The 72,089-nt window shown below is 46.3% G+C and overlaps 3 pseudogenes; 1 reads left to right on the forward strand and 2 right to left on the reverse strand.

Annotated features, from left to right (window-relative positions):
* The first annotated feature begins 21,408 nt into the window (after positions 1-21,408).
* Positions 21,409-21,586, forward strand: LOC139279073 (U2 spliceosomal RNA; annotated as a pseudogene).
* A 1,512-nt stretch (positions 21,587-23,098) lies between these two features.
* LOC139278070 (small ribosomal subunit protein uS8-like) lies at positions 23,099-23,491 on the reverse strand (annotated as a pseudogene).
* An 8,275-nt stretch (positions 23,492-31,766) lies between these two features.
* LOC139279145 (U2 spliceosomal RNA) lies at positions 31,767-32,005 on the reverse strand (annotated as a pseudogene).
* Between the last annotated feature and the right edge of the window lie 40,084 nt (positions 32,006-72,089).

The raw sequence follows: 72,089 nt of genomic DNA on the forward strand, positions 1-72,089 counted from the left end.
ATCCACTTTGGTAGGAAAAATAGAAAAGCAGAATATTTTTTAAACAGTGAGAGATTGGGAAATGTTGGTGCTCAGAGGGCCTGAGTGTCCTTGTACACGCATCAGTGAAAGTTAACATGCAGGTACAGCGAGCAAGTAAGAAAGCAAATGGCATGTTGACCTTTATTATAAGAAGATTTGAGTATAAGAGTAAAGACATCTTATTGCAATTATATAGGGCCCTGGTGAGACAGCAGCTGGAGTATTGTATACAGTTTTGGTCTCCTTACCTAAGGAAGGATATACTTGTTATAAAGAGATTGCAACAAAAGTTCACCAGACTAATTGCTGGGATGGGGGATTGTCCTATGAACAGAGATTGAACAGACTAGGCCTATATTCTCTAGTGTTTAGAAGAATGACAGGTGATCTCATTGAAACATACAAAATTCTTACAGGGCTAGACAGGGTAGATGCAGGGAGGATGTTTCCTCTGGCTGGGGAGTTTAGAACCAGGGGTCACAGTCTCAGAATAAGGGGTTGGCCATTTAGGACTGAGATGAGGAGAAACTTCTTCACTCAACGGGTGGTGAATCTTTCGAATTCTCTACCCCAGAGGGCTGTGGAGGCTCAGTCTATGAATATATTCTAGACAGAAATTGACAAGATTTTTGAATATTAAGAGAATCAAGGGATATGGGGACAGTGCAGGAAAGTGGAGTTGAGGTAGAAGATCAGCCATGATCTTATTCCATTGTGCGGCAGTCTCGATGGGCCGAATGGGCGACTCCTGCTCCTAATTCGTATGTTCTGATCAATGTACACTGGGTGGAACACTGCAGATAGAGGAACGGACACTGGGTGTAACACTGTAGTTAGAGGAATGTACACTGGGTGTAACACTGCAGTTAGAGGAATGTACACTGGGTGTAACACTACAGTTAGAGGAATGTACACTGCGTGTAACACGACAGTTAGAGGAATGTACACTGGGTGTAACACTGCAGTTAGAGGAATATACACTGGGTGCAACACTACAGTTAGAGAGGAATGTACACTGCGTGTAACACTGCAGATAGAGGAATGTACACTGGGTGTAACACTGCAGTTAGAGGAATGTACACTGGATGTAACACTACAGTTAGAGAGGAATGTACACTGCGTGTAACACTGCAGATAGAGGAATGTACACTGGGTGTAACACTGCAGTTAGAGGAATTCTCTACCACAGAAAGTAGTTGAGGCCAATTCACTAAATATATTCAAAAGGGAGTTAGATGAAGTCCTTACTACTCGGGGGATCAAGGGTTATGGCGAGAAAGCAGGAAGGGGGTACTGAAGTTTCATGTTCAGCCATGAACTCATTGAATGGCGGTGCAGGCTAGAAGGGCTGAATGGCCTGCTCCTGCACCTATTTTCTATGTTTCTATGTTTCTATGTTTCTATGTAACACTACAGTTAGAGGAATGTACACTGGGTGTAACGCTACAGTTAGAGGAACGGACACTGGGTGTAACATTGCAGTTAGAGGAATGTACACTGGGTATAACACTGCAGTTAGAGGAACGTACACTGGGTGTAACACTGCAGTTAGAGGAATGTACACTGGATGTAACACTACAGTTAGAGGAATGTACACTGAATGTAACACTGCAGTTAGAGGAACATACACTGGGCGTAACACTGCAGTTAGAGGAATGTACACTGGATGTAACACTGCAGTTAGAGGAACGGACACTGGGTGTAACATTGCAGTTAGAGGAATGTACACTGGATGTAACACTGAAGTTAGAGGAACGTACACTGGGTGTAACACTGCAGTTAGAGGAATGTACACTGGATGTAACACTACAGTTAGAGGAATGTACACTGGATGTAACACTGCAGTTAGAGGAACGTACACTGGCGTAACACTGCAGTTAGAGGAATGTACACTGGGTGTAACACTGCAGTTAGAGGAATGTACGCTGGATGTAACACTGCAGTTAGAGGAACGTACACTGGATGTAACACTGCAGTTAGAGGAACGTACACTGGGTGTAACACTGCAGTTAGAGGAATGTACACTGGATGTAACACTACAGTTAGAGGAATGTACACTGGGTGTAACACTGCAGTTAGAGGAATGGACACTGGGTGTAACACTGCAGTTAGAGGAATGTACACTGTGTGTAACACTGCAGATAGGGGAATGTACACTGGGTGTAACACTGCAGTTAGAGGAATGTACACTGGATGTAACACTACAGTTAGAGGAATGAACACTGGGTGTAACACTGCAGTTAGAGGTATGTACACTGGGTGTAACACTGCAGATAGAGGAATGTACACTGGGTGTAACACTGCAGTTAGAGGAATGTACACTGGGTGTAACACTGTAGTTAGAGGAACGGACACTGGGTGTAACATTGCAGTTAGAGGAATGTACACTGGATGTAACACTACAGTTAGAGGAGTGTACACTGGGTGTAATACTGTAGTTAGAGGAATGTACACTGGGTGTAACACTGCAGATAGAGGAATGTACACTGGGTGTAACACTGCAGTTAGAGGAATGTACACTGGATGTAACATTGCAGTTAGAGGAACGTATACTGGGTGTAACACTGCAGTTAGAGGAATGTACACTGGATGTAACACTACAGTCAGAGGAATGTACACTGGGTGTAACAGTACAGTTAGAGGAATGGACACTGGGTGTAACACTGCAGTTAGAGGAATGTACACTGCGTGTAACACTGCAGATAGGGGAATGTACACTGGGTGTAACGCTACAGTTAGAGGAACGGACACTGGGTGTAACATTGCAGTTAGAGGAATGTACACTGGATGTAACACTGCAGTTAGAGGAACGTACACTGGGTGTAACACTACAGTTAGAGGAATGTACACTGGGTGTAACACTGCAGTTAGAAGAATGTACACTGGGTGTAACACTGCAGTTAGAGGTATGTACACTGGGTGTAACACTGCAGATAGAGGAATGTACACTGGGTGTAACACTGCAGTTAGAGGAATGTACACTGGGTGTAACACTGCAGATAGAGGAATGTACACTGGGTGTAACACTGCAGTTAGAGGAATGTACACTGGGTGTAACACTGCAGTTAGAGGAATGTACACTGGGTGTAACACTACAGTTCGAGGAATGTGCACTGGGTGTAACACTGCAGATAGAGGAATGTACACTGGGTGTAACACTGCAGTTAGAGGAATGTACACTGGGTGTAACACTGCAGTTAGAGGAATGTACACTGGGTGTAACATTGCAGTTAGAGGAATGTACACTGGGTGTAACACTACAGTTAGAGGAATGTACACTGGGTGTAACGCTGCAGTGAGAGGAATGGACACTGGGTGTAACACTGCAGTTAGAGGAATGTACACTGGGTGTAACACTGCAGTTAGAGGAATGTACACTGGATGTAACACTGCAGTTAGAGGAATGTACACTGGGTGTAACACTGCAGTTAGAGGAATGTACACTGGATGTAACACTGCAGTTAGAGGAATGTACACTGGGTGTAACACTACAGTTAGAGGAATGTACACTGGGTGTAACACTGCAGTTAGAGGAATGTACACTGGGTGTAACACTGCAGTTAGAGGAATGTACACTGGGTGTAACACTACAGTTAGAGGAATGTACACTGGGTGTGACACTGCAGTTAGAGGCCTGGAGCAGTGTTTCCAGTGGACTTCGCTCTGTTTGTACAACATTCATCAGAACTTTATTTAACCTTCTTGCATCTAGCCTCACTTTATTGATGGACTAAATGTCCCACGCAGTTTCCCAGAGTTAAAATGATATAATGTAGACGTGACTAATGGAGGAAGAGAAAATTCAAATGAACGGATCACAGACACTGTGTCAGACAGATTGATCCATTGCAAATAATTCTATCGAAAGAGAAAGGATGAAATAGTTACAAAAACAGCACTGATGGTAACTGTTGGCTTCAATTCTTCTTCTTCAAGGTATACCCAACCAATGGAATGATGAAAAATGTTTTCACTTATTTCCCTTCATTTGCTCCTACAAAGTGGACTGAAGTTAGAAGAATCTGGCGATGCTCCGCGGATCCTTTCCAGGAGTGGATTCAGTGCCTTGATTTGTTTGTAGCCGCAGTCACTGCCTGTGCTGACTGTACTGACTTAGTCTCTCAGCCAATAATAAATGTAATTGCATCTTGAGCTGTGTGTTTGATGCTGTGTGAGTCTAAATTTATAGCTGCCTTCCTGTCCCACTGAAGCTTCCAATCCACCTCTTCACTCAATACTGCATCGGGGAGAAGGCCGCACAGACTTTGTAAAATTAACTTTCAATATAGGTGCCTTCTGGTTTTAAAAAGACAAAATTTAAAGGGATGAGATAAACTGAAAGAAATGAACTGGGACAAATTACTGAAAGGAATCTCTGTCAATGGAAAATAGAACTGATTTTAGCCTGACCGACTGTAGAATTGCAATTCAGTCACTCTCAATATGTTATCTCTGTTTTCACTACAAAAAGCAGATTCCAGGTACTTAACCTTGTACATTGAGAGTAAGAACAATGTCGGCTAATGGTCCACCAATCCTCCACTTACCGCAGGATTATACTCACGTCCTGTCAGACACATGCTAAAAATGTGTTTGCCCTGACAACGGCCGTAGGGATTGGAATGGACTCGTAACCAATGCCCTTTGTTCCAATGAGGGCAACACGCAAACTTCGTGCTGCCTGGTAATTTATATATTGCAGACACTGCAGGGAGGGGGAGAGTTACCTGGACACTGGGAACCTATGCAGGGAGACGGAGGGAAGTAGAATGGGGGCAGAAGCAAAAGATAGAAAGAAGAAAAGTAAAAGTGGTGGGCAGAGAAACCCAAGGCAAAAATCAAAAAGGGCCACATTGCAGCAAAATTCTAAAGGGGCAAAGTGTGCTAAAAAGACAAGCCTGAAGGCTCCGTGCCTCAATGCGAGGAGTATTCTTAATAAGGTGGGCGAATTAACTGCACAGGCAGTTAATGAATATGGTATAATTGGCATCACGGAGACATGGCTCCAGGATGACCAAGGCTGGGAACTCAACATCCATGGGTATTCAACATTCAGGAAGGATAGACAGAAAGGAAAAGGAGGTGGGATAGCATCACTGATTAAAGAGGAAATTAACGCAATCGGAAGGAAGGACATTAGCCTGGATGATGTGGAATCTGTATGGGTGGAGCTGCGGAATACCAAAGGACAGAAAACGCTAGTGGAAGTTGTGTACAGCCCACCAAACAGTAGTAGTAAGGTTGGGGACAGCATCAAGCAACAAGGGGGATCAAGGTGTATGGCGAGAAAGCAGGAATGGGATACTGAAGTTGCATGTTCAGCCATGAACTCATTGAATGGCAGTGCAGGCTCGAAGGGCCGAATGGCCTACTCCTACACCTATTTTCTATGTTTCTATGTCTATGTTTCTAACAAATTAGGGATGCGTGCAATAAGGGTACAGCAGTTATCATGGACAACTTTAATCTACATACAGATTGGGCTAACCAAACTGGTTACAATACGCGGGAGGAGAATTTCCTGGAGTGTACTAGGGATGGTTTTCTAGACCAAAATGTCGAGGAACTAACTAGAGGGCTGGCCATCCTAGACTGGGTGATGTGTAATGAGAAAGGACTAATTAGCAATCTTGTTGTGCCAGGCCCCTTGGAGAAGAGTGACCATAATAAGGTAGAATTCTTTATTAAGATGAAGAGTGACACAGTTAATTCAGAGACTAGGGTCCTGAACATAAGGAAAGGTAACTTCGATGGTATGAGATGTGAATTGGCTAGAATAGATTGGCAAATGATACTTAAACGGTTGACCTCGGATAGGCAATGTCAAACATTTAAAGATCACATGGATGAACTTCAACAATTGTACATCCCTGTCTGGAGTAAAAATAAACCGGGGAAGGTGGCTCAACCTTGGCTAACAAGGGAAATTAAGGATAGTGTTAAATCAAAGGACGAGGCATACAAATTGGCCAGAAAAAGCAGCAAACCTGAGGACTGGGAGAAATTTAGAATTCAGCAGAGGAGGACAAAGGGTTTAATTAGGAGGGGGAAAATAGAGTATGAGAGGAAGCTTGCTGGGAACATAAAAACTGACTGCAAAAACTTCTATACATATGTGAAGAGAAAAAGATTAGTGAAGACAAACGTCGGTCCCTTGCTGTCAGAATCAGATGAATTTATAATGGCGAACAAAGAAATGGCAGTTGAACAAATACTTTGATTCTGTCTTCACGAAGGAAGACACAAATAATCTTCGGGAAATTCGAGGGGACCAAGAGTCTAGTGAGAAGGAGGAATTGAAGGAAATCCTTATTAATCAGGAAATTGTGTTAGGGAAATTGATGGGATTGAAGGCCGATAAATCACCAGGGCCTGATAGTCTGCATCCCAGAGTATTTAAGGAAGTGGCCCTAGAAATAGTGGATGCATTGGTGATCATTTTCCAACAGTCTATCGAATCTGCATCAGTTCCTATGGACTGGAGGGTAGCTAATGTAACACCACTTTTTAAAAAAGGAGGCAGAGACAAAACGAGTAATTATAGATCGGTTAGCCTGACATCAGTAGTGGGGAAAATGTTGGAATCAATTATTCAAGATGAATTAGCAGCGCATTTGGAAAGCAGTGACAGGATCGGTCCAAGTCAGCATGGATTTATGAAAGAGAAATCATGCTTGACAAATCTTCTGGAATTTTTTGAGGATGTAACTAGTAGAGTGGACAAGGGAGAATCAGTGGATGTGGTGTATTTGGACTTTCAAAAGGCTTTTGACAAGGTCCCACATAAGAGATTGGTGTGTAAAATTAAAGCACATGATATTGGGAGTAATGTACTGACGTGGATAGGGAACTGGTTGGCAGACAGGAAGCAGAGAGTCGGGATAAACGGGTCCTTTTCAGAATGGCAAGCAGTGACTAGTGGGGTGCTGCAGGGCTCAGTGCTGGGACCACAGCTATTTACAATATACATTAATGATTTAGATGAAGGAATTGAGTGTAATATTTCCAAGTTTGCGGATGACACTAAGCTGGGTGGCAGTGTGAGCTGTGAGGAGGACGCTAAGAGGCTACAGGGTGACTTGGAAAGGTTAGGTGAGTGGGCAAATGCATGGCAGATGCAGTCTAATGTGGATAAATGTGAGGTTACCCCCTTTGGTGGCAAAAACACAAAGGCAGAATATTATCTGAATGGCGGTAGATTAGGAAAAGGGGAGGTGCAACGAAATCTGGGTGTCATGGTACATCAGTCATTGAAAGTTGGCATGCAGGTACAGCAGGTGGTGAAGAAGGCAAAGGGTATGTTGGCCTTCATAGCTAAGGGATTCGAGTACAGGAGCAGGGAAGTCTTACTGCAATCGTACAGGGCCTTGGTGAGGCCTCATCCGGAATATTGTGTTCAGATTTGGTCTCCTAATCTGAGGAAGGACGTTCTTGCTATTGAGGGACTGCAGTGAAGGTTCACCAGACTGATTCCTGGGATGGCAGGACTGACATATGAGGAGAGACTGGATCGACTAGGCCTATATTCACTGGAGTTTAGAAGGATGAGAGAGGATCTCATAGAAACATATAAGATTCTGACGGGATTGGACAGGTTAGATGCTGGAAGAATGTTCCCGTTGTTGGGGAAGTCCAGAACCAGGGGACACAATCTAAGGATAAGGGATAAGCCATTTAGGACTGAGATGAGGAGAAACTTCTTCACTCAGAGAGTTGTTAGCCTGTGGAATTCCCTACCGCAGAGAATTGTTGATGCCAGTTCATTGGACATATTCAAAAGGGCGTTAGGTAGGGCCCTTACAGCTAAAGGAATCAAGGGGTATGGATAGAATGCAGGAAAGGGGTACTGAGGTGAATGATCAGCCATGATCTTATTGAATGGTGGTGCAGGCTCGAAGGGCCAAATGGCCTAATCCTGCACCTATTTTCTATGTTTCTATGTTTCTATGTTCCAGGGGATAGTCACACCCCTTAGGATAACTAACTCAGATTTGGCTAGTGGTCAAGGACAGGAGGGTGTAACTACGAGTCAGGAAGTTATGGGGATCCAGGAGGTAGTGATGGAGGAGCCTCGGCCCTTGCTCTTGTCCAACAAGTTTGAGGGTCTTACTCCCTGTGTGGACGAGAACAGGGACTGCAGGGAGGATGAGCAAAGTGACCACAGCACCGTGGTACGGGAGGCCATTCAAATGGGGGGGGCGGGGGGGGAATAAAAAGAAACATTGTAGTAGTAAGGGACAGTATCATTAGGGGGATAGATACAGTTCTCTGCAGCCGTGAGCGTGAGTCCCAAAGGTTGTGTTGCCTGCCCGGTGCCAGGGTTAAGGACATCTCCTCAGGGCTGGAGAGGAACTTAGGGCCCAACATTGCCCAAGCCATTTTTTCGGCGTACTAACTTGAAGCACGCCGACTTTGCACACTGGAAAGAGCGCCAGAAAAAAGGGGCCCCATCCTGGCCGCTCTTCGGAGTCCCCGGAGTCGTGGCGTGGCGTGGTGACTGAAGGGGGGGGGCGGAGCAACAGGCCAGCGTAGAAAGCATTGCCAGCACCTGCGAGCATGCTCAGTGAGGGCTGAGCGCATGCCCCTGCCCTCCCAGCGCATCCTGTGGGCTGTGAGCAGGACCCGATGCTCGCAGCCCGTATCCCAGGCCGAAGGGACACCCGATCGCGCCACACTCCATCCCCGGCCGAGTGGCCTCCCGCACCGGCCAGACGGCCCGCTGAGTTCCCGGGCTGAGGTAGCACTTCGCTTTTATTTTTTATTTAGTGGCTGTGCTTGAGACTTTTGATTGTGGTGGGGGCGGGGGGGGAGGTGATGGGAGGAGGAGAGTTTTGGGTGGGTGGGGGGGAGGAGGAGGGTTTTGGGTGGGTGGGGGGAAGGAGGAGAGTTTTGGGTGGGTGAGGGGGAGGAGGAGAGTTTTGGGTGGGTGGGGGGGAGGAGGAGAGTTTTGGGTGGGTGGGGGGGAGGAGGAGAGTTTTGGGGGTGTGAGGGGGAGGAGGAGAGTTTTTGGGGGGGAAGGAGGAGAGTTTTTTGGGGGGTGAGGGGGAGGAGGAGAGTTTTGGGTGGGTGGGGGGGAGGAGGAGAGTTTTTTGGGGGGAAGGAGGAGAGTTTTGGGGGGGTGAGGGGGAGGAGGAGAGTTTTTGGGGGGTGAGGGGGAGGAGGAGAGTTTTGGGTGGGTGGGGGGGAGGAGGAGAGTTTTTTAGGGGGAAGGAGGAGAGTTTTGGGGGGGTGAGGGGGAGGAGGAGAGTTTTGGGGGGGTGAGGGGGAGGAGGAGAGTTTTGGGTGGGTGGGGGGGAGGAGGAGAGATTTGGGTGGGTGGGGGGGAGGAGGAGAGTTTTGGGGGGTGGGGGGAGGAGGAGAGTTTTGGGTGGGTGGGGGGGAGGAGGAAAGTTTTGGGGGGTGAGGGGGAGGAGGAGAGTTTTGGAGGGGGAAGGAGGAGAGTTTTGGCGGGGGGGGAGGGAGAAAGAGCGTCTCTCCGGCTACCACCCACCAACGCCCCGTGAAATTGCGGCCAGCAGCTTACATTTCCCCGGTAGGATTTGCTTCATTTTTATTAGTATTTTAATTGTTTGAGCTTTTCCTTGCAATGTTTGGTGCTTGGTTGTTGAGGTCCTCTCCAGTTCCCTTCCCTCCCCTATCCCTGCCCTAATGTCTGCCGAATGTGTGCTGCTTTTTCTTCACTGCCCGCAAGGTTTTTCAGAGCTGGCCACATACGCTGACCTAAGTCGATTTGGAGTAGTTTTTGCTGGCCAAAGTGGCATAAATGGCCAAAACTGGCGTAAGTGTCTGGGAACGCCCGCTTTTGAAAAAAAAACTGACCTAAAAAAAAATCATATCTAACTGACTTACTCTGGAGCAAATTTTGCGGGGGGGAAATGGCATTTTTTACCTTAGGCCAGAAAAAACAACTTACTCCCAAAAAATTGATGCAAGTCATGGCCAAGATTGGGTCCTCGGAGTGGGAGGGGTAGATCCAGTTGTCGTGGTCCACATGGGTACCAACGACATAGATAGGACAGACAAGAAAGTTCCGCTAAGGGATTATGAACAGCTAGGGGCAAATTAAAAAACAGAACCACAAAGGTAATAATTTGTGGATTACAAACAGAGCCACAAGCAAATTTACATAAGATCAGAGAGCTAAGCTCGTGGCTCAAAGACTGGTGTGGGAGAAATGGGTTTTGGGTCCTGGGGCACTGGCACCAGTACTGGACTAAGAGGGAGCTGTTCCGTCGGGATGGACTCCACTTGGAACGTGCCAGGACTAGGGTCCTGGCGAACCGAATAACTAGGGCTGCAGAGAGAGCTTTAAACTAACTAGTGGGGGGTTGGGGGGGTTCAGGTGAGCAGAAACCTAAAAGCTCAAAGAACAAGGTGAAGGCACTAGAACAGGGTAGCATTGGGGAAACGAAAACCAGAGCGTGACAGGAAGGGACAGAATCTATAAACATAAGAGTGTATCAGAAACTGGGGCCATAGCAGGAAAAAATGGAAAGAAAACATATTTAAAAGCTCTTTATCTGAATGCACGCAGCATTTATAACAAATTAGATGAGCTGTCGGCACAAATAATTACAAATGGGTATGATCTGGTAGCCATAACAGAGATGTGGTTGCAAGGTGACCAAGACTGGAAACTAAACATTCAGGGGTACTTGACAATGCGGAAGGACAGACAGAAAGGAAAAGGAGTATGTGGATAAAGGATGGAATCATTGCAATCGTGAGGAATGATATTGGCTCAAATGATCGGGATGTTGAAACAGTTTGGGTGGAGATAAGGAATAATAAGGGGAAAAAGTCACTGATGGGTGTAGTCTATAGGCCCCTTAACAGTAGCAACTCTGTTGGTCAGAGTATAAACCAAAAAATATTGGAGGCATGTAAAAAGGGAACAGCAATAATCATGGGTGCTTTTAACCTCCATATTGATTGGACAAATCAAATTGGTCAGGGTAGCATTGAGGAAGAGTTCATAAAGTGCATAAGGGATGGGTTCCTTGAGCAGTATGTAATGGAACCAGCCAGGGGGCAGGCTATCTTAGATCTGGTCCTGTGTAATGAGACAGGATTAATTAACAATCTCCTAATAAAGGATCCCCTTGAAATGAGTGATCATAGCATGGTTGAATTTCAAATTCAGATGGAGGGTGAGAAAGTTGGATCTCAAACCAGTGCACTAAGCTTAAATAAAGTAGACTACAAAGGTATGAGGACAGAGTTGGCTAAAGTGGACTGGGAAAATAGATTAAAGTGTAGAACGGTTGATGAATAGTGGCGTACATTTAAGGAGATATTTCCTAACTCTCAAGAAAAATATATTCCAATGAGGAGGAAAGAGTGTAAAAGAAAGGATAGTAATCTGTGGCTAACTAAAGAAATAAAGGATGGTATCTGTCACGCTCATAATAAAGGATGAAACTGAGTACTGTAAGCAATGAGTAAGTGTGACCTTAGCTCCTTTAGTTAGACTCCAGAGTGCAGGTACCGCGTGGGTGGCCTGTTATATATAGTGCTCCCAAGGATCCCTTGGGACTCCAACAGGTAGGCCCTCTGGTGGTGGTGTGATATAGATTGCCAAGGATTAAATACGTAACATCACTCCCTCGTAAAGTCAATAGTACATTGTCGGGCTGCTCGGGATGGTGAGTTCAGCTTCGTGGTCAATCATGATGTTGGTTGCCACTTGTGTGTGTGTTGGAGAATCGAAGTTGGTGGTGTCCTCTTCGGGTTGCTCATAGCTGTTAGTGAACCGCAATTTGATTTGATCCAAATGCTTTCTGCACATTAGTCCATTAGCCAATTTTACTTGAAACACCCTACTCCCTTCTTTGGCGATGACGGTTCCAGTGAACCATTTGGGACCATGTCCATAATTGAGTACAAACACAGGATCATTGACCTCAATATCACGTGACAAATTTGCGTGATCATGGTACATACTTTGTTGATGCTGCCTGCCCTCTACGTGATCATGGAGATCAGAGTGGACAAGAGAGAGCCTTGTTTTGAGCGCCCTTTTCATTAGCAGCTCGGCTGGTGGAATCCCGGTGAGCGAATGGGGTCTGGTGCGGTAGCTGAGCAGAACTCGGGACAGTTGGGTCTGCAGGGAGCCTTCCGACACGCGTTTCAAGCTTTGCTTGATGGTCCGAACTGCCCATTCTGCCTGGCCGTTGGATGTGGGCTTGAACGGGGCAAATGTGACGTGCTTGATCCCATTGCAGGTCATGAATTCCTTGAATTTAGCACTGGTGAAACACGGCCCATTGTCGCTGACTAGGACATCAGGCAGGCCTTGTGTGGCAAATATGGCTCGTAGGCTTTCGATGGTCGTGGTGGACGTGCTTATCGACATTATTACACATTCAATCCATTTTGAACAAGCATCCACGACAACCAAGAACATTTTACCTAGCAATGGGCCCGCATAGTCAACGTGGATCCTAGACCACAGTTTGGATGGCCACGACCACAAACTTAGCGGTTCTTCTCTGGGTGCATTGCTCAGTTGAGAGCAAGTGTTGCACTGGCGCAACCATGACTCTAAATCTGAGTCGATGCCAGGCCATCACACAGGGGATCTGGCTATGGCTTTCATCATTACAATGCCTGGGTGGGTGCTATGTAGGTCACGAATGAATGTTTCTCTGCCTTTCTTGGACAAGACCCCGCAATTACCCCACAAAAGACAGTCCACCTGCGCCTTTTCGTCTTTGCGCCTGTGGAATGGCTTAATCGCCTCCTGCATCTCCACTGGGACACTGGACCAGCTCCCATGGAGGACACAGTTTTTTTTACCAAGGACAGTAAAGGATCCTGGCTGGTCCAAGTCCTGATCTGGCGGGCTGTAACGGGTGACTTTTCATGGTGTGATACAGGTTGCCAAGGGTTAAGTACATAACAGTATCCAATTAAAAACAAGGGCATACAAAGTGGCCAAAACTAGTGGGAGGACAGAAGATTGGGAAGCTTTTAAAAGGCAGCATAGAATGACTAAAAAAATGATTAAGAATGTGAAGATAGACTATGAAAGTAAACTAGAACAAAATATAAAAACAGATAGCAAGAGTTTCTACAGGTACAAAAAAAGGAAAAGAGTGGCTAAAGTAAATGTTAGTCCCTTAGAGGACAAAATCGGGGAATTAGTGATGACATGGAGATGGCAGAAACTCTGAACAAATATTAAGTCTTTACGATAGATGACACTAAAAATATCCCAACAGTGGATAGTCAAGAGGCTACAATGGGGAAGGAACTTAACACAATCGCAATCACTAAGGAGGGGGTAATCAGTAAAATAATGGGTAGTTGTGCATGAAACACAAAAGGTTAGTATGCAGGTAAATCAAGTGATCAGGAAGGCCAATGGAATCTTGGCCTTTATTGCAAAGGGGATGGAGTATAAAAGCAGGGAAGTCTTGCTACAGTTATACTGGGTATTGGTGAGGCCACACCTGGAATACTGCGTGCAGTTTTGGTTCACAAGGTTGATTCCGGAGAGGAGGGGGTTTGACTTATGAGGGAAGTTGAGTAAGTTGGGTCTCTACACATTGGAATTCAGAAGAATGAGAGGTGATCTTATCGAAACGTATAAGATTATGAGGAGGCTTGACAAGGTGGATGCAGAGAGGATGTTTCCACTGATGGGGGAGACTAGAACTAGGGGGCATAATCTTAGAATAAGGGGCCACCCATTTAAAACTGAGATGAGGAGAAATTTCTTCTCTCAGAGGGTTGTGGATCTGTGGAATTCACTGCCTCAGAGAGGTGTGGAAGCTGGGACATTGAATAAATTTATGACAGAAATAGACATTTTCTTTAACGATAAGGGAATAAGGGGTTATGGAGAGCGGGCAGGGAAGTGGACCTGAGTCCATGATCAGATCAGCCATGATCATATTAAATGGTGCAGCAGGCTCAAGGGGCCGTATGGCCTACTCCTGCTCCTATTTTTTATGTTTTTATGTTCTTATAAATTCCCTGTACCTGATAGCTTGCATCCTAGGGTCTTAAGAGTAGTAGCGGCAGGGATTGTGGATGCATTGGCTGTAATTTACCAAAATTCCCTGCATTTTGGGGAGGTCCCAGCAGATTGTAAAACTGCAAATGTAATGCCCCTATTTAAAAAGGAGACAGACAAAAAGCAGGAAACTATAGACCAGTTAGCCTAACACCTGTGGTTGGGAAAATGCTGGAGTCCATTATTAAAGAAGCAGTAGCATCATCATCATCATAGGCAGTCCCTCGGAATCGAGGAAGACTTGCTTCCACTCTCAAAATGAGTCCTTAGGTGGCTGAACAGTCCAATACTAGAACCACAGTCCCTGTCACAGGTGGGACAGACAGTCGCTGAGGGTAAGGGTGGGTGGGACAGATTTGCCGCACGCTCTTTCCGCTGCCTGCGCTTGATTTCTGCATGCTCTCAGCGATGAGACTCGAGGTGCTCAGCGCCCTCCCGGATGCACTTCCTCCACTTACTGCGGTCTTTGGCCAGGGACATCCAGGTGTCGGTGGGGATGTTGCACTTTATCAGGGAGGCTTTGAGGGTGTCCTTGTAACGTTTCCTCTGCCCACCTTTGGCTCGTTTGCCGTGAAGGAGTTCCGAGTAGAGGGCTTGCTTTGGGAGTCTCGTGTCTGGCATGCGGACCATGTGGCCTGCCCAGCGGAGCTAATCAAGTGTGGTCAGTGCTTCAATGCTGGGGATGTTGGGGCCTGGTCGAGGATGCTGATGTTGTTGCGTCTGTCCTCCCAGGGGATCTGCAGGATCTTGCCGAGACATCAGAGAAGCAGTAGCAGGACATTTGGAAAAACATAATTCAGTCAGACAGAGTTAGCATGGATTTATGAAGCGGAAGTCATGTTTGACAAATTTGCTGGAATTCTTTGAGGATGTAACAAACAGGATGGATAAAGGGGAACCAGTGGATGTGGTGCAATTGAACTTCCAGAAGGCATTTGACTTATGGTGCCACACAAAAGGTTACTGCACAAGATAAAAATTCACAGGGTTGAGGTAATATATTAGCATGGATAGAGGATTGGCTAACTAACAGAAAACAGAGAGTCGGGATAAATGGTTCATTCTCAGGTTGGCAATTAGTAACTAGTGGGGTGCCACAGGGATCAGTGCTGGGACCCCAACTATTTACAATCTATATTAACGACTTGGAGGAAGGGACCGAGTGTAATGTAGCCAAATTTGCTGACGACACAAAGATGGGAGGAAAAGCAATGTGTGAGGAGGACACAAAAAACCTGCAAAAGGAATAGACAGGCTAAGTGAGTCGGCAAAAGTTTGTTAGATAGAGCATAATATTGGAAAGTGTGCGGTTATGCACATTGGCAGAAAAAATCAACGAGCAAGTTATTATTTAAGTGGAGAAAAATTGCAAAGTGCTGCAGTACAGTGGGACTTGGGGTTCCTGGTGCATGAAACACAAAAGTATGCAGGAACAGCAAGTGATCAGGAAGGCCAATTGCAAAGGGGATGGAGTATAAAAACAAAGAAGACTTGCTACAGTTATACAGGGTATTGGTGAGGCCACACTTGGAATACGGAGTATAGTTTTGGTTTCTATATTTAAGAAAGGATATACTTCTTTTGGAGAAAGTTCAGAAAAGGTTCACTAGGTTGATTCCAGAGATGAGGGGGTTGAATTATGAGGAAAGATTGAGTAGGTTGGCCTCTACTCATTGGAATTCAGAAGAATGAGAGGTGATCTTATCGAAATATATAAGATTATGAGGGGGCTTGACAAGGTGGAAGCAAAGAGGATGTTTCCACTGATAGGGGAGACTAGAACTGGGGGCATAATCTTAGAATAAGGGCCGCCCATTTAAAATTGAGATGAGGAGGAATTTCTTCTCTAGAGTGTTGTAAATATGTGGAATTCGCTGCCTCAGAGAGCTGTGGAAGCCGGGACATTGAATAAATTGAAGACAGAGATGGACAGTTTCCTAACCAATAGGGGGATAAGGGGTTATGGGGAGCAGGCAGGGAAGTGGACCTCAGTCCATGATCGGATCAGCAATAATCGTATTAAATGGTGGAGCAGGCTCGACGGGCTATATGGCCTACTCTTGCTCCTATTTTTTATGTTCTTATATGATTGCAGCATACAGCCCATTGCTGAACACGCTACTCAGTGGCTGCACGCTCAGCAGGGGGCCCAAGTTCGTGTGATGCGAGCACCAATTAAAGCTAGGCTGCACTTCTTAAAGCCAGCCTGCACCTCTTAAATGGGAAGTGCAGTTTGACGAGAGCAGGTGCTGGAAGTCATTCCAGAAGTGAGTTTGACCTGGAAAAGGAACAGGAATGGCACAACATGTCCAAAAGGGATCCAAGATTCTACAACACAGCTCTGGTGGCCAAAGTGCAGGATGTGGACAGGAGGAGAGAGATCCTGTAGCCGCAGGGGCCATGAGGCCTGCCAGTCAGACACTGCAGAGGCAGTGGGAGCAGATAGCCACAGAGGTCAATGCCAGCAGCGATGCCCCAGGAACTGGATCCAGAGTCGGACTATGTTCAATCATGTCACATGACTGGTCAAGGTCAGTGAATGTATTTTCAAATGCCATATCCCACTGACTCCATCACTAGCCTCAAACACTGCTCAATGCACCACACCTTCATCACTCACCTACCAACAAACTCTATCCATCACGGCTCATACCTCATCCATATGCTCGACCTCACCCTCACACAATTACCACTGCTGCAAGCCTCACATCCACATCTCACAACTTGCACACATTGCCAGCCATTCAACAATGACAGCCACATCAACCAAACACATTGCACCACACTCAGTGACACACGTCCCTTTCTCTTGCAGGAGAAGTTGGGGCACAATTGCAGCTCACAGCAGCTTACCGGAGGGGGATAAGCGTGCCTGCATTTCCTAACCCCGATGGAGGAGACGGTGTTTGGCCTTGTTGACGAGGACATGATGGAGCCTGTGGCCAATGGTGGAGCTGAAACCATCGACAATGGCAGTATGTTCATACCTAATCCTCCTTCTCACATCCCACTTCTCCCTCATCCCACAATTTCTCCTGATTAACAAGCTGCACGTGGTGTAAGCGTGCATCTCCTGATTTCCCCCTTCCTTCATCACAACCCTACCCTTGTGCCTTTCTCCTTTCAGACACTCAAGAACTCCAACCTGGACAGGCAGTGGTAAAGAGTAAGAAGGAACTGAGGAAGAAGGAACACTGTCATTTGATCTCACACTCACAGCCACCAGCTCAGAGACTGGCAATGCGTAAACCTTAGAGGGTCACATAGCGGCGGCATCTGCACGTGGTGAGTCATCGGGCATGGGTGGGCTGCAGGCAGGTGGGGGGAATAGTAGGGCAGGGGGAAAGGGTAGGGCAGGGGGATAGGGTAGGGCAGGGGGATAGGGTAGGGCAGGGGGATAGGTTAGGGCAGGGGGAAAGGGTAGGGCAGGGGGATAGGGTAGGGCAGGGGGAAAGGGTAGGGCAGGGGGATAGAGTAGGGCAGGGGGAAAGGGTAGGGCAGGGGGATAGGGTAGGGCAGGGGGAAAGGGTAGGGCAGGGGGATAGAGTAGGGCAGGGGGAAAGGGTAGGGCAGGGGGATAGGGTAGGGCAGGGGGAAAGGGTAGGGCAGTGGAATAGAGTAGGGCAGGGGGAAAGGGTAGGGCAGGGGGATAGGGTAGGGCAGGGGGAAAGGGTAGGGCAGGGGGATAGGGTAGGGCAGGGGGATAGGGTAGGGCAGGGGGAAAGGGTAGGGCAGGGGGAAAGGGTAGGGCAGGGGGAAAGGGTAGGGCAGGGGGATAGGGTAGGGCAGGGGGATAGGGTAGGGCAGGGGGAAAGGGTAGGGCAGGGGGATAGGGTAGGGCAGGGGGAAAGGGTAGGGCAGGGGGAAAGGGTAGGGCAGGGGCCAGCTCCCTGGAGGGTGAAGTCACACACGAGTTCTACTACATAAGACTCAGGTGAGGACCACAATGGGACAGCCTACAGAAGAAGGCTGATGGATGTGCACAATGAAATGCTTGGTGCATTGGCAGGCCTGCCAGAAAGTCTGAATGCAAAGTTAAGGAGCATAGAGGAGTCAGCACCAACCCTGCACAGGGCCTTGCGGAGAGCTTGGAGCCCATCCTGTGGATGTGCTGGGCAGATCCGGTAACGCACTTGTGGACCCAGCCATGATGCCGCGTCTGATGGCCAAAGTCTCAGTTTCCATTGCAGCACAAGCTGAAGCCACCCAACATCTGAGTCCTGCAGTGGAAGCTCAGACTGAAGTCATGCAAGCTCAGCTTGTTGCCACACAAGCCCAGAGTGCTGCCATCATGCCTGTAGTTGCTCGGGTTGAAAGGGACTTGCAGGGTGTCACAGTGGTCCAGCAATCTGTCCTCCAACAGATTACTGGGATTGCTCAGGCACTGTCCTGGGGGAGGGGTAATAGCTCCATGCACAGACCTGCTGTCCTCTCTCAGGATGACCGTATTCGAGCTCCCACCCCTTCCACTCCTCCAGTGCCCTTGCTGTTGCCTGTCAGCCAGCCAACCCAGACTGCTGCCGCCCCTGCTGAGATGGTGCAGTCCAAGCTGGGCTTTCTAGGCCCAGAGCTGCTCGAGATCATTCTGCAAGGCCATGTGCAGACTCCCCCACTGAAAGTCAGCAGCCTTCCACCAGCCATGCTGCAGCCACTGGGGTAGCACTGCATCGGAGCACTCGCAGGGCAGGCAGTAAGGGAACACACAAGGGGGATTCATTGACTTTGTTATGTAATATTAGATGGATTGATGTATAAAGTTGATTAGTTTTGTGATGGCTATTATTGTAGGGTGGCTTTTATTGTAGCATTGTGGCTAAGAAGATGCTGTGATGGTCAGTAACAGAGGGAAGGTAAGGTGTGGGACTGTGGGTGAATGGGGAATTGGGTTGCGTTCACCAGTACTGCAGTCAGTGAGTCGATCACGGGCAGCCCGGCCACAAAGGGGTTGTGTTGGTTACCTACTCCCATCCTCTTCCTCCTCTGATTGCTCCTCCTCCCCCTCAGCTCTTCTCCTCCCTGCTGGCAAGGGCTGTGCTCTCAGGATGGCGAGGTTGTGCTACATGCAGCAGGCCACAACGAATCTTGAAAGGCACTCTGGTGAGTACTGCAGGGCTCCTCCAGAGCGGACCAAACAGCGGAAGCATGGCTTAAGGACACCGATGGTCTGCTCGAACACATTGCGTCTGGCAGCATGGCTTTTGTTATATGCATGCTGTCCATATCTATTTGGGTTCGGCACTAAAATCATGTCACGTGGTCAGCGGACACTGTCTGCTTTTTAAAAAAATTTCAAAATATACTTTATTCATATAAAAATTTGCACAATACATTGGAAAGCAGTTCAGTACATTTGGATGTTGACAACAATTCCATTCAATACATTTGGATGCTGACGGCAGTTCCATTCAATACATTTGCTTGATTTACATTTCAAGGTAGAATTCAGTACAATCCAGGATACGTTGTAATACAGTCATCAAAGTACGTTACATGTGGCACTATACGGTACACGGAATGGGTGAGGGTACAGTTACATTTCTTTGCAACAAACATTACTAAACAGAACTTGCATTATACATGGCACTACATAGGTGTTTTCAGATCATGGTGCTCTATGTATACAAAACGTTGACAAGTACAGCCCGAGGGGGGTTTGTACTGATTCCAGCCCCTGGGTTTACCGTGGCAGAAGGGCTTTAAACTGTGGCTCTTCCACACCGTGCCTTTGCGGCGACTGCACCAATTTTTAGTGCGTCCCTCAGCACGTACTCCTGGATCTTGGATTGCGCCAGTCTGCAACACGCAGGCGTGGACATCTCCTTGCTCTGGAAGACCAGCAAATTTCGGCAAGACCAAAGTGCGTCTTTGACCGAGTTGATGGCCCTCCAGCAGCAGGTGATGTTTGTCTCGGTGTGTGTCCCTGGGAACAGCCCGTAGAGCACAGAGTCCTGTGTTACGGAGCTGCTTGGGATGAACCTCAACAGCAACCACTGCATCTCCTTCCAGACCTGCCTTGCAAAGGGGCAATCCCAAAGGAGATGGATGACAGTCTCGTCCGCACCACAGCCAACTCGGGGGCAGAGTGCCGTGTCTCTGAAACCCCGGCTGTGCATGAACGCTCTGATAGGTCGGGCCCTCCTCATCGCCAACCAAGCTATGTCTTGGTGCTTGTGTGAAAGCTCTGGTGATGAGACGTTCTGCCAAACGAGTTCGACAGTCTGCTCAGGGAACCACCCGACAGGATCCACCCTCTCCTTCTTTCGTGGGGTGTCCAGGACCTTACGTGCCGACCACTGCTTTATGGCCTTGTGGTCAAAGGGGTTTTTTGTGAAAAACTTTTCCACGAAGGACAGGTGGACAGGCTTGGTCCAACTGGTGGGGGCGTTTTGCGGTAGCGTGGGTCAGACCCATCCTTCGCAACACCGGGGACAGGTAGAACCTCAGCACATAGTGACACTTGGTGTTTGTGTACCGAGAGTCGATGCACAGCTTGATACAGCCGCACACAAAGGTGACCTTCAGGATGAGGGCCACGTTCGGAACATCCTTTCCTCCACTGTCCAGAGATTTGTACATCGTGTCTCTGTGGACACGGTCCATTTTGGACCTCCAGACAAAGGCCCGGGTAACTACCGCGGCACAGGAGCGAGAGATGGGCCAGACCTGTGCCACGTGCAGCAATCCCGAGAGCACCTCACTCCTGATGACCAGGTTCTTTCCTGCCATGGAGAGGGAGTACAGCTTCCACCATCCCAGTTTTTGTTTCACTTTGGCGGTACGCTCTTCCCAGTTTTTGCCGCACGCCCCGTCCGCTCCGAACCATATTCCCAACACCTTCAGGTAATCTGGCTTAACGGTGAAGGGAATAAAGGATCGGTCGGCCCAGTTGCCAAAGAATATTGCCTCGCTTTTGTTGCCATTGACCTTTGCTCCCGAGGCCAGTTCAAACTGGTCGCAGATTGTGAGCAATCTGCGGAATGACTGCGGATCCGAGCAAAAGACGGTGACGTCGTCCACAAACTCACCAAGAGGCAGTAGGAATCAATCAGCAACAAATCGCAATGCAGTTGATGATCCCTTTAAATAGCGCTGGTGGGAGGTCCTTCCTGCTGCTGAATGACTGCTCAGCTGTGGGAGGTTAAGAGAGGGCGTTAGCTCCTGCGTTGAGGTTGAGAATGGAGGCGCTGGTGTTAAATCACCGATGGACGCGGATTGACGTCACGATCTGCATATTCTGCATACTCCCAATGCACTGTCCCTGCACCGACACAAACAACCTCAGCAAAATGGTGTCCGCGAACCCGCACCAGAAGTGAGCACAGAAGCCATTTTCAACACAAAGCAGCTCCCCTAGTGCCAAAAGAATCGGCACTACTCGGCCTTTTGGCTAAGATCAAGTGTAGTATCTGTTCTTATCAGTTTAATATCCCCTATGGGGACATGATATTGAATTGATTTTTGGACAGGGAGCTGGATCAGGGGCATGCCCCGTCCACTCCATGCACCGACCTGGTATTGCATATTTCCAGGAACGGTGCAACTTCGCCTCTCGGCCTTTTGGCCTAAGATCAAACACATTGGCGCAAAGTGATCTTTGGCGTTAGAGTTGATCTGGAATGAAATTGGATTAAAAAAAAACTACTGAGCCGAATTTCTTGGTCATACTTTCCATCGCTGCACCCTTATAATCCTAAATTATCAAGGGCACAGATTGAGGATTATCAGGGACACAGATTGAGGATTATCAGGTATACATTTGATGGGAAGTGAATTAATGGAATGTGAATAGGATAAAATAAATGTCATTATAACACCTTCACAATCTCAATACATCCCAAAGCACTTTACAGCCAATCAATTACTTTTGAAGTCTAGTCAGTGTTGTAATGTAAGGAACGCAGCCACCAAGCTGACAGCTCCTTCACGGCCAGATTTGCTCAACCGGGAGAAGGGCAGGGAATGTGACCGTGTGTTGGCTCTTTCTGTGAGATGCTGCGGCTGATTCTGACTCCAAGCAGCTGCAGTACCGCTAGAGGCCGACAGGTGGTGGTGGTGAGCTACAGGAACACTGGTCTCAGCAGTGCCACCAGCAGGACTTTACCGGAACTGCAGCGCCCTCACACATCACCGCACAGCATCAGGGGAACGGACACAGGATATCTCGTATCACCCCCTCCCCCCCGTGGGTTAACCTTTACTTAAAATGCAACAAAAAAGTACATGTAACAATCCAATATAATCAATACACAACAGTTCTTGTATAGACCTACCCCTTGAGACTTAGTTTACTTGCAGTTCATTTACTTTATAATTCAGCAATTTTAAGCAAAACTAACATGTAACTAATACTACCAGTGGTCAAGTGCCTAGTAATTAGTCCGTGGTTCTTTGGTTGGCAACTACCAAGTTGCCCTCTCTTCGACTGCAGCCCCGACGAGAGACTTTGCACTGTAAGTATTCTTAGAAAATTGGTTATCAGCCTACTGCATGGGTGTTCCAAACTATCCAGACTACCAAAAGGTTTATGTTCCAGTCCAATGCAACTTCTGTGAGCTTGGTTGGTTCTCCCCTATCAATCCGCGGGACAGTTAATTAGGCAGGGTTTGTTCTCTTAAAGTCTTATCAATCTGTGGGACAGTTACTTCACATGTCTGCATTTCTTAAAGTTCAACAAAAAGGTCTCCTGACCTCCAAGGTATACTGGGTTATAAGAATTTGTCAACTTGTGGGTTCGGCCATCCAATTGTGAACAACAGTGGTCCCAACATTGATCCTTGTGGAACACCACTACCCACATCCTATCCATCTCTCTCAACATAACTGAAGTCTCTCTTCCCTGGTACCATTCTAGTAAATCTCTTGACATCCTCTCTAAATTGTGGTGCCCAGAATTGAACACAAGACTCCAGCTGGGCTTTAGACAGCGATTTATAAAGGTTTAGCAGAACTTCCTGGCTTTTGTACTCTATGCCTTTATTAATGACACCAAGCATCCCATATGCTTTCTTTTTATTTATTTTGTAGTTTGAATGTTTTATTATAGGCTGGTTTCACATTTTATAAAAAGAATCCTAGGATTTTTCCTCCTGTGTGTTTTCACTTGGCCTCTTCAGGGTCCATGATGTCAGCTGAGGTCGTTAGAACGAGGTACCCAAACTGATGGGAAGGCAGGAGATCATTTTGGCGAGTTCCTTTGCTTGAACATCAAATCTGGGGCTAATGACACCGCACTTGTTCAGTTTGCCTGTGAGATTAACATCAATTTTCCCATCCCTGTGGTCATTGATAATCTCAAACTCTCCAATGTAGCTATGCTTCATCATTACAGTCAGGAATCTCACAATCACTTTGGAGCATGGCCGGATGAACTTGGCGTTTTCCGCGTTTCTCGGCATTGTTGATGCTTGTAAGGGCATCGGCAAGAACGCTCGTGCGCACCACAATGCCAGTTCAATATGGGGGCCAATTAGCAGCCTTCGCAAATTGTCCTGCCACCGTCAAAGATTTGTGCCCCTAGTAATTTTCAGCATCCGATCTCTTGGTGGATAAGATGAGGGGAGGGAGCTGGAGGAGAGCCGCCGGTCGGTGCCGGGGTGGAGGGTCTGTGATGCTGAGAGCGGAGCTGCAGCGCTTTGATCCAGAGCGCTCTCCGCCTCCTGCCCCCGGGGCTGAGATGCTGCCCTCTGCGGGTGGACACATGTAAGTGCTTTGCTTAACCAGTAGGGGGTGGGGAGGGAAACTGGTTAACCAACAGGAGGAAATCATTAGGCAGCAAGCGATACCCATTAACTAATAGGAAATCAGTAATCAACAAGGGGAACTCATTAACCAACAGGGGGAAATAATGAACCAACAATTGGAAAGTGACAGCAGTGAGTAAGTCCCAGAGGGGAACGGGTTAACTGTCCGTTCCCCTGATGCTGTGCGGTGATGTGTGAGGGAGCTGCAGTTCCAGTAAAGTCCTGCTGGTGGCACTGCTGAGATCAGTGTTCCTGTAGCTCACCACCACCACCTGTCGGCCTCTAGCGGTACTGCAGCTGCTTGGAGTCAGAATCAGCCGCAGCATCTCACAGAAAGAGCCAACACACGATCACATTCCCTGCCCTTCTCCCAGTTGAGCAAATCTGGCCGTGAAGGAGCTGTCAGCTTGGTGGCTGCGTTCCTTACATTACAACACTGACTAGACTTCAAAAGTAATTGATTGGCTGTAAAGTGCTTTGGGATGTATTGAGGTTGTGAAGGTATTATAATGAAATTTATTTTATCCTATTCACATTCCATTAATTCACTTACCATTAAATGTATGCCTGATAATCCTCAATCTGTGTCCCTGATAATTCTCAATCTAAACAAATTTCCTTCGCTGTTCGAACCAGGCATCGGGAAATTCCAAGGAGCAAAAGTGCAGATCCACCCAATTCCGGGGGCGCGACCCATCCATCACAAGTCGAGAGCAGTACCGTACATGATGAGAGAAAGGGTAGAGATCGAGCTAGACCAGATGCAAAGAGAGGGCATCATTTCACCGATCGAGTTCAGCGAGTGGGCAAGTCCTATTGTCCCAGCCTGCATAGCCTAACCCCGATGGAGGAGACGGTGTTTGGCCTTGTTGACGAGGACATGATGGAGCCCGTGGCCAATGGTGGAGCTGAAACCATCGACAATGACAGTATGTTCATACCTAATCCTCCTTCTCACATCCCACTTCTCCCTCATCCCACAATCTCTCCTGATTAACAAGCTGCACATGGTGTAAGCATGCATCTCCTGATTTCCTCCTTCCTTCATCACAACCTTACCCTTGTGCCTTTCTCCTTTCAGACACTCAAGAACTCCAACCTGGACAGGCAATGGTAAAGAGGAAGAAGGAACTGAGGAAGAAGAAACACTGTCATTTGATCTCACACTCACAGCCACCAGCTCAGAGACTGGCAATGCGTGAACTTTAGAGGATAGCGGAGAGGCGGCATCTGCACGTGGTGAGTCATCGGGCATGGGTGGGCTGCAGGTGGGCGGAGGCTTATCCCCCTCCGGTAAGCTGCTGTGAGCTGCAATTGTGCCCCAACTTCTCCTGCAAGAAAAGGGACGTGTGTCACTGAGTGTGGTGCAATGTGTTTGGTTGATGTGGCTGTCATTGTTGAATGGCTGGCAATGTGTGCAAGTTGTGAGATGTGGATGTGAGGCTTGCAGCAGTGGTAAGTGTGTGAGGGTGAGGATATGGATGAGGTATGAGCTGTGATGGATAGAGTTTGTTGGTAGGTGAGTGATGAGGGTGTGGTGCATTGAGCAGTGTTTGAGGCTAGTGATGGAGTCAGTGGGACATGGCATTTGAAAATACATTCACTGACCTTGACCAGTCATGTGACATGATTGAACATAGTCCGACTCTGGATCCAGTTCCTGGGGCATCGCTGCTGGCATTGACCTCTGTGGCTATCTGCTCCCATTGCCTCTGCAGTGACTGTCTGGCAGGCCTCATGGCCCCTGTGGCTACAGGATCTCTCTCTCCTCCTGTCCACATCCTGCACTTTGGCCACCAGAGCTGCGTTGTAGAATCTTGGAGCCCTTTTTCGGGCATGTTGTGCCATTCCTGTGCCTTTTCCAGGTCAAACTCACTTCTGGAATGACTTCCAGCACCTGCTCTCGTCAAACTGCACTTCCCATTTAAGAGGTGCAGGCTAGCTTTAAGAAGTGCAGCCTAGCTTTAATTGGTGCTCGCATCACACGAACTTGGGCCCCCTGCTGAGCGTGCAGCCACTGAGTAGCGCGTTCAGCAATGGGCTGTATGCTGCAATCATATAAGAACATAAGAACATAAGAAATAGGAGCAAGAGTAGACCATATAGTCCATTGAGCCTGCTCTGCCATTTAATACGATCATTGCTGATCCGATCATGGACTCAGATCCACTTCCCTGCCCGCTCCCCATAACCCTTTATTCCGTTATTGGAAAGCGTCTATCTCTGTCTTAAATTTATTCAATGACCCAGCTTCCACAGCTCTCTGAGGCAGCGAATTCCACAGATTTACAACTCAATGAGAGAAGGAATTCCTCCTCATCTCAGTTTTAAATGGGCAGTGCCTTATTCTAAGATTAAGCCCCCTAGTTCTAGTCTCCTCAACAGTGGAAACATTCTCTCTGCTTCCACCTTGTCAAGCCACCTCCTAATCTTATACATTTCGATAAGATCACCTCTCATTCTTCTGAATTCCAATGAGGCCCAACCTACTCAACCTTTCATTATAAATTAACCCCTCATCTCTGGAATCAACCTAGTGAACCTTCTCTGAACTGTCTCCAAAGCAAGTATATCCTTTCGGAAATATGGAAACCAAAGCTGTACGCCATATTCCAGGTGTGGCCTCACCAATACCCTGTATAAATGTAGCAAGACTCCCCTGCTTTTCCACTCCATCCCATTTGCAATAAAGACCAAGATTCCATTGGCCTGCATACTAACCTTTTGTGTTTCATGCATCAGGACCCCCAGGTCCCGCTGTACTGCGGCACTTTGCAATTTTTCTCCATTTAAATAATAACTTGCTCTTCGATTTTTTTTCTGCCAAAGTGCATGACCTCACACTTCCCAACATTATACTCCATCTGACAAAATTTTGCCCACTCACTTAGCCTGTCTATGTCCTTTTGCAAATTTTTTGTGTCCTCCTCACACATTGCGTTTCCTCCCAACTTTGTATCGTTGGCAAACTTGGCTATGTTACACTCGGTCCCTTCATCCAAATCATTAATATAGATTGTAAATAGTTGGGGTCCCAGCACTGATCCCTGCAGCACCCCACTAGTTACTGATTGCAAACCCAAGAATGAACCATTTATCCTGACTCTCTGTTTTCTGTTAGTTAGCCAATCATTTATCCATGCTAATATATTACCCCCAACCCCGTGAACTTTTATCTTGTGCAGTAACCTTTTATGTGGCACCTTGTCAAATGCCTTCTGGAAGTCCAAATACACCACATCCACTGGTTCCCCTTTATCCACCCTGCTCATTACATCCTCAAAGAATTCAAGCAAATTTGTCAAACATGACTTCCCCTTCATAAATCCTTGCTGACTCTGCCTGACCGAATTATGCTTTTCCAAATGTCCTGCTACTGCTTCTTTAATAACGGACTCCAACATTTTCCCAACCACAGATGTTAGGCTAACTGATCTATCGTTTCCTGCTTTTTGTCTGCCTACTTTTTTAAACAGGGGCATTACATTTGCAGTTTTCCAATCTGCTGGGACCTCACCAGAATCCGGGGAATTTTGGTAAATTACAACCAATGCATCCACTATCCCTGCCACAACTTCTCTTAAGACCCTAGGATTCAAGCCTTCAGGTCCAGGGAATTTATCTGCCTTTAGTCCCATTATCTTACTGAGTACCACCTCCTTAGTCATTGTGATTGTGTTAAGTTCCTCCCCTCCTATAGCTCCTTGACTATCCACTGTTGGGATATTTTTTCTGTCATCTACCATAAAGACGGATACAAAATATTTGTTCAGAGTTTCTGCCATCTCCATGTTCACCATCACTAATTCCCCGATCTTGTCCTCTAAGGGACCAACATTTACTTTAGCCACTCTTTTCCTTTTTGTATACCTGTCGACACTCTTGCTATCTGTTTTTATATTTCGTGCTAGTTTACGTTCATAGTCTAGCTTCGCTTTCTTAATCATTTTTTTAGTCATTCTTTGCAGTTTTTTAAAAGCTTCCCAATCTTCTGTCTTCCCACTAGTTTTGGCCACTTTGTATGCCCTTGTTTTTAATTGGATACCATCCTTTATTTCTTTAGTTAGCCACGGATGGCTATCCTTTCTCTTACACCCTTTCCTCCTCACTGGAATATATTTTTCTTGAGAGTTATGAAATATCTCCTTAAATATACACCACTGTTCATCAACCGTCCTACACTTTAATCTATTTTCCCAATCCACTTTAGCCAACTCTGCCCTCATACCTTTGTAGTCTCCTTTATTTAAGCTTGGTACGCTGGTTTCAGATCCAACTTTCTCGCCCTCCATCTGAATTTGAAATTCAACCATGCTATGGTCACTCACTTAAGGGGATCCTTTACCAAGAGATTGTTTTTTAATCCTGTCTCATTACACAGGACCAGATCTAAGATAGCCTGCCCCTGGTTGGTTCTGTTACATACTGCTCAAGTAACCCGTCCCTTATGCACTCTATGAACTCTTCCTCAAGGCTACCCTGGCCAATTTGATTTGTCCAATCAATATGGAAGTCAAATTCACCCATGATTCTTGCTGTTCCCTTTTTACAAGCCCCCACTATTTCTTGGTTTATACTCTGATCAACAGAGTTGCTACTGTTAGGGGGTCTATAGACTACACTCACCAGTGACTTTTTCCCCTTATTATTCCTTATCTCCACCCAAACTGTTTCAACATCCTGATCATTTGAGCCAATATCGTTTCTCACTATTACAGTGATTCCATCCTTTATCCACAGAGCTATCCCACCTCTTTTTCCTTTCTGTCTGTCCTTCCGAATTGTCAAGTAACTCTGACTATTTAGTTCCTAGTCTTGGTCACTTTGCAACCATGTCTCTGTTATGGCTACTAGGTCATACCCATTTTTAACTATTTGTGCCGACAGCTCATCTAATTTGTTACGAATGCTGCGTGCATTCTGATAAAGAGCTTTTAAATGTGTTTTCTTACCATTTTCTCCTGCTATGGCCCCAGTTTCTGATACACTCTTATGTTTATAGATTATGTCCCTTCCTGTCACGCTCTGGTTTTCGTTTCCCCCAATGCTACTTGTTATATATGTAAACTTGTAAATACCTTGTTTATTCACCAGAGGGCTCATCCCCTGGAGTCCCAAGGGATCCCACAACCCCTTGGGAGCACCTGTACTTAAGGAAGCCTCACGGGCTGGAGAGGCACTCTGGAGATCTTTAATAAAAGACTAAGATCACACTTTACTTTGAGTAAAACAGTATCTGGTCAGACTCTTTATTCATACATAACAACTGGCGGTGAGATACAGATGACGAACCCCACCACAACGATGCAGAGAACAGATGGCATCCTGGAGAAATTTTCGGAGGGAGATGATTGGGAAACCTTCGTGAAGCGACTCGACCAATACTTCGTGGCCAGCGAGCTGGAAGGAGAAGCGAACGCTGCCAAACGAAGGGCGATTCACCTCACCGTTTGCGGGGCACCAACATATGGCCTCATGAAAAATCTTCTTGCTCCAGCGAAACCCACAGAGAAATCATATGATGACTTGTGCACACTGTCTGAGAGCATCTTAACCCGAAGGAAAGTGTTCTGATGGCGAGGTACTGGTTCTACACCTACAAAAGGTCTGAAGGCCAGGAAGTGGCGAGTTATGTCGCCGAGCTAAGACGCCTTGCAGGACATTGCGAATTTGAAGGACATTTGGAGCACGTGCTCAGGAACTTCTTTGTACTTGGCATTGGCCATGAAGCAATACTTTGCAAACTTTTGAATGTAGAGACCCCAAACTTGAATAAAGCCATAGCGATAGCCCAGGTGTTCATTGCCACCAGTGACAATACCAAGCAAATCTCTCAGCACACGAGTGCTGCTACAAGTACTGTGAACCAACTAATGTTGTTTTCGAATCGTGACATTCAGGGCAGGCCCCACATGCCAGCAGCTGCATGTCCGCAAATGTCTCAGAGTCCACCATTCAAGGGTGATGAATGCAAAACCATTAACACCTTGTTGGCGCTGCGGGGGTGATCATCATTTCCATTTGTGCCGCTTCAAAGGATACATTTGCAAGGGCTGTGGAACAATGGGACACCTCCAACGAGTGTGCAGGCAAACTGCAAACCCTACTAATCCTGCAAACCACCATGTTGCAGAGGAGAACAGATCCACAGCAGATCACAATGAACCAGAGCCTCAGACCGAGGAGGCAGAGGTATATGGGGTGCACACATTTACCACAAAGTGTCCCCCGAAAATGCTGAAGGTTGAATTAAATGGACTCCCGGTGTCAATGGAGCTGAACATGGGCACGAGTCACTCCATTATGAGCAAAAAGACTTTCGATAAATTGTGGTGCGGCAAGGCTTCAAGGCCAGTCCTTACTGCCATTCGCACTAAACTGAGAACTTATACAAAGAAACTGATTCCCATAATCAGCAGTGCTACTGTAAAGGACTCCTACGATGGAGCGGTGCACAAGTTACCACTCTGGGTGGTACTGGGCGATGGCCCCACGCTGCTCGGCAGCAGCTGGCTGGGGAAGATACACTGGAACTGGGACGACGTCCGAGCGCTCTCGTCCGTCGACGACACTTCGTGTGCCCAGGTCCTAAACAAGTTCCCCTCACTGTTCGAACCAGGCATCGGGAAGTTCCAAGAAGCAAAAGTGCAGATCCACCTAATTCCGGGGGCGCGACCCATCCATCACAAGGCAAGAGCAGTTCTGTACATGATGAGAGAGAGGGTGGAAATCGAGCTGGACCGGTTGCAGTGAGAGGGCATCATTTCGCCGATGGAATTCAACGAGTGGGCCAGTCCGATTGTTCCAGTCCTCAAGGGAGATGGCACCGTCAGAATCTGTGGTGATTACAAAGTAACTATCAATCGTTTCTCCCTGCAGGATCAATACCCACTACCAAAGGCGACAACCTTTTTGCGATGCTGGCGGGAGGAAAGACATTCACGAAGCTGGACTTGACCTCGGCCTACATGACGCAGGAACTGGATGAATCAACGAAGGGCCTCACCTGCATCAACACGCACAAAGGTCTCTTCATTTATAACAGATGTCTGTTTGGGATTTGATCAGCGGCAGCGATGTTCCAGAGGAACATGGAAAGTTTACTGAAGTCGGTCCCGCACACCGTGGTCTTCCAGGACGACATCTTGGTTACAGGTCGGGACACAGTCGAGCATCTGCAGAACCTGGAGGAGGTTCTTAGTCGGCTTAATTTCATGGGGCTCAGATTAAAATGCTTGAAGTGCGTTTTCCTGGCACCTGAAGTGGAGCTCCTGGGGAGAAGAATCGCGGCGGACGGCATCAGGTCCACTGATTCAAAGATGGAGGCGATCGAGAACGCACTGAGGCCACAGAATGTGACAGAGCTGCGATCATTTCTAGGACTCCTGAACTAATTTGGTAACTTCTTACCGGGTCTCAACACACTGTTAGAACCCCTTCACGCCTTACTGCATAAAGGAGATGAATGGATATGGGGTAAAAGCCAAGAAAATACCTTTGTAAAAGCTAGAAAACTGTTATGCTCAAACAAATTGCTTGTGTTGTACGATCCATGTAAGCGTTTGGTACTAGCATGTGATGTGTCGTCATACGGTGTCAGGTGTGTATGGCAACAAGCCAATGAATCTGGGAAATTGCAACCAGTTGCTTATGCATCCAGAAGTCTCTCTAAGGCTGAGAGAGCCTACAGCATGATTGAAAAAGAAGTGTTAGCGTGTGTTTATGGGGTAAAGAAAATGTATCAATATCTGTTTGGGCACAAATTTGAATTGGAAACTGACCATAAGCCACTGATATCCCTCTTTTCTGAAAGTAAGGGGATAAATACGAATGCATCGGCCCGCATCCAGAGATAGGCGCTCACGTTTTTTTTTTTGAAATTCGTAGCCAATCGTTCCAATTCTTTGTCAAATCACAAACGCCAGAGGTCACCTTGCACACGCCAAGGATCACTCTGCGCCAATGCTCTTAGCCAAAAGGCCTAGAGCCACTGCACCGTTCCTGGAAGTACTGCAATACCAGGTTCGTGCCATGGAGGTGGATGGGTCAGGTCCCCCACACACCTCCGTGGAGGTGGATGGGTCAAGCCACCCCACCCACCTCCTGTTTCCAAAAAAGCAAGCATATACCTTCCTGATCCAGGGAGAACCACCCGGAGGTCATGGTGGCTACTCCCCTGTCAGGTCAGTTACGCATGATCTTAGCCAAAAGGCCGAGAAGCGAGATAGGCGCTCACGTTGTCCGCCTACAACTACGCCATCTGCCACAGGCCAGGCATAGAAAACTGTGCCGATGCTCTCAGTAGGCTGCCATTGCCCACCACGGGGTGGAAATGGCACAGCCTACAGATTTAATTACGATAATGGAAGCATTCGAGAGTGAGCAATCACCCGTCACAGCCCGACAGATTAGAACCCGGACAAGCCAGGACCCCTTACTGTCCTGAGTAAAAAACTGTGTACTTCACGGGAGCGGGTCCAGTGTCCCATTAGAAATGCAGGAAGAAATAAAGCCGTACCAGCGGCGCAAGATGAAATGTCTATACAGGCAGACTGCCTTCTGTGGGGTAATCGGGTAGTGGTGCCAAAAAAGGGCAGGGACACTTTCATTAGTGACCTCCACAGTACCCACCCAGGCATTGTAATGATGAAAGCGATAGCCAGATCCCACGTGTGGTGGCCCGGTATCAATGCGGACTTAGAGTCCTGCGTGTGTCATGTATTTCACCATCTTGCAATGACAAAAGTTATGTAACTGTAACTCATGCACACTGTACCTGTACCCCTGAAATGCACACCCTGACCACAGGGGGTGAGCTTGCGGGAGACACTCCTCATCTGGGCTTCAAGGTATAAAAGGGGAGGTCCTACCCAGGGTCAGCACTCTTTGGTCCTAGGGAATAAAGTGAAGGTCACAGAGTGACCGTGTCTGATATATACATGCCTCGTGTGAGTTTGTAACAAAGTGCAGAGACACTACATTTGGCGACGAGAAACGGGAATCACCGAACCACGAGGATGGCCACCGGTGGACCAGAGGAACACGACTGTGTGGGTGAGGACTGGGATGACTTTGTGGAAAGACTCCAGCAGAGCTTTGTCACAAAGGACTGGCTGGAAGAGACAGCGGCTGACAAGCGGAGGGCGCATCTACTGACCAGCTGTGGTCCACAGACGTATGCACTGATGAAAGACCTGCTCGCACCCCAAAAGCCAGCGGACAAGTCCTTCGAAGAGCTGATCAGTGAGCATCTCAAGCCGGCAAGTAGCGTACACATGGCCCAGCACCGGTTCTACTCTCACCGGCGTCGGGACGGTCAAAACGTCTCGGACTTCGTGGTGGAACTCCTGCGTTTGGCCAGTCTCTGTAAGTTCTCCGATGCCTGCAGGGGGGAGATGTTAAGGGACTTTTTCATCGAGGGCATTAATCATGCCGGCATTTTCAGGAAGCTCAAAGACTAAGGACTTGACTTTAGAAGGGGTGGCGTTGATAGCTCAGACCTTTATGACAGGGGAAGAGGAGACCAAGCTAATTTATGCATGCAGCCCTGCTTTTTAACGTTGCGATGAACCAGGGAGTTAATGTTGTAAAAGTGATACAGAACCCCGCAGGCAGACAAGGGCAATTCGACACTGCCCAGACAGGCAGGCAAGGGCAATTTGACACTGCCCAGACAGGCAGGCAAGGGCAATTCGACACCGCCCAGGCAGCAACAAGCTCAAGGGTGGGCCCGCAACAGGGACAATGGAAAGGGGATCGGCAATTCAAGCTATCACGAGGAACAATGCATTCCAAGATGGGACTATTAACACCCTCCATCAGAGTGCTTAGAAACAGCCAAACGGGCCATCAGAGAGGAATGCCTGGGAATAGTCCTTTTATCAACAGTAATCTCAGCTCATGCTGGAGATGTGGGGGGAGACACACTGCCAAAAGCTGCAGGTTCCAGCTTTATACCTGTAGGATTTGTAATGTCAGTGGACACTTGGCCAGGATGTGCAAAAAGGCAGTAGCGAAGCTAGTCTGCGAGACAGAGGAACCAGACAAGGGGTCTGCAATGCAGGATGAGGCCTGGGGAACAACCATGGATGCTGAAGTTCAGAGAGTTCATGTGGCTGATGTCCACAGCTCATACACCAAAACGCCACCCATGATGATGAAAGTCTTACTGAATGGCATCCCGGTGGAGCTGGATACGGGAGCTAGCCAGTCTCTCAATAGCGCCCAACAGTTTGAGAGACTATGGCCACACAGAGCTAGCAGGCCCAAACTGGAACGCATTGAGACGCAGCCAAGTACGTACACCAAAAAGATCATCCCAGTGCTGGGCAGTGCAAACTTGGTGGTAACGCATAATGGATTACAGAACCGGCTGCCACTCTGGATTGTTCTGGGAAATGGCCCCGCGCTTTTGGGGAGGAGTTGGCTAGCTGAGATGAATTGGAAATGGGGGGATGTGCATGCCATTTCATCCGTGGAGCGAAGTTCATGCTCGCAGGTATTGCAAAAATTCGAGTCACTCTTTCAACCCGGTGTCGGAATGTTCAAGGGCACTAAAGTAATGATACACATCACTCCGGACGCCAGACCAGTGCACCACAAAGCCAGAGCGGTGCCGTACGTAATGCATGAGAAAATTGAAAGTGAACTGGACAGGCTGCTCAGAGGGCATAACTTCAGCCGTTGAATTCAGCAACTGGGCAAGTCCCATTGTTCCCGTCCTCAAAACGACTACAAAGCCACTATCAACCGAGTGTCGCTACAAGACCAATACCCGCTTCCGAGAGCGGAGGACCTCTTTGCCACGCTGGCAGGTGGAAAGCTGTTCATGAAGCTGGACCTCACTTCGGCCTACATGGCTCACGAACTGGCTGAAGATTCCAAGTTTCTGATCACCATCACGACACACAAAGGATTATTTGTTTACAATAGGTGCCCGTTTGGCATTTGTTTGGCAGCGGCTGTCTTTCAGCGAAACATGGAAAGCTTGCTCAAGTCCATACCTGGAACGGTCGTATTCCAAGACGACATCCTTATAACGGGTCGAGACACCGAGGATCACCTCCGCAACCTGGAGGAGGTGCCTCGCCGATTGGATCGGGTAGGCTTGTGGCTGAAAAAGGTCAAGTGCGTGTTTTTGGCCCCAGAGGTCGAGTTCCTGGGCAGGAGGGTTGCCGCAGACAGGATCCGGCCCACTGAATCAAAAACTGAGGCGATTCGCCAGGCGCCCAGGCCCGGCAACACGTCGGAGTTGCAATCATTCCTGGGACTTTTGAACTATTTTGGGAACTGTCTGCCGAACTTAAACACATTGTTGGAGCCGTTACACATGCTCCTCCGTAAAGGTTGTGAATGGTCTTGGGGGGATTGTCAAGAACGGGCTTTCAATAAGGCGAGGCACCTTTGTGTTCCAACAAACTGCTGACTTTGTATGACCCCTATAAAAAACTGGTTTTAACATGCGATGCGTCATCCTACGGGATTGGGTGTGTGTTGCAGCAGGGTAACGATGACGGCCGACTCCAACCGGTGGCTTACGCCTCTAGGTCGCTCTCCCAGGCAGAGCGTGGATACAGCATGGTCGAGAAGGAAGCACTCGCGTGTGTGTACGGTGTGAAAAAGATGCACCAGTATCTTTTCGACAGACAGTTTGACCTAGAGACGGACCACAAGCCGTTAACATCCCTGTTGTCCGACAGCAAGGCTGTCAACGCTAACGCATCAGCTCACATACAGCGATGGGCCCTCATGCTGGCTGCGTATGACTACACCATACGGCACCGGCCAGGCACCGAAAATTGTGCTGACGCACTCAGCAGGCTCCCACTGGCCACCACCGAGGGGGTGTCGGAGCAGAGTGCCGAGATGGTCATGGCCGTTGAGGCTTTTGACACTGCGGGCTCCTCCATCACAGCCCGGCAGATCAAACTCTGGACCAACAGGGACCCCCTCCTATCCATGATAAAGAAATGTATCCTGATTGGGGACTGGGCGCCCTCACACAGGGCGTGCCCCGAGGAGGTCAGGCCGTTTCAGAGACGGATGGATGAACTCTCTATCCAAGCCGACTGCCTGCTATGGGGCAGCCGGGTAGTCATGCCCCAGAAAGGAAGGGAAGCGTTCATCAGGGAACTCCACAGCGAGCACCCTGGCATTGTGTTAATGAAAGCCATTGCCCGGTCACACGTATGGTGGCTGGGGATTGACTCAGACCTGGAACACTGTGTTCGCAGGTGCACGACGTGTCCAGCTGGGCAATGCCCCCAGGGAGGCCCCACTCAGCCTGTGGCCCTGGCCCACCAGGTCAGGGTCACGCATTCACGTAGACTATGTGGGCCCGTTCATGGAGAAAATGTTCCTGATCGTTGTCGATGCATACTCAAAGTGGATCGAGTGCATCATATTGAACTCGTGCATGACATCCATCATTGTGGAGAGTCTACATACGGTTTTCGCGACCCACGGCTTGCCGGACATCCTGGTCAGCGACAATGGCTCGTGTTTTACCAGCCATGAATTCCAGGAGTTTATGTCGGGCAATGGGATCAAGCACGTCCGGACAGCACTGTTCAAGCCGGCTTCCAATGGCCAGGCGGAACGTGCGGTCCAAATCATAAAGCAGGGCATGCTACGCATCCAAGGACCCTCCCTTCAGTACCGCCTATCGCGCCTCCTGCTGGCCTACAGGTCCCGCCCGCATTCGCTCACGGGAGTCCCACCAGCGGAACTCCTCATGAAACGCATGCTTAAAACGCGGCTGTCCCTCATTCACCCAGCCCTGGCAGACATTGTTGAGGGCAAGCGCCAGTCCCAAACCGAGCTCCATGATCGAGGCTCAAGAGGGAGGTGTATAGAAATAGATGACCCGGTATTTGTTCTTAACCATGCTTTGGAACCCAAATGGCTTGAGGGCACCGTAATCAGCAAAGAAGGAAACAGGGTCATGGTGGTCAGACTAAACAATGGGCAGATATGCCGCAAACACTTGGACCAAGTAAAGACAAGGTTCAGCATAGACACGGAGGAACTGGAAGAAGAGCATGATGAGATAGCACCCACACCACTGCCAGCGTACGAGCAACAAAGACAGCCCTCAGCATGCACAGTCCCGGCGGCCAGCCTGGACAGGCCGGAATCACCCCAAGTGACAGAGACGCGTGCTGAGGCTCAGCCACCAGAGCCACAACTGCGGCGCTCCACGAGAGAGCGTCGACCACCCGATAGACTTAACCTCTGAAACGAAAAGATTTAAGGGGGGAGGTGATGTCATGTATTTCACCATCTTGCAATGACAGTAGTTATGTAACTGTAACTCATGCACACTGTACCTGTACCCCTCAAATGCACACCCTGACCACAGGGGGTGAGCTTGTGGGAGACACTCCTCACCTGGGCTTCCAGGTATAAAAGGGGAGGCCCTACCCAGGGTCAGCACTCCTTGGTCCTGGGGAATAAAGTGAAGGTCACAGAGTGACCGTGTCTGATATATACATGCCTCGTGTGAGTTTGTAACAAAGTGCAGAGACACTACTGCATGCACAAATGTAACACATGTTCACAGTTAAGCAATGCACCCAGGGAGACGACACTAAGTTTATGGTCTCGGCCCTCCAAACCGTGGTCTAGGGTCCATGTCGACTATGTAGGCCCGTGTTTGGGCAAAATGTTCCTAGTGGTTGTAGATGCGTATTCCAAATGGATTGAATGCGAGACAATGTCGGCAAGCACTGAAAGGTGCGGCCACGCACGGCCTGCCTGATGACCTTGTGAGTGACAACGGGCCGTGTTTCACCAGTGCCGAATTCAAAGAGTTCATGACCCTCAACGGGATCAAACATGTTTCATCAGCCCTGTTCAAAGCAGCATCCAACGGACAGGCAGAGAGAGCAGTGCAAACAATCAAGCAGAGCTTGAAGAGGGTAACTGAAGAATCATTGCAGTCTCGCCTATATTGAGTCCTGCTTAGCTACCGCACGAGACCCCACTCGCTCACTGGGATTCCACCCGCTGAACTGCTCATGAAAAGGGCACTTAAGACAAGGCTCTCATTAGTCCACCCTGATCTACATGAACAGGTAGAGAGCAGGCGGCTTCAACAAAGTACATATCATGATAGCGCAAATGTGTCACGTGAAATTGAGATTAATGATCCTGTATTTGTGCTGAACTATGGACAATGTCCCAAGTGGCTTCCCGGCACTGTCGTGGCCAAAGAGGGGAGTAGGGTGTTTCGGGTCAAACTTTCAAATGGATTAATCTACAGGAAACACTTGGACCAAACCAAACTCAGATTCACGGACTATCCAAAGCAACCCACATTAGACCCTACCTTTTTTGACCCCCCCAACACATACACCAGTGGCAACCTACACAGCCGGTGACCACGAAGCAGAACCCATCACCAGCAGCAGCCCAGCAGGACTCACCACACCAAGCAGCCCAGCAAGGCCAGCTGCACAGCAGCCCAGCGAGGACCCAACAAATGATTCACCAAAATCAGCATTTGCACCGAGACGATCAACCAGGGAAAGAAAGGCCCCAGATCGACTCACCTTGCAAATAGCTATACGATTGACTTTGGGGGGAGGGGGGGCGGGGGGAGTGTTATTATATGTGTAAACCTGTAAATACCTTGTTTATCCAGCAGAGGGCTCTACTGCCTTCACCTTGTTCTTTGAACTTTTAGGTTCCTGCTCACCTAAACCCTCCCCCCCCAAACCCTGCCCCCCCCACCCCCCACCCCCCCACTAATTAGTTTAAAGCTCTCTCTGCAGCCCTAGTTATTCGGTTCGCCAGGACCCTAGCCCTGGCATGTTCCAAGTGGAGTCCGTCCCGACGGAACAGCTCCCTCTTAGCCCAGAACTGGTGCCAGTGCCCCAGGACCCAAAACTAATTTCTCCCACACCAGTCTTTGAGCCACGAGTTTAGCTCTCTGATCTTATTTAACATATGTAAATTTGCTTGTGGCTTGGATAGTAATCCAGAGATTATTACCTTTGTGGTTCTGCTTTTTAATTTGGCCCCTAGCTGCTCATAATCCCTTAGCAGAACCTTCTTGTCTGTCCTACCTATTTCATTGGTACCCACATGGACCACGACAACTGGATCTGCTCCCTCCTACTCCAAGTTCCGCTCCAGCCCTGAGGAGATGTCCTTAACCCTGGCACCTGGCAGGCAACACAGCCTTCAAGACTCACACTCATGGCTGCAGAGAACTGTATCTATCCCTCTAATGATACTGTCCCCTGTACTACAATGTTTCTTTTCACTCCCCCTGCTTGAATGGCCTCCCGTACCACGGTGCTGTGATCAGTTTGCTCATCCTCCCTACAGTCCCTGCTCTCGTCCACACAGGGAGTGAGCCTCGGACCTGTTGGACAAGAGCAAGGGCCGAGGCTCCTCCATCACTACCTCCTGGGTCCCCATACCTTCCTGACTCGTAGTCACACCCTCCTGTCCTTGACTGCTAGCCAAATCTGAGTTAGTTAACCTCAGGGGTATGACTACCCCCTGGAAAACAGTGTCCAGGTAACTCTCCCCCTCCCTGATGCAAACACATTTTTAGCCCTGTGCCTAACAGGACGTGAGTATAATCCTGCGGTAAGTGGAGGATTGGTGGACCATTAGCCGACATTGCTCTTACTCTCAATGTACAAGGTTAAGTACCTGGAATCTGCTTTTTGTAGTGAAAACAGAGATAACATATTGAGAGTGAGACTGAGTTGCAATTCGACAGCAGGTCAAGCTAAAATCAGTTCTATTTTCCATTGACAGAGATTCCTTTCCGTAATTTTCCCAGTTCATTTCTTTCAGCTCATCTCATCCCTTTAAATGTTGCCTTTTTAAAACCAAAAGTTACCTATATTGAAAGTTAATTTTACAAAGTCTGTGCGGCCTTCTCCCCGATGCAGTATTGAGTGAAGAGGTGGATTGGAAGCTACAGTGGGACAGGAAGGCAGCTATAAACTAGACTCACACAGCATCAAACACACAGCTCAAGATGCAATTACATTTATTATTGGCCGAGAGACTAAGTCAGTACAGTCAGCACAGGCAGTGTCTGCGGCTACAAACAAATCGCGGCACTGAATCCACTCCTGGAAAGGATCGGCGGAGCATCGCCAGGTTCTTCTAACTTCAGTCCAGTTTGTAGGAGCAAACGAAAGGCAATTTGATTTTACATGATAAATCATTCCATTGGTTGGGTATTACTGGAAGAAGAAGAATTGAATCCAACCGTTACCATCAGTGAATCAGACTGCTGTTTGTGTAATTATTTCATCCTTTCTCTTTCGATAGAATTATTTGCAATGGATCAATCTGTCTGACTCTGTCCCTGTGATCTGTTCATTTGAATTTTCTCTTCATCCATTGGTCACATCTACATTATATCATTTTAACTCTGGGAAACTGCGTGGGACATTTAGACCATCAATAAATTGAGACTAGATGCAAGAAGGTTAAATAAGGTTCTGGTAAATGTTGTACAAACAGAGCGAAGTCCACTGGAAACACTGCCCCAGGCCTCTAACTGCAGTGTTACATCCAGTGTACATTCCTCTAACTGCAGTGTTACACCCAGTGTCCGTTCCTCTAACTGCAGTGTTACACCCAGTGTACATTCCTCTAACTGCAGTGTTACACCCAGTGTCCGTTCATCGAACTGCAGTGTTACACCCAGTGTATATACCTGTATCTGCAGTATTACACCCAGTGTACATTCATAAGAACATAAGAAATAGGAGCAAGAGTAGGCCATTCGGTCCATCGAGCCTGCTCCGCCATTCAATAAGATCATGGCTGGTCTTCGACCTCAACTCCACTTTCCTGCACTGTCCCCATATCCCTTGATTCAAAAATCTATCAATTTCTGACTTGAATATATTCATAGACTGAGCCTCCACAGCCCTCTGGGGTAGAGAATTCTAAAGATTCACCACCCACTGAGTGAAGAAGTTTCTCCTCATCTCAGTCCTAAATGGCCAACCCCTTATTCTGAGACTGTGACCCCTGGTTCTAAACTCCCCAGCCAGAGGAAACATCCTGCATCTACCCTGTCAAACCCTGTAAGAATTTTGTATGTTTCAATGAGATCACCTGTCATTCTTCTAAACACTAGAGAATATAGGCCTAGTCTGTTCAATCTCTCCTCATAGGACAACCCCCCTCCCAGCAATTAGTCTGGTGAACTTTCGTTGCAATCTCTCTATAGCAAGTATATCCTTCCTTAGGTTAGGAGACCAAAACTGTACACAATACTCCAGCTGCTATTTCACCTGGGCCCTATATAATTGCAATAAGATGTCTTTACTCTTATACTCAAATCTTCTTATAATAAAGGCCAACATACCATTTGCTTTCTTAATTGCTTGCTGTACCTGCATGTTAACTTTCACTGATGCGTTGCGTGTACAAGGACACCAAGGCCCCCTGAGCACCAATATTTCCCAATCTCTCACTGTTTAAAAAATATTCTGCTTTTTTAGTTTTCCTACCAAAGTGGACAACTTCACATTTCTCCACATTATATTCCATTTACCATGTTTGTGCTCATTCACTGAGCCTGTCTATAGCCCCTTGAAAACTCTTTGCATCCTCCTCACAACTTACATTCCCACCTAGCTTTGTATCATCAGAAAACTTGTATATATTACATTTGTTTCCCTCATCCAAATCTTTGATATAGATTGTGAATAGCTGAGGCACCTGACTAGTTACAGCCTGCCAACCCGAAAATGAACTGTTTATTCATACTCTCTGCTTTCTATCCAGTAACCAATCCTCAATCCATGCTAGTATATTACCCATGAGCCCTAATTTTGTTTAATAACCTCTTGTGTGGCACCTTATTGAACGCCTTCAGAAAATCACAATACACCACATCCACTGGTTCTCCCTTATCTATTCCACTAGTTACAACCTCAAAACACAGATTTGTGAAACATGATTTCCCTTTCATAAATCCATGTTGGCTGTGCCCAATCCTATTATTATATTCTAAATGCCCTGTTATCACGTCCTTAATAATAGATTCTAGAATTTTCCCTATGACTGATGTCAGACTAATTGATCTGTAGTTCCCCATTTTCTCTCTCCCTTTTTTCTTAAGTAGCGGGCTTACATTAGCTACCTTCCAATCGGTGGGAATCGTTCTAAAATCTATGGAATTTTACAAGATAACAACCAAAGTATCCACTATCTCTATAGCCACCTCTTCCAAAACACTGGGATGTAGGTCATCAGGTCCAGGGGATTTATCGGCTTTCAGACCCATCAATTTCTCCAATACTATTGTTTTACTAATACGAATTTCATTCTGTTCCTCATTCTCGCTAGACCCTTGGTTCTCCACTATTGCCAGGAGGCTTTTTGTGTCTGCTTCCATGAAGACTGACACAAAGTATATGTTCAATTGCTCTGCCATTTCTTATTCCCCATTATAATTTCTCCTTTCTCAGTCCGTAAGGGACCCACATTTACTTTCACTAATCATTGCCTTTTTACATAACTGAAGAAACTTTTACCGTCTGTTACTTACTATGTTTCTCGCTAGTTTACTCTCATTTTATTTTCCCTTTCTTTATCAATTTCTTGGTCCTTCTTTGCTGAATTCTAAAATCCTCCCAATCCTCGGGCTTACTGCTCTTTTTGGCAACATTATAAGCCTCTTCCTTTGATCTTCAACTTTTCATTAACCATGGCTGGACAACTTTTTCTGTGGTGTTTTTGTGCCTTAAAAGAATGTATGTTTGGTGTAAATTATGTATTAATTCTTTAAATGCTAGCCATTGCTTGTCTACCATCATACATTTTAAGATAGTTTCCCAATAATACCTACCTAGTTTCATGTTTAGCTTTATGATCCTAGTTTCGGATTTAACTAAATCATTTTCAAACTCATATTATGGTCACTCTTCCCTAAAGACCCCCTTACTGCAAAGTTATTAATTAACCCTTTCTCATTGCACAACACTGGATCTAAAATAGCCTGTTCCCTAGTTGGTTCCTCAACATACTAATCTAGAAAACCATTTTGTATACATTCCATGAAATCATCCTCTACACTATTGCTGCATATTGGTTTGCCCAGTCTATATGTAGATTAAAGTCTCCCATGATTACCATATTACACTTGTTACATGCACCTCTAATTTCCTGATTTATACTGTGCCCTACATTACAACTGCTGTTCGGGGGCCTATAAATATCTCCCACCAATGTTTTCTGCCCCTTGCTGTTTTGTAGCTCCATCCAAAGTAATTCCCATTCTTAATTTTCCGAGTTAAGGTCTTTTCTCTCCACTGTCTTCATCACATCCTTTATTATTAGGGTTACCCATCCTCATTTTCAATTTTTCCTAACTTTTCTAATAGTTAAGTATCCAGGAATATTTAGTTCCCAACCATGGTCACTTTGCAACCACGTCTCCGTAATGGTTATTAGATCAAACCCATTAGTTTCTATCTACACTATTAATTCATCTATTTTGTTGCGAATGCTTCGCGCATTCAAACTGCAGTGTTACACATAGTGCACATTCCTCTATCTGCAGTGTTACACCCAGTGTATGTTCCTCTATCTGTAGTATTACACCCGGTGTATGGTCAAAAGAACATAAGAATTAGGAGCAGGACTGGGCCATGCGGCCTCTGGAGCCTGATCCACCATCCAATGAGATCATGGCTGATCGTCTACCTCAAGTCCACTTTCTTGCACTGTCCCCATATCCCTTGATTCCCTTAATATTCAAAAATCTATCAATCGCTGTCTTGAATATACTCAAAGACAGAGCCTCTACAGCCCTCTGGGGTAGAGAATTCCAAAGATTCACCATCCTCTGAGTGAAGAAGATTCTACTCATCTCAGTCCTAAATGGTCAACGCCGTGTTCTGAGACTCTGACCCCTGGTTCTAGACTCCCAGCAAGAGGAAACATCCTCGCTGCCTTTGCCCTGTCAAGTCCTGTTAGAATTTTGTATGTTTCAACGAGATCACTTGTCATTCTTTGAAACACTAGAGAATATAGGCCTAGTCTGCTTAATCTCTCCTCATAGGACAATCCCCCCATCCCTGGAATCAGTCTGGTGAAGCTTTGTTGTAATCCCTCGATGGCAAGTATAACCTTCCTTAGGTAAGGAGACCAAAACTGTACACAATACTCCAGGTGATGTCTCACCAGGACACTATATAATTTCAATAAGATATCTTTACTCCCATATTCAAATCTTGTTGTAATAAAGGCCAACATACCATTTGCTTTCTTAATTGCTTGCTGTACCTGCATGTTAACTTTCAGTGATTTATGTACAAGCACACCCAGGCCCTCTGAGCACCAACATTTCCCAATCTCTCACTATTAAGAAAATATTCTGCTTTGCTATCTTTCTTACCAAAGTGAATAACGTCACATTTCTCCACATTATATTCAATTTGATATGTTGTTGCCCATTCACTTAACCTGTCTATATCCCCTTGAAGCCTCTTTGCATCCTCCTCACAACTTACATTCCTCCCTAGCTTTGTATCATCAGCAGATTTGTATATATTACATTTAGTCCCCTCATCCAAATCATTGATATAGATTGTGAATAGCTGGGGCCCATGCACCAATCCTTGAGGCAGCTGACTACTTACAGCCTGCCAACCAGAAAATGACCCGTTTATTCCTACTCTCTGTTTTCTGGCTAATAACCAATCATCAATCCATGCCAACATATTACCCCTAAACCCGTGAGCACTAATTTTGTTTCATAACCTCTTGTGTGGCACCTTATCGAATGCCTTCTGAAAATCGCAATACACCACATCCACTGATTCCCCCTTATCTATTCTACTCATTACAACCTGAAAAAACTCAAACAGATTTGTCAAATATAATTTTTCTTTCATTAATCCCTGTTGTCTCTTCCCAATCGTATTATTGGGCCGAAAATTCTGACCTTGTCGTGCCTGTGTGAAGTGCGCACGGACCCGACGAGGCCTCGCAAAAGCCGGTTTTTGGGACGCGATGTGCATGCGCCGAAAACCGGCTTTTCCGATCTATCAAGATCTTGACAGATCCTCCACATCCCCAGGAGAAACACATTCGCGTGGGAGAGATTATGCTATTTGCCCAACTCAAGCTCAGCGAATCTCCTTCAAACTTATACGCATGGTAAAAGCAGATGCATAACTTACTTTTACCAATGTAAGAGCTTTAAAACATATAAAAATTAAATTTGAACACTAATTTTTATCTTCAAACCCTGTCTATTAAGGTAAGTTTATTTTCAACACTATTAAAACACATTAAACAAAAACCAAAATACTATTTTTTCTAAAACATTTAATAACATTTAGTTTCAATTAATTTTAAATATGTGAGGTGTGTTATTTATTTATTATGCTGTGTTTTGCTGTGTTAGGGGGTTTTCTCATTGATAGTCATGGGAGTTCGTACAAACAAAGCTCCCATTTTTATCAATGAGAATATTGCATGGTGATTGGTTGTCCAGGTCCACGTGACTCCAGCTTGTACTTACGTACGTGAAAGGCATCTTCCCATGCGCTGCGCAGTGAATCTAGGCATCCAACTGGGATCTCCATGTTCCTCCGGGATCACCAGGTACTTTTGTAGATTTTTTGGGAGTCGGAGGCGTTCATATGAAGCAAACCTCCGACCACAATTTTCCCCCCATTATTTTCTAAGTGCCCAGTTACCATGTCCTTGATAATAGATCATAGAATTTTCCCTACAACTGATGTCAGGCTAACTGGTCTTTAGTTCCCTGTTTTCTCTCTCCCTCCTTTCTTAAATAGCGTGGTTACACATTAGTTACCTTCCAATCTGCGGGACCGTTCTAAAATCTATGGAATTTTGGAAGATAACAACCAATGCATCCACTATCTCTTTCAAAACCCTAGGATGTAGGCCATTAGGTGCAGGGGATTTATTGGCTTTCAGTCCCATTAATTTCTCCAGAACTATTTCTTTACTAATACTAATTTCTTTCAGTTCCTCATTCTTGCTACACCCTTGGTTCTGCACTATTTCCGGGAGGTTTTTTGTGTCTTCTTCCATGAAGACAGACACAAAGTATTTGTTTAATTGGTCTGCCATTTCCTTATTCCCCATTATAATTTCTCCTGAGTCAGCCTGTAAGGGGCTCACACTTACTTTCGCTAATCATTGCATTTTTACATATCTATAGAAGATTTTACCTTCTGTTTTTATGTCTCTCGCTAGTTTAATCTAATATTCTATTTTCCCTTTCTTTATCAATTTCTTGGTCCTCCTTTGCTGAATTCTAAAATCCTCTCAATCCTCAGGCTTACTGCTCTTTTGGGCAACATTATAAGCTTCTTCCTTTGATGTAATACTATCTTTAACTTCTTTTGTTAGCCACAGTTGGACCACTTTTCCAGTGGGTTTCTGTGCCTTAAAGGAATGCATGTTTGTTGTAAATTATGTATTAATTCTTGTCTACCATCATACCTTTGACTGTAATTTCCCAATCTCCCATAGCCAACTCACCCCTCATAACTACCTAGTTTTCCTTGTTTAGATTTAGGACCCTAGTTTCGGATTTAACTAAATCCCTTTCAAATTTAACATAAAATTCTATCATATTATGGTCACTCATCCCTAAAGATCCATTTACTTCAAGCTTATTAATTAACCCTTTCTCGTTGCGCAATACTAGATCCAAAATAGCCCGTTCTCCAATTGGTTCCTCAACATACTGTTCTAAAAAAACATCTTGTATACTCTACATTATTACTGCGTATTTGGTTTGCCCAGTCTATATGTAGATTAAACTCCCCCGGATTACTGCATTACACTTGTTATATTCACCTCTAATTTCCTGATTTATACTGTGCCCTTCATTACCATTACTGTTTGCAGCCTATAAATACCTCCCACCAATGTTTTCTGCCCCTTGCTGCTCCATAGCTCCACCCAAATTGATTCTACATCTTGATTTCCAGACCCAAGATCCTTTCTCTCCATGGTCTTTATCCCATCCTTTATTATCTGGGCTACACTTCCTCCTTTTCCATTTTGCCTATTTCTTCAAAAGTTAAGTATCCTGGAATATTTAGTTCCCAACCATGGTCACTTTGCAACCATGTCTCTGTAATAGCTATTAGATCAAACCTATTTATTTCAATCTGCGCTATTAATTCATCTACTTTGTTGCAAATGTTTCACGCATTCAAACTGCAGTGTTACACCCAGTGTACATTCCTCTAACTGCAGTGTTACACCCAGTGTATGTTGTTCTATCTACAGTGTTACACCCAGTGTACATTCCTCTATCTACAGTGTTACACCCAGTGTACATTCCTCTATCTACAGTGTTACACCCAGTGTATGTTGTTCTATCTACAGTGTTACACCCAGTGTATGTTGTTCTATGTACAATGTGTGACCCCTGTACATTCCTCCATTAAACCACTTTACTTGGAAAGTGGCAGCAAACTGCTACAAAAGGAGCAGGAAGTAGAGCCCTGTCAAAGTCTAAAACCTAACTATTCTGAGTCCAGTTAGAATCTCATTAATATCATCAGTAAATCTATCCATTTGTCTGAAATTAATTTCCAATAAAACGCTGTTTCTATCAACTGACCGAAATTAGTTTCAACACAGTTTTCATAACGATTATTATTCGGTTCTCCCTTATACCAATTTGTAAAATCCACATGAGTTCCATCAGTCCACATCTGAGCCCCCTGCTGTGGGGGGAGAAATAATGACATAATTTTAAAATGCATATTTCTGTTACAATAAACAATGAGATATACCAAATGTGATCTAAAAAGTTTAATAAACTTAAAGCTAAAAATAATTTGAATTATCTGTTAGATAACACGGTAGGACAGCTGGGGCCCGTCACATGCTCATCCTGGGCCATGTGGGAACTCCAGAACACTTTGAGAGTGCTGGATAACCACATTTACAGGAAGTACCGCCAACTGCTCGCCCTCAAGCTCGAGGTCAGAGTTTCTGAGCTTCAGTGCATACAGGAAGCTGAGACTTTTGTGGATAGCACGTTTCAGGAGATGGTCCCTCCATAGCTACAGAGAGTTCAGGGAGAGAGACGGTGGATGACGAGGGGAACAAGCAGGCTGTGCAGCAATGTGGCACTCACAAACCGGTATTCAGTGTTGCCTACCGGTGAGGGTGATCACACCTCGGAAGAATGAAATCAGAAGCAAATCCACGGCACTGTGGGAGACTCCGCTGTACAGGGGGACACAGTAAAGGGCACAATTGCCATTGTTATGGGGATTTGATAGTCAGTGAACTTTACAGGCATTCTGCAGCCACAGGTGTGAGTCCCAAATGGTATGTTTCCATCCTAGCGTTAGGGTAAAGGATATAATTGAACGGGTGTATGCCATTCTGCGAGGTGAAGGGGAACAACTGGGAAGGGAATGAACTGTTGAAAAATCCGGGAAGGGAGCGAGCTGTGGAAAAAGCCGGGAAGTCGGGAAGGGAGTGAGCTCAATAGTACCCTCGATTTTGAAAAAGCAGAAACATCATGCTTCCAGTTGTTGGAGTGCGCAGGACACTTTTGTACAGCCTCCGGTTTGCTGGCAGCAATCACTCCTTTAAACTAATAGGGGGAGGGAGGGGGTCAGGTAAGGATCAATTTATACGTCTGAGAAGAAAATTCAGCGCTGTAGAGTTGATTAGCGATTTAGGTTAAGATCAAGCAGCTTGTGTCAGGAAGAGTTTAACAACGTTAATAGGGCATTAGCAACAAGACCACATCAGGGAAAGAAATTAACGTGTTAAAACTAAAGAAGCTATATTTGAATGCACGAAGCATTCACAACAAGATAGATGAATTAATGGCACCAATCGAGATAAGTGGGGTTGAAGTAGTAGCCATTACTGAGATGTGGTTGCAAGGTGACCAATATTGGGAACTAAATATCCCAGAGTATTCGACTTTCAAAAAAGATAGACAAAATGGAAAAGGAGGTGGGGTCGCCCTGATAATAAAGGATGAGATAAAGGCAGGAGTGAGAAAGGGTCTCAGCCCAGAAAATCAGGATGTAGATTTAGTGCAGGGGAAGCTAAGAAATAACAAAAGGCAGAAAACACTGGTGGGAGTAATTTATAGGCTCCCTAACAGTAATCATAGTTTTGGATAGAGCAGACATCAGGATATTAGAGGAGCGTGCAATAAGGTTAATGCAATAATCATGGGGGACCGGCAAAAATAGCTTGGAGGAGAAGTTCACGGAATGCATTCGAGACAGTTTTCTAGAACAATATGTCAACGAACCAACGAGAGAACAGGCTAATTTATATCTAGTATTGTGTAATGAGACAGGGTTAACTTGTAATTAGTAAAAAGGAAGACATTAGCGAAGTAATCACGGGTCAATTAGAGGCAGAGGCACGAGAAATTATAATGGGGAGAAAGGAAATGGCAGCGACATTAAACAGATACTTTGTATCACATTAGAAGACACAAAGAACACAACAGAAATAGTGTCCTTGTGGGAAACCAAGGGTCTAATGGGAGTGAGGAACTTAAAGCAATTAATATTAATAAATAAAAAATACTAGAGAAATTAATGAGAAAAAAGCCGACAAATCTTCTGGACCTGATGGCCGACAACCTGATGTTAGATTTGGATATAGTGGGTGCGCTGTTTTTGGTCTTTCAAAATGACCTAGATTCTAGAACAGTTCCTGTAGTTTGGAAGGTAGCAACTGTAACCCAACTGTTCAAGAAAGGAGGGAGCGAGAATTGCGAGAACTGTAGACCAGTCAGCCTGACATCAGTAGTAAGGAAAATGTTAGAATCTAGTTTTAAGGACGTGGTAACAAGACATTTGAAAAATCAAAATATGATTTGGCAGGGTCAACATGGTTTAATGAAAGGAAAATCATGTTTGACAAATCTACTGGCAAAGTTTTGAGAGTGTAATTCGTAGGGTAGATAAGAGGAAACCAGTGGATGTAGTATATTTGGATTTTCAAAAGGCAGTCGATATGGTGCCACACAAGAGGTTGCTACACACGAAATGGGCTCATGGGATTAGGGTAATATATTAGCCTGGATTGAGGATTGGTTAATAGACAGAAAATAGAGAGTAGGAATAAACAGGTTATTTCCGGGTTGACAGGTTATAACTAGTGAGGTGCCCCAGCAAGGATCAATGCTTGGTCCTCAGCTACATACAATCTGTAACAATGATGTAGATGAGGGGATCGAGTGTAATATATCCAAGTTTGCTGACCATACAAAGCTTGGTGGGAAAGTGAGATGCGAAAAGGGCACAAACAGGCTGCAAAGGGATATACACTGGTTAAGTGATTTGGGAAAGAAGGTGGCAGATGGAGTATAATGTGGGGAAGTGTGAAAACTGAATATTTTTTAAAGGTGGGTGACCAATATATGTTGGTATTCTGAGGTAATTAGGGATCCTTGTATAAGAATCACAGAAAGTTAACATGCAGGTACAGCAAGAAATTAGGAAGGCAAATGATATGTTAGCCTTTATTGCAAGGGCATTGGAGTATAAGAGTAAGGAAGTCTTTCTGCAATAATATAGGGCTTTGGTGAGACCACAGCTAGAGTACTGGGTACAGTTCTGGACTCCTTACCTAAGGAAGATACTTGCCTTGGAGAAGGGGCAACGAAGGTTCATTAAATTGATAGCTGCGATGAGAGGGCTATCCTATGAGGAGAGATTGAGTTGAATGAACCTATATTCTCTGTACTTTAGAAGAATGCAAGATGATCTCATTGAAAAATAAAATTATTATTGGACTTGACTGGGTACATTCCGAGAGGCTGGTTTCCCTGGTTGGAGAATCTAGAATTAGGGATCATAGTCTCAGGATAAGGGATTGGCCATTTAGGACTGAGATGAGGAAACACTTCTTCACTCACAGGTTTGTGAGTCTTTGGAATTCTCTACCACAGAGGGATGTGAATGCTTGGACAATTAATTTATTCAAAATAGAGACCGATATATTTTTGGGCACTAAGGGAATCAGGGATATGGGGATAGGGCGGGAAAGTCGAATTGTTGTAGCAGTTCAGCCATTATCTTATTGAATGGCGGAGCAGGCTTGAGCTGCCGTATGGCTTACACCTGCTCTTATTTCTTATGTTCTTATGTACAGAGGGACGATGTACAAGAGGGTTTCAAGACAGAGTCTATTTGATTAGAGTTAATTAATAGAAAATAAGCTGATAGATTGATCAGTGTTTACTTTTCGACCCCCGAATAGTGAGAAGGATATACAGGAGCAATTTGATAGGCAAATTTCAAAGCAATGTAAAATTAATAGAGCAGTAATAGCAGGGAATTTCAATTATCCTATTGTAGACTGTGGTGAGAAACAGAGTAAAGGGCAAGGAAGGTGAACATAAGAACACAAGAATTAGGAACAGGAGTAGGCCATCTAGCCCCTCGAGCCTGCTCCGCCATTCAACAAGATCATGGCTGATCTGGCCGTGGACTCAGCTCTACTTACCCGCCCACTCCCCGTAACCCTTAATTCCCTTATTGGTTAAAAATCTATCTATCTGTGATTTGCATACATTCAATGAGCTAGCCTCAACTGCTTCCTTGGGCAGAGAATTCCACAGATTCACAACCCTCTGGGAGAAGAAATTCCTTCTCAACTGGTTTTAAATTGGCTCCCCCGTATTTTGAGGCTGTGCCCCCTAGTTCTAGTCTCCCCGACCAGTGGAAACAACCTCTCTGCCTCTATCTTGTCTATCCCTTTCATTATTTTAAATGTTTCTATAAGATCACCCCTCATCCTTCTGAACTCCAACGAGTAAAGACCCAGTCTAATCAATCTATCATCATAAGGTAACCTCCTCATCTCCGGAATCAGCCTAGTGAATCGTCTCTGTACCCCCTCCAAAGCTAGTATATCCTTCCTTAAGTAAGGTGACCAAAACTGCACGCAGTACTCCAGGTGCGGCCTCACCAATACCCTATACAGTTGCAGCAGGACCTCCCTGCTTTTGTACTCCATCCCTCTCGCAATGAAGGCCAACATTCCATTCGCCTTCCTGATTACCTGCTGCACCTGCAAACTAACTTTTTGGGATTCATGCACAAGGAACTCAAAAGAGTTTCATGCACAAGGACCCAAGGGTCCCTCTGCACCGCAGCATGTTGTAATTTCTCCCCATTCAAATAATATTCCCTTTTACTGTTTTTTTCCAAAGTGGATGACCTCACATTTTCCGACATTGTATTCCATCTGCCAAACCTTAGCCCATTCGCTTAACCTATCTAAATCTCTTTGCAGCCTCTCTGTGTCCTCTACACAACCCGCTTTCCCACTGATCTTTGTGCCATCTGCAAATTTTGTTACACTACACTCTGTCCCCTCTTCCAGGTCATCTATGTATATTGTAAACAGTTGTGGTCCCAGCACCGATCCCTGTGGCACACCACTAACCACCGATTTCCAACCCAAAAAGGACCCATTTATCCCGACTCTCTGCTTTCTGTTAGTCAGCCAATTCTCTATCCATGCTAATACATTTCCTCTGACTCCGCGTACCTTTATCTTCTGCAGTAACCTTTTGTATGGCACCTTATCGAATGCCTTTTGGAAATTTAAATACACCACATCCATCGGTACACCTCTATCCATCATGCTCGTTATATCCTCAAAGAATTCCAGTAAATTAGTTAAACATGATTTCCCCTTCATGAATCCATGTTGCGTCTGCTTGATTGCACTATTCCTATCTAGATGTCCCGCTATTTCTTCCTTAATGATAGCTTTCAAGCATTTTCCCCACTACAGCCTATAGTTGCCTGCCTTTTGTCTGCCCCCTTTTTTTAAACAGAGGCATTACATTAGCTGCTTTCCAATCCTCTGGTACCTCCCCAGAATCCAGAGAATTTTGGGAGATTATAACGAATGCATCTGCTATAACTTCAGCCATCTCTTTTAATACCCTAGGATGCATTTCATCAGGACCAGGGGACTTGTCTACCTTGAGTCCCATTAGTCTGTCCAGCACTACCCCCCTAGTGATAGTGATTATCTCAAGGTCCACCCTTCCCACAATCCCATGACCAGCAAATTTTGGCATGGTTTCACTGTGAAGACCGAAGCAAAATAATTGTTTAAGGTCTCAGCCATTTCCACATTTCCCATTATTAAATCCCCATTCTCATCTTCGAAGAGACCAACATTTACTTTAGTCACTCTTTTCCATTTTATATATCGCTAAAAACTTTTACTATCTGTTTTTATGTTTTGCGCAAGTTTACTTTCGTAATCTATCTTTCCTTTCTTAATTGCTTTCTTAGTCATTCTTTGCTGTCATTTAAAATTTTCCCAATCTTCTAGTTTCCCACTAACCTTGGCCACCTTATACGCATTGATTTTTAATTTGATACTCTCGTTTATTTCCTTGGTTATCCACAGCTGGTTATCCCTTCTCTTACCGCCCTTCTTTTTCACTGGAATATATTTTTGTTGAGCACTATGAAAGAGCTCCTTAAAAGTCCTCCACTGTTCCTGAATTGTGCCACCATTTAGTCTGTGTTTCCAGTCTACTTTAGCCAACTCTGCCCTCATCCCACTGTAGTCCCCTTTGTTTAAGCATAGTACGCTCGTTTGAGACACTATTTCCTCACCCTCAATCTGTATTACAAATTCAATCATACTGTGATCACTCATTCCGAGAAGATCTTTTACTAGAAGATCGTTTATTATTCCTGTCTCATTACACAGGATCAGATCTAAGATAGCTTGCTTCCTTGTAGGTTCTGTAACATACTGTTCTAAGAAACAATCCCGTATGCATTCCATGAATTCCTCCTCAAGGCTATCCCATGTGATTTGATTTGTCCAATCGATATGTAGGTTAAAATCCCCCATGATTACTGTCATTCCTTTTTCACATGCCTCCATTATTCCCTTGATTATTGTCCGCCCCACCGTGAAGTTATTATTTGGGGGCCTATAAACTGCACCCACCAGTGACTTTTCCCCCTTACTATCTCTAATCTCCACCCACAATGATTCAACATTTTGTTTATTAGAGCCAATATCGTTTCTCACAACTGCCCTGATATCATCCTTTATGAACAGAGCTACCCACCTCCTTTCCCTTCTTGTCTATCTTTCCGAATTGTCAGATACCCCTGTTTGTTTAATTCCCAGTCTTGGCCATCCTGCAACCACATTTCTGTAATGGCCACCAAATCATACCCATTTGTAATGATTTGTGCCGTCAACTCATTTACTTTATTTCGAATGCTGCATGCGTTTAGGTAGAGTGTTTTAATACTAGTTTTTAAACCATGATTTTTACTTTTGACCCCTCCTGCAGCCCCTTTATATTCATACATATTGTCCCTTCCTATCACCTTGTGGTTTCCACTTACCCCAGTGCTACTCTGCTCTGTTGCCTCCTGCCGTTTGCATTCTTTCTTGGGGTCCTGTTCATCTGAGCTCTCACCCACTCTAACTAGCTCAGAGCACTCTCCTGGGTTCCGAATACTCCTTGCATTGAGGCACCGAGCTTTCATGCTTGCCTTTTTATTACACTTTCAGCCTTTAGAATTTTGCTGTACAGTGGCCCTTTATGTTTTTTCCTTGGGTTTCTCTACCCTCCACTTTTACTCATCTCCTTTCTGTATTTTGCTTTTGTCTCCATTTTGTTTCCCTCCGTCTCCCTGCATTGGTTCCCATCCCACTGCCATATTAGTTTAACTCCTCCCCAACAGCACTAGCAAACACTTCCCCTCGGACATTGGTTCCGGTCCTGCCCAGGTGCAGACCGTCTGGTTTGTACTGGTCCCACCTCCCCCAAAACTGGTTCCAATGCCCCAGGAATTTAAATCCCTCCCTGCTGCACCACTGCTCAAGCCACGTATTCATCTGAGCTATCCTGCGATTCGTACTCTGACTAGCTTCCTAAATTCCTAAAATGTGTACAAGAGAAATTTCTTAATCCGTATGTTGCTAACCCAATGAAGAATGAAGCTGAATCTTTGAAAATTTGTTTCTGGGATGTGGGCGTCGCTGGCAAGGTCAGCATTTATTGCCCAACCCTAATTGTCCTTGAGAAGGTGGTGGTGAGTCACAGCAGTCCGTGTGGTGAAGGTACTGCCACAGTGCTATTCGGGAGGGTTTGCAGGATTTTAACGCAGTGACGATGAAGGAACACCAATATATTTCCAAATCAGGATGGTGCGTAACTTGGAGGTGAACTTGCCGGTAATGGTGTTCTCATGCCCCAGCTGCCCTTGTCCTTCCAGATGGGAGAGGTCGCGTGTTTGGGAGGTGCTGCTGAAGAAGCTTTGGCAGGTATCTGCAATGCATCAAATAGATTGGTATGCACTGCAGCCACAGTGCACCGGTGGTGCAGGGACGGAATGTTTAAGGTGGTGGATGGGGTATCAATCAAGCGGGCTGCTTTGTCCTGGATGGTGTGAAGCTTCTTGAACGTTGTTGGAGCTGCACGCATCCTGAGGTGTACGAAAGTATAGGCCTTACACTAAACATCAGTGAGACAAAGGTCCTCCACCAACCTGTCCCCACCACACAGCACTGCCCCCAGCCATCAAGATCCACAGCGCAGCCTTGGACAACGTGGACCACTTCCCATACTTCAGGAGCCTCTTTTAAACATGGGCCGACATTGACGACGAGGTTCAGCACCGCCTCCAGTGTGCTAGTGCAGCCTTCGGCCGCCTGAGCAAAAGAGTGTTTGAAGATCAGTCCCTCAAATCTGCCACCAAGCTCATGCTCTACAGGGCTGTAGTAAAACCTACCCTCCTGTATGGCTCAGAGACACGGACCATGTACAGTAGACACCTCAAATCACTGGAGAAATACCACCAACGATGTCTCCGCAACATCCTGCAAATCCCCTGGGAGGACAGATGCATCAATGTTAGCGTCCTCGACCAGGCCAGCATTCCCAGCATTGAAGCACTGACCACGCTCGACCAGCTCCGCAGGGCAGGCCACTTGTTCGCATGCCTGACACAAGACTCCCAAAGTAAGCGCTCTACTCGGAACTCCTTCACGACAAGGGAGCCCAAGGTGGGCAGAGGAAACATTTCAATGTCACCCTCAAAGCCTCCCTGATAAAATGCAACATCCCCACCGACATCTGGGAGTCCCTGGCCAAAGACCGCCCGAAGTGGAGGAAATGCATCCGGGATCGCGCTGAGCACCTCGAGTTTCGTCGCCGAGAGCATGCAAATACCAAGCGCAGAGAGCGGAAGGAGCGTGCGGCAAACCAGTCCCACCCACCCTTTACTTCAACGACTGTCTGTCGCACCTGTGACAGGGACTGTGGTTCTCGTATTGGACTGTTCAGTCACCTAAGAACTCACTTTTAGAATGGAAGCAAGTCTTCCTCGATTTTGAGGGACTGCCTATGATGATGATGATTGAGAGTGGAGTGATGGGGCAGTAATTGCCCGGATTGGATTTGTCCTGCTTTTTGTGGAAAGGACATACCTGTGCAGTTTGGCACATTGTCAGGTAGATGCCAGTCTTGCAGCTGTACTGGAACAACATGGTTAGAGGCACGGCTTGTTCTGGAGCACAAGTCTTCAGCTCTATAGCCTGGATGTGGTCTGGGCCCATAGTCTTTGCTGTATCCAGTGCGTTCTGCCATTTCTTGAATCGAATTGTCTGAAGACTGGCTTCTGTGATGGAGGAGACCTCAGCAGGAGGCTGATATGGATCATCCACTCGCCACTTCTAGCTGAAGATGGTTGCAAATACTTAAAGTACAGCACATTAGTGAACCAGATGGGTCTTTATGACAATCTGGTAGTTTCATGGTCACCATCATTGATACTAGCTTTTTATTCCAGATTTATTTAATTATTAGAATTTAAATTGCCCAGTTGCTATGGTGGGATTTGACTCACGTCTCTGGATCATTAGTCCTGGCCTCTGGATTACTAGTCCAGTAACATAATCACTTTGCTACTGTTCCCGGTTCTAGGGAATAAAGTAGAGTGAGTGGAGTATGTTTCAGTGGGAGAACATCTGGGTAATAATGATCATAATATAATTAGGTTTAAAGTAGTTATGGAATGGGACAAAGAAAAATCAAAGGTGATAGTACACAATGAAAGAGAGACAATTTCAATGATTCGAGATGGAATCTGACATAAGTGGACTGGAAACAACAGTAAATGAGTAATTTCAGGCCTGCAAGGCAGAGCTAGTTCGGGTACAAGCCAAGCATATTCTCATAAGGAGGAAAGATGGGCCATCCAAAACAAGAGCTCCATGGATGACAAAGTAAATAGAGGATAAAATAAAACAGAAAACGTCTTATGACAAATCTCAGGTATAGAATACAGTCGAAAACCAGGCAGAGAATGCCGGGGGAAATTGAAAAGGGATATAAGAATGGCAAATAGAGAGTATCAGAAAAGATTATTGAGTAACATAAATAGGAACCCCAAAAAATATTTTATAAACATATATAGGCTGGAGTTTCGGCTTTGCTCGTTTCGAGGTGGTAATGGCAGTGGGGTGGCAAAATTTTGCAGCTGGGCTCAGTGTGGGGCGGAGCACTAAGGGAGATGTTGCACATCTCTCTTCGGGCATTAGGCTATATGAGCATGCGAAAATCCCGAGCTAACCACCCGGCCTGGGAGCGTTCTAAGAGAGGCCTGGGCAGAAGAAAGAAACCTGAAAAAAACCCACCAAAAATATCTCCAATACATAGCCCATAACACCACATCATAAGGAAAGAAAAAAACAATCACGCTTACCTGAGGTGGACATATTTAACCTCACTACAGCCGGTATAAGTCGGACAGCCGTTTTCACAGGCGGTCACAGCAGGATGCGCTACGTGGCGCTGCGGGTTGGGAGAGACTCATAAATCGAGCTGGTGTCGCACCCAGGGGTGTTGCACACCGGTTCTGCTCTTCCGGGCGGTAATGCCCCGCGCTCCACCGAAACCGACCCCCAGCGGGATGCTGAAAGCTGACCGCCCGCCCAAAAGAGCTCACCACCGCCGCGAAAACAGAGGCGGAAAGGACCAAAAAATCCAGCCCATATAATGTAAAAGATAGTTAAAGGAATGGTGGGGCCGATTTGGGACATAAAAGGAAATCTTCTAGTGGAGGCAGAGGGCATGGCCAGGTACTGAATGAGTAATCTGCATCTGTCTTCACAAAAGAAGAGAATAAAGTTAATGTCGGAGTTGAGGTGCACGCAGTAGAGATATTGGATGGGATTAAAATAGATAGAATGGAAGTGCTAAATAGGTTGGCATCACGCTTAGTTAATGTCACCCGGTCCAGATGAAATACATCCTGGGTTGCTGAGGGAAGCTTGGATGGAGATAGCAAAAGCTTCAATCACAATCTTTCAATCCTCCTCTGATAATGGAGTGATGCCAGATGACTGGAGTATTGCAAATATTACAACCTGTTCAAAAATGGCGAGATGGTTTAACCTCAGAACTACAGGCAATCCGCCTAACGTTAATGGTGGGAAAACTACAAGAGTCTTGTCAAGGATAAAATTAATTCTCACTTGGAGAATGCATGGTTTAATAAGGAACAGCCAGTGTGGATTTGTTATAGGAAAATCGTGTCTGACTAACCTGATTGAGTTCTTTGATGAAGTGACAGAGAGGGTTGATGAAGCTAGTGCAGTAGCTATTTATATGGACTTTAAAAAGTCTCTTGATAAAGCACTTCTTATCAAACTTACTCCAAAAATAGAAGCACATGGTATTAAAGAGACAATGGTAAATTGGGTACAACATTGGCTCAGAGATAGGATGCTGAAAATAGAGGTGAACCATTGTTTTTCTGACTGGAGAGAAGTATGCAGTGAGGTCCCTCAAGGGCCGTTATAAGGACCATTGCTTTTCTTGTTGTATATAAATGTCCTGGATTGCGGATAGGGAGCACAATTTTGAAGTTTGCAAATGATACAAAACTTGGCAACGCAGATAATAGTGAGCACGATAGTGGCAGACTTCAAGAGGACGTAGGCAGATCGGTAAAATAGGCAGACACATGGTAGATGCAATTTAATGAGGATAAGTGTGAAGTGATGCACTTTGGGTGAAACAACATGGAAACAACAATATAATCTAAATGGTACTATTTTGAAAGGGGTGCAAGAACAGAGAGATCTGTTGGTGCATCTTCACAAATCCGTGAAGGTGACAGGGCAAGTTGATAAGCTGTTTAAAAAAGTATATGAGTTGTGGCTTTGTAAATGGGGGCATGTAACCAAAGGTCATAAATTTAAAATAATTGGCAAAATAACTAGAGGGGAAATGAGTAGATTTTTTTTTCACACAGGGGCCTGTTAAGATCTGGAATGCACTACCTGAAAGATTAATAGAATTAGCTTCCAAAGGAACTTTCAAAATAGGACATGTACTTGAAGAGGACTAATTTACAGGGTGATGGGGTGTGGGACTAAATTGGACATTTCTTTCAAACCGCTGACACAGGGATGACGGGCTGAATGCCCCATTATGTGATGTAAGATTCTATGATTCAATTCTAACAACTCAGACAACATTACCTTGAAGAGGTCATGCAAACCGATCCAAGTCCGTTGATATTTGTTGTCTTGTTCATAAATCAGCTGTCCAATAAGCAGGTTCTGTACTGGCAAGTGTATGGAAGCAAGATGCCCGGTTGGATCCAGTGCTTGGCAGTACAGCTTTAAATAAAAATAACACAGCCAATTTTTTGTTTATCACCATTTTATATTAACCATATTCAGTTCTCTTACTCCTCATCATGGCTACAATATTCAGCTCCATTGCTCCCATATTTGGGTGCTACGGGAACCATTTTGGTTCCATAAGAACATAAAAACATACGAATTAGGAGCAGGAGTAGGCCATTCAGCTCCTCGAGCCAACTGCACCATTCAGTGAGATCATGGCTGATCTTCTACCTCAACTCAACTTTCCTGCACTATCCCCATATCCCTTGATTCCCTTAATATCCAAAAATCTATCGATCTCTGTCTTGAATATACTCAAAGACTCAGCCGCCACAACCCTCTGGGGTAGAGAATTCCAAAGATTCATCACCCTCTGAGTGAAGAAGTTTCTCCTCATCTCAGTCCTAAATGGCCGACCCCTTATTCTAAGACTGTGACCCCTGGTTCTAGACTCCTCAGCCAGAGGAAATATTCTCCCTGCATCTACTCTGTCAAGCCCTGCAAAAATTTTGAATGTTTCAATAAGATCACTTCTCATTCTTCTAATCTCTAGAGAATATAGGCCTCGTCTACTCAATCTCTCATCATAGGACAATTCCCCCATCCCAGGATTCAGTCTAGTGAAACCTCGTTGCATTCCTTCATTGGCAAGTATATCCTTCATTAGGTATGGAGACCGAATCCATAATTCTCCCGGTGTTGTCTCACCAGGGCCCTATAACATAGAAACATAGAAACATAGAAACATAGAAAATAGGTGCAGGAGTAGGCCATTCGGCCCTTCTAGCCTGCACCACCATTCAATGAGTTCATGGCTGAACATGAAAATTCAGTACCCCCTTCCTGCTTTTTCGCCATACCCCTTGATCCCCCTAGTAGTAAGGACTTCATCTAACTCCCTTTTGAATATATTTAGTGAATTGGCCTCAACTACTTTCTGTGGTAGAGAATTCCACAGATTCACCACTCTCTGGGTGAAGAAGTTTCTCCTCATCTCGGTCCTAAATGGCTTACCCCTTATCCTTCGACTGTGACCCCTGGTTCTGGACTTCCTCAACATTGGGAACATTCTTCCTGCATCCAACCTGTCTAAACCCGTCAGAATTTTAAACGTTTCTATGAGATCCCCTCTCATTCTTCTGAACTCCAGTGAATACAAGCCCAGTTGATCCAGTCTTTCTTGATAGGTCAGTCCCACCATCCCGGGAATCAGTCTGGTGAACCTTCGCTGCACTCCCTCAATAGCAAGAATGTCCTTCCTCAAGTTAGGAGACCAAAACTGTACACAATACTCCAGGTGTGGCCTCACCAAGGCCCTGTACAACTGTAGCAACACCTCCCTGCCCCTGTACTCAAATCCCTTCGCTATGATGGCCAACATGCCATTTGCTTTCTTAACCGCCTGCTGTACCTGCATGCCAACCTTCAATGACTGATGTACCATGACACCCAGGTCTCGTTGCACCTCTCCTTTTCTTAATCAGTCACCATTCAGATAATAGTCTGTCTCTCTGTTTTTACCACCAAAGTGGATAACCTCACATTTATCCACATTATACTTCATCTGCCATGCATTTGCCCACTACCTAACCTATCCAAGTCACTCTGCAGCCTCATAGCATCCTCCTCGCAGCTCACACTGCCACCCAACTTAGTGTCATCCGTAAATTTGGAGATACTACATTTAATCCCCTCGTCTAAATCATTAATGTACAGTGTAAACAGCTGAGGCCCCTTGGTACCCCACTAGTCACTGCCTGCCATTCTGAAAAGTACCCATTTACTCCTACTCTTTGCTTCCTGTCTGACAACCAGTTCTCAATCCATGTCAGCACACTACCCCCAATCCCATGTGCTTTAACTTTGCACATTAATCTCTTGTGTGGGACCTTGTCGAAACTCTTCTGAAAGTCCAAATATACCACATCAACTGGTTCTCCCTTGTCCACTCTACTGGAAACATCCTCAAAAAATATATATTTGCAGTTAGATGTCTTTACTCATATACTCAGATCCACTTGTAATAAAGGCCATCATACCATTTGCTTTCTTAATTGCTTGCTGTACCTGCATTGTTAACTTTCAAAGATTTGTTTACAAGGACACCCAGTTCCCTCTGAACACTAACATTTCCCAATCTCTCACCATTTAAAAAGTATTCTGCTTTTCTATTTTTCCTACCAAAGTGGATAACTTCACATTTTCCCACATTATATTCCATTTGCCATGTTCTTGCCCACTCGCTTAATCTGTCTATATCCCCTTGAGGTCTCTTTGCATCCTCCTCACAACTCCTCTAAAATGGCCTCTGTGACGCACGCACACACACTTCTGGTGTGGGCTGCGCCAGACGCCATATTGGGTAGGGTGTTAGCATGGGGGCAGGGAACTTGTGCCGTAAGTATGCAGAGTAGGCAGAGCATGGCATCAATCAGCGTGCAACACTGAATTGATGCCAGGTCTGCCATGTTGGAGCTCAAAGCTCCAGCTAACATCCCTTCTTAAGCTCGCACAGCTGAGCACGCATTCAACAACAGTAAGAACCCCCACCAACACTATTTAAAGGGTTAGTTGCTGGTTGATTTCCACTGGCTGTTGCTGAGTTTGTAGAAGTGTTTGGTGGATTGTATAGTTTCGTAAAGTTGTTCAAGTCAATATTGGGAAGACCGAAGCTATTGTCCTTGTTCGTCGCCAGAAACTTTGTTCCCTCGCCACACTCTCCCTCTCTCTCTCCCGGCACTGTCTGAGGCTGAACCAGACTGTTCGCAACCTATTTGACCCTCAGCTAAGCTGCCGACCTCATATCTTCTCCATTACCAAGACCGCTTACTTCTACCGCCATAATACCACCCATCTCTGCCCCTGCCTCAGTTCATCTACTGCTGAAAACCTTATCTATGCCCTTGGTATCTCGAGACTCGACTATTGCAATGATCTCCTGAGTGATTGTGACGAGGTGCGAGTGAGGATATGGGCAGCAGAGTTTTGATGAGCTCAAGTTTACAGAGGAGGCAAGTTGGAAAGCCCGGCCAGGATAGCATTGGTATAGTCGAGTCTAGAGATAACCAAAGCACGGATGGTGATTTCAGCAACAGATGAGGTGAAGCGGGGTGGAGACAGGCAAAGTTACTGGAATCTGTTAGTAGGGACAGAGTGAGCCAACATGGATTCATAAAGAGTAATTCATGTCGAACAAACCCATTTGAATATTTTGAGGAGGTAACTAACATGCTAGATAATAAATGTCTATTGATGCTATTTTTATAGACTTCCAGAATGCATTCGATAAACTTCCACATAAGAGCTTGTTAACAAAAATGAGAGCGCATGGATTTGGAGGCAACCCAGTACAGATCCCTGTGGCACACCACTAGTTACATCCTGCCAATTTGGGTGCATATCCATGATCTCTACTCTCTGTTTCCTACCTCCTAACAATTCCTTCGCCATGTCAAGCTGACTACAAAACAGAAAACAAAGTGCGGTGAAAGGTAGTCATAGAGGTATGGTAGCATAATGGTTATGTTACTGGACTAATAATCCAGAGACATGTGTTCAAATTCCACCACAACAGCTATGGAATTTAAATTCAATTAATTGAATAAAACTGGAATTAACAAACTAGTAACAGTAATGGTGTCCATGAAACTACCGGATTGTCGTAAAAACTCAGCATGTTCACTAATATCCTTTAGAGAAGGAAATCTGCCATTCTTACCCCATCTGGCCGATATGTGACTCCAGACCCACAGCAATGTGGTTGAATCTTAACTGCCCTCTGAAATGGCCAAAGAGGTTTACTCACTGTTGGGGTATCTTCACCACACGGACTGCAACGGTCTCACCACCACCTTCTCAAGGGCAATTAGAGATGGGCAATAAATGCTGGCCTTGCTGGCGATGCCCATATCCCAGGAACGAATATTAAAAACAACTTCAGACTGGCAAAAGGTGGGAAGTTGCGCTGGGACAATTGTTGTTTACCATTTACATAAACAATTTAGACTCGGGAATCTGGAGTACAATTTCAAAATTTGGGGGGTGTAGGAAGGCTGTGACAAAATACCGGAAGACATTAATAAACTTGCATAATCTGCATGTAAACGGTAAATTAACTTCAATATCGATAAGTGTGAGTTGTTACATTTTAAAAAGAAGAATAAGGAGGTCATAAATTCCTTGGAAAATATGGCCGGAATCTCAGCAGCCCTGTGAGTGTGGGTTTAGAGGCGGGCCTGCTGTCAAAATGGCCGTGATTGACAGCGGGTCGGAAGAACATTCTGAACCCGTCTCCTTGTCAGTTTCTCAAGTGTCGGGGCTGCCTGCAGATTGCAGACCCAACACCAAGTGGCGGGCCAGCCAATTAACATCATTAAGAGGCACTTTAAAGGTAATTTAAATGAATTTTACCGGGCACTGACCATTTTACCAAGATTTTAACAAGTTTGCCATCCCTCGAATTTCACACCAGATATGTTTGTTGGGTTCTCAGTGACTCTCCATTGCTTTGACTAGTTGACAGCTGCAGAAGTGGTATAAAAGCTACCATTTCACAGCTGTTCACTTTCCAATCTCAGAAGCTGAAACCTTCAGGAATTGGAAGACACTTTTGAGCTGTATGAATTTTGGCAAAGTTTGCAGTGAATGCTCCATCTACTCTCACCTCCTTGGAGCAACCTCTCTCACCATCGACAGATCACTTCTGTCATCTCAACTTCAGCTGCCATCTATTCCAGCAGAGAATTGTGAACCTGTGGAATTCTCTACCACAGAAAGTTGTTGAGGCCAGTTCATTAGATATATCCAAAAGGGAGTTAGATGTGGCCCTTACAGCTAAAGGCATCAAGGGGTATGGAGAGAAAGCAGGAATGGGATACTGAAGTTGCATGATTAGCCATGATCATATTGAATGGTGGTGCAGGCCCAATGGCCTACTCCTGCACCTATTTTCTATGTTTCTATGTAATCAGCGCCCTTGAAGAAATCTTACCTTAGTCCTCAGAATTCCACCACTTTCAGTCCCAATACCAACATCACTAAACACACCAGCATCACCAACAACAACACCAACCTTATCCGCAATCACCTGCTGCTGGACAGGATAAAAGGCATCTGCACCGACCACATTACTGCCCGGGATGCCAGGGCAGGCCTCACTATGGCCACAGTTACTTCACTTGACGCTGTACGCCCTGGCTGCCACATGATGTGCCAGGTTGGCACCAACCCCACACCAGCACCATAAAGCATCCCTGCAATGCCTAGGGCATTCTTTCACACTCATCACCATTGTGCGGGGTACCTTTATGTCTGAACATTCACGACGACTCACTAAGCCACTTTCAAGATGCACACAAATCTGTCCAAGAACACAAAGGCCTGGATTTCCGGTTGCCTATAGCCTCAGTTAGCGGCCAGAAGGGGCGTTAATGGGTGTGAGAGCTTAGTGATCGGGCGTGCAGCTTTTGGCGCCTCGGTGGAAAATTCATTAGAGGCTCACTGGGTGCGCAAACCATTAACACCTGGCTGATGACAATCAGTGCGATTCTAACGTCAATCGGGTGCCCATTTCGGTAAATTAGGTGTGGCCACCTCATTTAGCGACCGCCAATAACCACGTCTGAAAAAGCAATCAGTACAGCCTTCCAGAGGTGTTAAATGGTGGCTACTTAAAGAGATGAGGAAGCATTTCCCTTGGAGGTTACAGTCAGTGCAACGTCTACACCGAGCACCGAGTGAGCCTCCGAGTTTGCAGCAGCAGACACACAATACAGTTCAAGGTTAGAAAATGTAATTTGCGAAACTTTGATGGGTGCATTACTATGCTGCCTGCATTGCATTGTACATGCTCTAGCAAAGTGGCTTCAACAGAGAAGGGCTTTTGGTCATGTCGGGGGTTAAAGGAGGGCAGCCACTAGACGTTGGTGCAGGAGGCCATAGCCCCCATGGCTTCACTGGTGGCAACGCTCATAGCTGGACCTATCCAAGGAGCATTGTGTCAAAAGGCTGCGCTTCCGAAAGGAGGTCGTTACAGAGATATGCCATCGCCTGCAGGCAGACCTGCAGTCTCACATCAGCACCAGGACAGAGCTGCCCATCGCACTGAAGGTCACGGTGACACTCATCTTCTAAGCCTCCGGCTTCTCACACAGGCACTCTACATACGTAGAATGGACTTCATTATTTTCCAGAGGACCAGAGAGAAAGAGGATAAGTGTGCATGTGGGATTGACAGGATAGCGGGCTTCCCCAGGTTGCAAGAAGCAATTGACTGCACACATGTGGCCTTGCGAGCACCATTACAGAAGACAGAAGTCTTCAGAAACAGAAAGGGATACCACTCCCTAAATGTGCAGCTGGTGTGCGACTACATGCAGCACATCCTCGCAGTCAATGAACGCTCTCCTGGATGCGCACATGATGCCTTTATCCTGCGGGAGAGCACTGTGCCTCGACTGTTTCAGTCACCATGGCAAAGCCGAGGCTGGCTGCTCGGGGACAAGGGATACGACCTGGACACATGACTAATGACCCCCCTTCGCAACCCCACCACAGAGCCAGAGGAGTGCTACAATGAGAACCATGCCGCCACCCGCAACATCATAGAGCAGACAATAGGGCTGCTCAAGCAACGATTCCGATGCCTTGGAGGCAGCCTTCAATAGTCCCCTCAACAGGTCTCACTATTCGTTGTGTTGCCAGGCATTGCCAGTGGGGATCACAGGCCCACCTCAGAAGGTTGAGGACAAGGGGAGGAGGAGGAGGAACAGGAGGAGCCTGGTGAGGCCCCGACTGTCCAGCAACATGATGAGGACCAGCAGCAGCCATGGAGGAGGCAACCTGCCAGGGAGCCAGGGCTATTCGACGGCGACTCATAAGGCAGTCCTTTGCTTAAATGGAAGTTGCTGAGGGAGGCAGCTAATAATGGCCATGCATTGTGCCACCATAATTCAACATCTCCGTCACAACTGAACAGTCAGACACCAGAGGCTGAAGGAAACAGTGCAACTAACATTTTATTTGGCCAACATGCCTCAAACAACCCTAAAAATCCCACACCCTCCAATAAAACAAAATGGAGCACCCACACCTTCAAAAAACACAACAGAAACTTCCCAAAATTTGTACATGGGTCTCATGGGGACACATTTACTCAGTGTGTTATCCACTGGCATTTCCCACCCCTCTGCCTCACCTCCCTCCCTCGCCTACTGCTCTTCCTCAATGGTTCCTCACTGCCTGTAGCAAGGCAGCTTGAGGGCTGCTGTGTGTCTGAGGGAGACAGGAGAGCTGGCCTAGCATGACCCCCTGGACCAGCTCTGGGCCTTTAAGGCCCGACTGCTGACAGCACCACTTCAGAATGGGCAGCACCAGTCTTGGATGGCTGGGGTGCAGACCACGGCTGGTGCAAAGGAGGAATGGCAGTGGTGGGAGCCGGAATGATGTCCTCCTGAGAGAGGACATCGGGTTCCATCTCGACCGACTGGCTGCTCCTCCCCTGGGGCAGAGCCTCAGCATCCTGAGCAATCTGTTGGAGCACAGATTGCTGGCCTATTTTGGCAATGTTAGCTCCCCATTGGACAGATGTGGATCCAGACACAATGACAGTGGTCAGTGCTTGCGTGGTATCAATTTGAGCCTGCATCAGAGCACACAGAGCATTGATGCCAGCACGCACTGACGACATAGTAGAATGCAGGTGTTGCGTGGTCTCGGTCTGCCGTTCAATGCCTACTGCCACGTCAGCCATGGCCCGCGCCATCGTTTCTGGGACCCCATGGTCACTTGGGGCGTCCATCATCCGTTTGTATCTACTAAGGATGGGCTCCTGAGATGCAAATGCAGCGATTGAGGCAGCCTCCACCACACTCAAAGCAAGTGCATCCACACTCTGCGGGATCCTCGCTAGTGCGTCCATTAGCTTGCGGGGCATCTGCATTAACTCCCTGGACATAGCCTCCTCCAGGTCTTCATCTGCCTGTCTGTGAGCAGGACTCATGAGCTGACTTACCCTCTGGAGAGCTGGTCCCTGACCTTCCCCTCACGTTGGGCGTTGCTACGGACCACTGTGGCGAGGAGCCTCAGCTTCATTCAACCCTGGGAAGACAGCTTCTTTCACGAACGCGGTCTCCCCACTCGCTCACAATAAGGACGTGCCGTGCTGTGTCGGCACACTGCTCTCCAGCTCCTCCTCATCTTCCCCGTCGTTTGAAGACATCCGCTCACAGGCAGGCAGCCGCTCTTCTGGCTCATCATCTGTAAGCAACAGAAGTGCAGTTATCAGCTGGGGCGGGCTCAGGAAGGCAAGACGTAGGGGGCATCATTATTTAGGTTGCAACATGTTGTAAGACATGTGTCCTGAAGGCTAAGGGGGCTGACATGAAATGCACATCTCATTGACATACCGTCACTGTCGAGCGGGGGCTCTGCCTCTCTGCCCTCCACCGCCATGACTGCAGTGGCCATGAAGGTGGACACTCACTCCTCCACCTCGGTGAGGTCTTGGAGGTAGGGTTCACCTCTGCCGTTAGTGACTATGTAGGTGTTGGTGTGCCACATGTGTCTGCAGTCGGGTAATTGCGAGTAATATGATGAAGTGTGCATATCTGCCTTTCATCCTGTGGGGCATCGCACGGTGGATGTGTGAACGATGGGTCTGAGGCACAAGCAACTACCAGTAAGTATGAGGCTTAGGCCTGTGACCATATACGAAGAGTTGAAAGGTGCTGCTCTATGGACTCAGGCTGAGTAAGGAGCTAGAAGGTGAGAGACGTTTGGATGGGCAGAGCATGTCTGGTGAATTGATAGAGGTGTCTCAGGCTAGTTTCAGCAAGATGGAGCATGGTCTGGTAGACATAGAGAAGGGATAGGCACTGCAAAATCTTTACATTGTGTGATACAGTGAGGTTCACATAGGGGCACTGGAAGATGAATGGAAAGGGTACTCACCCTGACGTCCCTAGTAAGATTGATGAAGTTATTACGACATTGCGTCGCTGTTGTGGCCACCGTGTTCCGAGCTGCAATGTGCTGTGCCACTTCCCGCCACAGCCTTGTCAAGACTCCAGGCATTGGCCTTCGTCCCACTGCAGGCTGGAGGGCATTCCATCAAGGGCAGTGAACGAGAAGCAGGGAGATAGCTGGCATCTTCCTTGCTCCTCCATTTTCACGCTCTGAAGACACTGTGGAGCTGGAGCTGCTCATACTCTAACTTATCTTCCCGCGCCTTTAAAACTCCGGGATCTAAATCGGAGTTCGGCGCATCCACAATGGATCCACAGAATTTCCCCAGCTCTATTGTGCAATGGTTGATTTAGTGCCCCTGTGAGCTCATCGACTGATTCTGATCAATTTCTGGATGGGAGGCACAGACTTTTTCAAGATGCTAAAAGTACCGCTCCCCCTGGATTAACGTCGCAACAGAGGCACAACCAAATTTATCCCCCAAAGTGTTGAAAATAAAGATTGCAATGTTTGACAACACATTAGCAAATACCTTACATGAACATTGGCTATAACACTCAAGTGCCTACCCTTGTGGTTTGTTAGTTGGTATGCTTGCACTCGGATAATGGCGAGAAAGCAGGAATGGGGTACTGAAGTTGCATGTTCAGCCATGAGCTCATTGAATGGCGGTGCAGGCTCGAAGGGCCGAATGGCCTACTCCTGCACCTATTTTCTATGTTTCTATGTTTCTATCAGTTTAGTGTGAGGGGTGGCTGGTGAGATGGGGATGTGATAATGTAGATAGAGGGAGGGATGAGTGGAAGTATAAGGTAAGTTGATGTGAGTAGGCTATGCAGGAGGAGGGTAGGAAGGCAGAGTGATTGGGATGTGATGAGTAGCACAACCGGATGAGGTTGAGTGCGGCTTTGCAGTTACGTTTCATAATCTACTGAGATCGTTGAAAGATTTGCAACCAGTTCCTCCTGCCGACATCCCTGTTTGTACCCTCCCGTGCAATGTGCATCCAGGCTGCGTTGGTGGCCTGGGGAGGTCTCTTCTGCCCATTGGAAGGGAAGAGAACCTTGCTGTGTGCTGTGACCCCCCTCCATAAGCAGCTGGAGAGAGTCATGGGAGAGTCTGGGTGCAGCCGTGCAGCTTTGTGCAGCACTTGTCAGTGTTTGCAGCTCCTTCAATGCTGCAAAACTCTGACAGAACAACTGTCAAAAAAAAGTTGGTCATGATCCCTTTAAGGAAACCAGCTGATGACGGCATCATCAAATGACGTCATCAGACTCGCTTCCTGTTAATTGGCCAGGAACCTCGCAGGGCGGGCTTAACAAGCCCAATAAACAGAAGATTGTTGTGAGAGGGTGGGACGGAGCTGGGAGCGCCTTCCCCACACGCCACCAATGCCGGCCACTCCAGACTCGCTACTGTTGGTGAAACTGTGGCCTATGTATCTAAATGGGGTTGAGGAACAGAAGGATCTGCAAGTACAGCTACACAAATCATTAAAAGTAGTGATGCAGGTTAATAAGACCATTAAAAAATCAAACAAAGCACTGGGGTACATTTCTAGAGGGATAGAATTGAAAAGCAGAGTAGTTGCATTAAACTTCGATGGAACCTTGGTTAGACCACACTACGAGTATTTTGAATAGGTTTGGACTCCATATTATAAAAAGGATTTCGAGGTGCAAAAATCTTTTACTAGAATGATACCAGAACTGAGAAGTTATACCTATTAGGAAAGATTGAACAGGCTAATGCTCTTTTCTCTAGAAAAAAGACTAAGTGGTGACATGATAGAGGTATTTAAGGTTATGAAAGGGTTTGGTATGGTAGACGTAAAGAAGAGCTTTCCACTTACGGGTGAGACCAGAACTAACAGCTATAAATATAAGATAGTCACTAATAAATCCAACAGGGACTTCAGGAGAAACTTCATTACCAGAGAGTGGTTCGAATGTGGAGCTCATGTGGTAGAAACTTGGTCACTTAGTGCCCCTAAAAAGGGTGGGAACAGGGGCGCTAAAGGGGTCGGAGCTGCGAGCGCCGGCATTCGTGCCGCTCGGCACATTCAGTGTGCCGGTGTCAGCGGTGCTGCCCAGTACCGCCCAGGAGCATCGAGCCGATGTGCAACGCCCCAGGTTTCGACAACGCTATTATCTTTGTTTCACACTGACCCTGTAGCGCCCCGTAGCGTGCCGTGGTGGGACTGCCTCGGAAAGCTGGTTCAGCTCGCATTGCGAGGTTTCCAGCCAATTACACGAGGTAAGTGTGATCGTTTTTTTACATTTTTGCGATTTATCTTTATGTGGGGTGAGCAAGGTATTTGGAATGTCTTTTGTGCTTTTCTTTTGCGATTTCTTTTCCAGATAAGCCTCTGTTAGGCCGCTCCGAGGCTGACTCTGTAGCAATGGGTTTTCAGTTGCTGAACCGGCCTAGTGCCCTCAGAGAGGTGTGGAACGCCTCCCTTAGTGCTCTGCTCCATAATCAGGGCCCAGCTGGTGAATTTTGTGGCTGCAGACGCAAACCATTTCCCTGTGCAAAATTTACCTTCCTGCCTCCATTAGTACCCTAAAGTAGTCTCCAACTGAATTTCCACCCCATATAGGATATACAACACAGAAGCAGGCCATTCGGCCCAACCAGTCCATGCTGGCCTTTATGCTCCACTCGAGCCTCCTCCCGCCTTTCCTCATCTAAATTTATCAGCATAACCCTCTATTTTCCTTCTCCCTCATAGGCTTATCTAGTCTCCCCTTAAGTGCATCTATACTATTCACATCAACAACTCCCTGTGGTAACAAGTTCCACACTCTCACCAATCTCTGGGTAAAGAAGTCCCTTCTGAATTCTCTATTGGATTTCTTGCTGACTACCTTATACTGATTGCCTCTAGTTATGCTCATCCCCACAAGTGGAAACATTCTCTCTGTATCCACTCTATCAAAATCTTTCATAATTTTAAAGCCCTCTATTAGGTCACCCCTCAGCCTTCTTTTTTCAAAAGAGCTCGCTACCACAAGGCATTGTTGACTTGACTAGCATTTAAGGGGGAGCTAGATAAACATGCAGGGAACAAGGAACAGAATGATATATATTGATGGGATTAGATGAGGAAGTGTGAGATGAGGCTTGTGTGGACCATAAACACTGGCATGGAACTGTAGGAGGCAAATGTTTCTGTGAGTGTGCTGGGCTCTGTGAAGACCACTTCAGTGTGCTATGCACTTAATTGACTTCCTGTAGTTTGCTTTGCTACAATAGGAAACCCTAGTATAGGACTAGGTTTATGCATCCAGATTTTTTGTACCGGAGAATATCATCAATTTCTTACCCTCAATTCTGTACTGGGGCCTCAGCTTTTCACTGTATGTCTAAAAGTCCTGGATGAAGGAATAGAGAGCTATATATCCAAGTTTGCTGATGATGCCAAGTTAGGTTGCACAGTATATAGTGTAGATGAAAGCAGAAAGTTGCAATGGGACATGGGTAGATTAAATGAATGGGCAAGACTGTGGCAGTGGGAGTTCAATGTGGAGAAGTGTGAGTTCATCCAGTTTGGACCGAAGAAAGATAGATCATAGAACCATGGAATAGTACAGCACAGAAAGAGGTCATTCGGCCCATCGAGTCTGCGCCGGCTCTTTCGATGAGCTGTCCAGTTAGTCCCACTG

Source organism: Pristiophorus japonicus, chromosome 13 (genome assembly GCF_044704955.1).
Source record: "Pristiophorus japonicus isolate sPriJap1 chromosome 13, sPriJap1.hap1, whole genome shotgun sequence".
NCBI lineage: Eukaryota > Metazoa > Chordata > Chondrichthyes > Pristiophoridae > Pristiophorus > Pristiophorus japonicus.